Source organism: Saccostrea cucullata, unplaced genomic scaffold (assembly GCF_032062105.1).
Source record: "Saccostrea cucullata isolate Sc308-1 unplaced genomic scaffold, CSIRO_AGI_Scuc_v1 ctg4223, whole genome shotgun sequence".
NCBI lineage: Eukaryota > Metazoa > Mollusca > Bivalvia > Ostreida > Ostreidae > Saccostrea > Saccostrea cuccullata.
This window is the reverse complement of record NW_026938508.1, coordinates 13,441-85,529: the sequence shown is the minus strand read 5'-3', so window position 1 is coordinate 85,529 and position 72,089 is coordinate 13,441. Positions and strand designations below refer to the sequence as shown.

General features: G+C 33.4%; 3 protein-coding genes across 4 annotated transcripts; all 3 read left to right on the top strand.

The window, feature by feature from the left end:
• The first annotated feature begins 22,418 nt into the window (after positions 1-22,418).
• On the top strand, positions 22,419-23,642 carry LOC134250537 (uncharacterized). Its single transcript, XM_062732899.1, has 2 exons — positions 22,419-22,458; positions 22,684-23,642. The coding sequence occupies exon 2, from the start codon at positions 22,758-22,760 to the stop codon at positions 23,640-23,642; it is 885 nt and encodes a 294-aa protein (XP_062588883.1). The 5' UTR covers positions 22,419-22,458; positions 22,684-22,757.
• A 3,734-nt stretch (positions 23,643-27,376) lies between these two features.
• Positions 27,377-65,103, top strand: LOC134250536 (uncharacterized). The gene is made up of 5 exons (XM_062732898.1): positions 27,377-27,584; positions 42,967-43,467; positions 47,613-47,710; positions 48,261-49,481; positions 61,942-65,103. The coding sequence occupies exons 2-5, from the start codon at positions 43,203-43,205 to the stop codon at positions 62,620-62,622; spliced, it is 2,265 nt and encodes a 754-aa protein (XP_062588882.1). The 5' UTR covers positions 27,377-27,584; positions 42,967-43,202; the 3' UTR covers positions 62,623-65,103.
• On the top strand, positions 28,141-35,173 carry LOC134250534 (uncharacterized). 2 transcript variants are annotated; one of them, XM_062732896.1, is made up of 9 exons: positions 28,141-28,588; positions 29,653-29,914; positions 30,164-30,344; positions 30,586-30,671; positions 31,016-31,153; positions 32,098-32,744; positions 32,930-33,069; positions 33,270-33,451; positions 34,236-35,173. In XM_062732896.1, the coding sequence occupies exons 1-9, from the start codon at positions 28,349-28,351 to the stop codon at positions 35,042-35,044; spliced, it is 2,685 nt and encodes an 894-aa protein (XP_062588880.1). In that variant the 5' UTR covers positions 28,141-28,348; the 3' UTR covers positions 35,045-35,173. The 2 variants fall into 2 exon arrangements, with proteins under 2 accessions (XP_062588880.1, XP_062588881.1); XM_062732897.1 differs by having other exon boundaries at positions 28,436-28,588; positions 29,653-29,787.
• Positions 65,104-72,089: the final 6,986 nt, after the last annotated feature.

Below are 72,089 nucleotides of genomic sequence, written 5' to 3'. Positions count from 1 at the left end.
ATAACGGTTTGATCGTTCGGTCAGGTTGACCCGCTTGATCAGCCATGACGAGATTTAAACACAGGTGCAAGAAAGAACTCAGATGAAAACCAGTGAATATCGCTCACCGGTATTGAAGTATATAGACAAAAGTATATGGATTCTTTTAAAGTTGAATTTTTTAAAAGTATCGATATATACACATATAATACATACACCGGGAACAATCCTAGCACATATCCGTGAAAAAAGACTGCTCCAGAATCCGAAAAAACGGCTTCTAATGTCAAAAACACAGGAGCTCGGAAAGAGGCGTCTACTCCGCTCTGTGTCACGTGACTTCTTATTTTGCGAATTCGGGTCAAAACGCTATTGATTAATTTTTACGTTTCAAAATTTTGCAAATTTCCACTGTTTTGTTTACATTTTCTTATTGTAATTTATTTTTAAGAAAAAAATTTTTGCGAATGCATTGAACTCGCAAATTTGCTAAAAACTTATCTACAGCAAAAATTTCCAGATTTACGGTTTTCTTCAACCTGACTCGATCTGAATTATGTCTTTGAGCGTTTTTTTTTTTTGTTGCCCTTTTGAGAATTTAGCAATATAAAGATTGTTTTAATTTTGCGTGTCATCACATTTTAGAAATATTTTCATACTGACATCGCTTTAATATGATAAAAACGTATTCAAATTCCTTTAGAGATAGAGAGAGGAATATAGAGAAATGTCAACAAAGACGCCTATCTATAGCCCCGACTCCTATAAATATTGATTGTGTGTCATAAAAGCCACTCCGGGTACATATCGAATTCGGAAGACGATACTCAAGTATCGTTGCTTAAGTTTTGATACATGACAATTATGCATTGTTTTTGTACAAATGTTGCACCCCAAAAAAACCAAGTAAATATAGCTATTTTCATTGCTCGTAATATATTTTGGATTTACTGCAATATTACAGCCTGTGAGGAGTCGCAAAAAGATGCAAAATAGGGCGTTAAGTCCACCCATTCTTCATGAGATTAATTCAATTTATAATGATTATTTTAAAAAAATATGGAAAATTGGACTTAAGTCTAAGTTTTTTCGTGATCCTGGGACCTGGTCTCCAAAGACTTCGTGGACGTTCACATAAGATTATCAACCTAAAAGAACAATGTAAAATTGGAGTGATTCTTGCACAATGAATTTGAAGATAACGCCAGAAAATATCAGAAAGCAAGGAGTGAGCATCCCTTTTGATCGGTCACACCCGCTGTGTTCTCCTTGTCATGATTTGGAAATAACGGAAAAATCTGTCCTCGATTCAGTGAAAAAATAATGGACTAACAATAAGTATGAAAAACGTCAGCCAGCATTTTACCCAATGATAAATTGTATTTGCTTCCAAGATTATTGTATCTATCATAGAACTTACGGATTCATGACTTAAAACGAGACTGCTGATATTCTTGTTTCACCAACTTGCTTGTCAGTAATATATCTCGGTTTAGAAATCGTTCATACATAGAGCATGCTTTTGCGTACCGAATCAACTGAAATATATACACTCTGTATGCAGGTGAAGAAGGTATATGGCTGCATAATAAAGGAAATTGACGGTAGAAAAGTAAAGTCATCACGTTTATCATATAGCCAGGATGTTAGATTACAATTAACGTATTTTGCAAGGAAACTGAAACTGAGTGTACACGCATATTCTTTTAATTTGACATTTAAAAGATGCTTCGATGTGTTTCTAGTAGACAACTTCTATGCGGTTTTTGGAGACCAGTTCTTCCAAACAATCTGACTGAATTCCCATTAGTATCAATTAAGCTCCTTTATGAGGAGACCTTTTAAGTTTTTTGGTAAAGCGAGCTTAATTCAAAAAATTCTGCATGAAAAAAAAACACTTCCTCTGGCTTTTATCTCGACAGTTAGAAGCGGTCACGGTAGCCTAGTGGTTCTTAAAAAGTTTGCTTTGTGATCGGGAGACCCGGGTTGGATTCCCCTTCGCGGCGCCGCGTCATACCTATGACGTAAACATAGGTAGTGACTGTTCCTTGGCCAAGCTCGGAACTAGAAGTGAAAGTCACGGGTCTTTCGGATATGACCTTAAGAACGCGGGTCTTGTGTCAAGGTAGGCGTTGGCATGGTAAAGAACCCTCACTGCTCAATGAACCTTAGTGCCGAGTATAGGTCTACATTCTAAGCCCTTAACCGACACACGGTGACGTCTCCATACGAGTGAAACATTTTCGAAAGGGACGTTAAACAAAATACAATCATATTCAATCAATTAATCGACAATTAGATATACTGACGACGTGTTACCTATTATGAATTGTCACTTTCAACCGTAATTCGACTGGATACATCCCAGTGAACATGACGTTTGTTGTATATTGTGATATTTTACCAGAAGAAGACGTTAAAGTTAATCTAAAAACCAAGCTCTATAATTAACGTGATGATTCAAAGTTGCAATCGTCAACTGTTAGAACAACAATATCAACAACCTCCTCGAATTAAACACACGGGACTGTCATACATTTAAAGGCCTCTGTAATTACCTAATTAGAAACGTGTACATGTACATATACATATTAATATCATAAAGGTCTTTACAATTAATGTAATCAAACTTAAATTTACACGCAAAAAATATCAGCGATTTACGTTCATTCGCGAATAGTAAATTTCACAAACCATTTTATTTTCCTTTGTATTTGTAAAAAATGTTTTCTACATGGAAGTCGCGAAAATGAATGCCCGCGGATTAATTTTGAACTGACGAATCGCCAATGAAAGATCTCCCTAATAATATATGGTTTACAGAAGTTTTTTTTTTTCTAGATACAGGTACACAAACTCCAGATTCATGACAAACAGGCGGGAGGTAATTATGTACTTATATGTCACGAGAAATATTTTAATTAGTGATATTGTTCAGTTTTATTCCCGTTGTTTACCGAGAATTGTACTCTTTGATGAACTGTACGTATGATGGCAATTTTTTTTCTAGAATTTTAACTTCCGTTGACAAAGTAGAATAATTAGGTTTCTTTGCCCCCTACTGACCGATTGCCTAAAAATGGTCCGACTCAAAATTCATTTTAAACCTCCATGAAAAAGTATGTTTTAATTCATGTGTAGCCACTTTAGCTTCACATTTTCATACGTGTTTGACTTAAAAACAATTCTGACCCTACCTACCAACCCAATGTTTTTATCCTGACCCTACCTACCAACCCAATGTTTTTATCCTGACCCTACCTACCAACCCAATGTTGTTATCCTGACCTTACCTACCAAACGAATGTTTTTTACCTTGACCCTACCTACCAACCCTATGTTTTTGATAGAGAAACACCGATATCTTACGAGCGAACGTAACAAAAAACAGGGATCAGTCATTGTATTCTATTGTATTCATGGTTGGATCATTGAATTCTTCAATTTCATTGGGTTTTCGATAGATAAGATCCCCACAAGATATCTTGTCGTAGTCGCAACCGTGACGCTACAAAACATTTCAATGGACATTTAAATGAGCAAAGGGGTTTTGAGAAGGGAAATGAAAGGAATTTTTTTTAAATGTCATTCTGTGGAATGTAATAAAAAATAATAGTATGTGCGGATCTAGTATGGGTCAAATGTGGGTGGGGGGGGGGGTACTTTACGAAGGGCGGTCGGGACAATAAGGAGTTATGGTCTAAAATTAAATTGCAAAAACCCAAATACTTTAAAGAAATTCTTGTTCATAAGAATAAGCTGCGAAAAATGAAATTAATACGGCTTTAATACACAAGTATTAAAGCAATATAAATCCAGGGGGATGCCTGTTCGTAATTCGTCGGTTGATAAAGCTTCTTCTTACAAACATGTATCTTAAAAATCTTCATATAATTCTCACGGGTGCTAGTGGACTGGACCGCCCCCCTCCCCCTTAACATCCCAGCCCCAAAGCTATTTTTTTAATTTCACTGTAAAAGCTCAAATGCTTCTCGAGATATAGTTCAAAACAAAAGTGTAACAGACGGACAGAATTATAAAACAAACGGGCAGACTGAAATTAATATCCCCAACTTTCGGGGGGGGGGGGGGCAAAATAACTCTGTGTGTGGTCAAAAGTCAAATGTATAAAGTATATATTCCAATTTTATATTTTGACAATTAATACATGGTTAACGAACAATGACATACTGGAGCATAACTTTAAGACAAAGAAAAGAACTTTACTAAGAAAAAAGCACCACCCTATATAAATGCATATTTTCAGCCTTTTTAATAATCCACATATATAAAAAGATACACATCATATACACACGTTCGTATATACATGTAGGAACGGGGTTGAGGGGTTGGGGATACCCCCCCCCAATGAAGTCGATAAATAAACAATGTAATATTATACAAAACTACTGTATACTTGCGCCTCCTCAATAAAAAAATCTTTCATTTTGGCTTCCAAAGAAATTGTTGAGTAGTGTCTTTAAAATAAAACCGTTTGGTTGTGCCCCCCAACTGAAATTGCATGCTTCATGCCTGTTACATATATAAAATAAAAGCAGCCAAAGATAATTTAATCAAGATCGCCATTTAATACATCATCTAAGAAGATACTGTCTACCATGAATGCTCGTTTATTTCTTTGGGGTGACATTTTAATTAATTTAAAAAAGAATCTCTCTCTCTCTCTCTCTCTCTCTCTCTCTCTCAATACAAGACACTTTATAAAGCGCACTATCTATTTACTTGATTGCACGGATTTATTTTTTAAGCTTTCCCCATTTGAATAAGGCGCACACTACGAGTAGTTTGTAAACGTTTAATCACTGACGCATGACAAACGTGTTTCCTAATCTGTCTAAAGTATTTTGGTGTATTTTCGTCTATTTTTTCGCTTTTTTAAAACATTGTTAAGTGATTACAATAAATTTGACATGAGCGATTTTCAATTACAAAGTGGTTAAAACACCACACATATACTTATTTCTTCCGATTTTGAACTTTATATAGGTGCAATCACCGGTCCCGAGAAAACTATCGAGATACGGGAAGTTAGGGCGTTCGTTCGTAAGATGTCGGTGTCTAATCTGACCCTACCTACCAACCTAATGTTTTATCCTTACCCTATACCTACCAACCCAATGTTTTATCCTTGCCCTACCTACCAACCCAATGTTTTTATCCTGACCCTACCTACCAAACCAATGTTTTTATTCTGACCCTACCTACCAACCCAATGTTTTTATCCGGAATCGGGAAAGGGCAAACAGAATGTAGCTATAAAAAAGTTGGACAACATATTTGCCTACAATTTTTAAATGAAAAGTCCGAAAGTATTTGTTTTTCATATGTAATTGTTTTACGTCTGACAATAGTGAAGAATTTGATATGAATTTTGAAAATATTCCACTTTGTCGTCTGCCTTGGAGAAATCAACTCCTTCTTCTTCTGTTGTCTTGCCGACGGACTCTGCCCTCCCTTCTGCTCGTTGAATGTCGAAGTCTTTTCACTCCATCTTCCCTCCTGCTCCTCGAATTACGATGTCTGCTATTCCTACTTCCATTTGTCATATGTTGGTACGATACCAATTTCGAAATCGATCTTGACCACCCTGAATTCGCTCCAGTCCATTCTGCCAGTTGTCGATGTTTGCATTATGACCCCTATCACCACCACCATGTTTTCTAGCATCTTGACGCCGATAGGCTAGGATTTCTTCAATTAGCTTTATTGGGGCATCCACATTTTGGCCTACATTACCCCCAAAATAGAAAAAAAAGATATAAATTTAATTGAAGAGATTACATACTGTACAGCAGGAAATTAACTCGCGGAGTTAATTTTCGCTATATTCGCGGAAAAAGAAATTCCGCGAATTCAACATACAGTGAATAATTCTTTGAAGTTTTATAAAGATAAATTGAAATTTTATTATTTTCTGTGATTAGATGTAGACTGTCTTTATTAATTATGCGAGTGTCTGGATCAATTACAAACACGCAGTTGTTGCTGTTTTAAAAGCTTATTAATTGTTTAATTCGTTTCTATAGCTAACGATTAATTTTGCCATCTAGTAGACGTGCGATGTAATTATTTAATAAAACATGCTTGTTTAATTTCACCCGTGCATATCACTCAGTCATTACCTTTAATCAAGGCATTTACTTAGTAAACAGGGTTTACGACAATTAATTAATTCCAATTATATGATTAAAAGTTCAACATTTTTACTACGGTATAATTTTTTTCTGATTTGGACCCGGAAATAAAAAAAAATTAAATGCGTAGCATTATTTTGACTTCAAATCGGGATCAGTCCGGTGTTTCGTTATTATTCAATCGGGATCAAAATCGACACAATATATAGACTACTTTTCTGTCTGATATGCGCGATATACATATGATACAGACTTTCGTAATATACTTTATAGACGGGAAATAGCAGTTCACTCAATATATACCTACAGAAAAATGCTTGCAAGTACTGTTGAAGATTTTTTTGTTTTTCCTTTTCCGCGAATTCAAACGACCGCGATTTGCTGAAAATTGAAAAAATCGCAATCTCTTCCGACCGCGATTTTAACCTGCTATACAGTATTTAAGAACTTTAGTGAATTCACATATTCAGGAAACACTCTTTTTTTCCATACATTGCATACAAGTTCCGATAATTTGGCAATTTCGACGGATAAATAGCATCAATATAAAATTTATAGTCGGAAATCTTTTCTGCTTTGAATATACGTAGAGCACTTTCTGACAATATCTGCTTGAAAAAGTGATCGGGTTGTCTGTCCGTCTCTACGTTCGTTTTTCTGTCTGTCCGTCCGTCAGACAGAAGAAATTCTGTCTATTACGGTTTGTGTCACCCATCTCTTGTCTGCCGCTCCCCTGATACCTTTGAATTAAATTAAATGAGACTTTAACAGAATCTTTGTAACAAGAATTTTTGTATAATCGTGCCCCTTTTATTTTACGTTTGTAGTCGAGACATATTTGGGGTTTTCCATGGGCACTACTATAATTTCCATGACGAGAAAAAACTAATCTAACAATAAAGCTCAAATTTTAAAACGAGGTAAATTATTGACAGGCAAATTGATGAAACAAGAATATCAACAGTCTATTTTTATTCATCATTTCGTAAGTGAAATTGTTGATACAATAACCTTGTCAGCTAACACAATTTATCGTTGATTCAAATGCTGACCGACATTTTTTCATACTCTTTGTTAGTTCCTCATTTATAAAATGAATTGACCACGGATTTTCCCGGTACATCCCGATGATGACAAGGAGCACAAAGTCATTATGGCCAGTTGGCAGGGAATGTTTACAAATCAATAGCACGAAACCTACCTATGACGTTTTGAGGTTCATGTTTGCCCAGCTCTTGGTTTGTATTGTTTTAATGAACTTCATATTTCAATCAAAAGGTTTTGTCATTTAGTGAGATCAGTGCTCTAGTTAATCATGGCAATATATTTCTTAGCCAATTATATCGATATTTAAATGTTTAAAGCAAATACAATATTGTTATGAACATATTATCATTCAAGTTTCAATGTAAGCTGCATGTTAAGGAGAGGATCCTTACGTCTTGGGTTCGAATCTCACCGTGGGACGTGGAGACGGGTCCTTTGCATGGGACCGTGTAAACCGAGGCCAGGTATCACAGTATGTTGTGGCACAAAAAAGATTCCATTTCCGTTCCATGGCCCTGATTGCCAAGTATAAGATAAATTTTGCAGCTCTCTAACAGGAAGATTAGCGTCTCCAAATGAGAGAAGAATTCTCGAAATGGAGGTTAAGCAATATAAAATCAATCAGTGTCAACTACTATCTTCTGTCATCAATGTTGTTTTGCTGCTACACATTTATATTTTAGTTTCAGAGAAGGACCTAAAAATTTTACTACTCAAAATCTCTTTCACTGTTATTTTAGACAGAAGCATGGATAAAAATTTATACATGGTAGGAAATAAAATATGTGTAAAGTGTATTATAAGCCCTCAAATGTAAAAGTTTTAAACTAAAGATAAAGGTAAAGTGTATAAGAAACAATCATTCCAAGACGTTAAAAGTAAGCTGAACATTTTCACCTGACTCTGCTTGCAATTTGTGATATTCAGTAGATCTAGCAATGGCGTTGCTGTATGATGTTGCCCTAGTGGCCCCCAGTCATCAATCAATTCATTTTGTCTCAGACGGTTGTAAACAGACAGAAGACCCTTTTCATCATAATACAACTGAAAGCACTGGTGTTCAGGTCCCAGTATACGCCGCTTTTCACTATGCCTATCAAAGGAGTTGCTATAAAATAGCCTGTTTTCTTGTCCTAATGTTTATTTTTTTTTCATAATTCTGATTACTTTCAATAATAATACTTACTTTCAATAATAATACTTTTAAAAAAGGGTTTTTTGTCAATTTGATGCATAGGACATCCTAATGCTATATATCGATAAATTAAGCAGCATTCAAAACCGATTATAATGCAGATTACTTCAAATTCCTTTTCGCACACACGCCAACACTGACACACACAGAAGAGCATTACTACATTGTATTCCCCTCCAATGTATATTAAAATGGTTGCATGCAATCGAAGTGTCATACCTTAGACTATATACTACTATAAAGTTGTACCTACTTTACTATGTCTGCAAAATAGATACATAGTGACTTTTCCCTAGATTTCAGCTTAGGACAATCATTTCATGTTCAAAAGAGTTTTATACTAAAGATAAAACCATCAGAAGATACATGTACGAGTAGCTAAAAATTATTCACTTGAACATAATTTCATCAACTTTCTGCAGTACTTCATTTTTTAAAAATGTTTTCTTAACATTCTACGAAAAATTTTAAGCTTCTATAGTTTCAGAAAATGTTATATATTTTTTGTATCCCATAGGCCATTGATTTATAAAACGTGTTAATGCTTTAGGTGCAGAAAAAATGTCAAAGAGCATCTATGACATTTAAAGGTAAATCTATACAGACATTTCGTTGTATTATCTATAGAGAATATACGTTATATAATATATACAGCCATTACGTTACATAGTCTATACAGACATTACGTTATATTATCTATACAGACATTACGTGATATAAATCTAGAATTAAAATAATTCAACAATTCTTTGCTTTCATGCATGTATAACCTGATAACTGTACGGCTGTTATGTTTACAAGTTAGGTCTTTAGACACGTCACTGTTGATCTTCTCCGACAATAGTGTACCTTGGAAAAGAGATTATTACAAAATAAAAATCTATAGAAATATAATAATATTACAAAATAAAAATCTATAGAAATATAATAATTACATTATTTCAAAAAAAAATCTTTAGAAATTTAATGATTATTACAAAAATTAAAACTACAGAAATGTGAAGCAGTCCTGTTAAGGCTACATTAGGGAAGAGTGGGCCAGGGTCTAATTCTTATGGGTAATATTCAGAGTGACCTCACACAAAAACAACGTCCTTGCAATTCAAGGAAATAAAATAATTAACAATTTAAATTGTGCAAGACTAAAGAACTAGTCTAATGACTTGCATCAAATTTAACAACAATATTCATGTTCATCTTTAATATCTTATTATTAAATATAAACAGAAAATTACTGACAATGTATGAATTACAAAAATATATATCTTATAAAAATAATGAAAAAGAATCTCCTGATGAAAGCTGGAGGCCATTGACTGATTTATTTTCTTAATCATCTCTCTCTCTCTCCTTCTCTCTCTCTCTCTCTCTGCCTCTGCAGTTCTCTCACTCTCTGTCACTCTGTCTCTCTCTCTCTCTCTCAATGTTTTCCTTTGGTAAAAAAGTTTTTCAAAAAGCAATAAGTTATAAAAAAAATAAAAATAAATAACTGACGGGTGATAAATAAAGAACTATTACAAATGTGAGTCCCGGGTGGAGCGTCTGCTCTAGAGTCGCAAAGAAAGGAGTTGATCCTTACGTAGCGGGTTCGAATCCCATTGTGGGACGTGAAGACGGGTCCTTTGGATGAGACCGAGGTCCCGTGTAGCAGAAGTTCTGGAGCAAAAAGATTCCTCTTGCTCTATGGACCTCATTGCTAAGAATAGGACACAATTAGCAGCTCTCCACTGGCAATTGGTTGTGTCTCCATATGAGTGAACAATTCTCGAACGGTACGTAAAATAATATATAATCAATCGATCATATAATACTTTATAAGAACCATGTTTTTAAAATATTAACAAGAAATGATTCGAATTAATCCTACTGAAATATTTCTTGCAGGGCTGACCTGTTTAAAAATGAGATGAATACAGAAATAATTTATCATTTATTTTTTTTTTTAGTTTCAACAAGAGTTCACATGCAATATCGAAATTTGTATATAACGATTAAACCTGCTGTACACGGAATATGCTTTTGATTGTCAAATAACGTTACAAAGTTCAACTGGGATAATGTATGAATTTTAAATAAGATTAAAGTCTTTATATAAATAACAGTATATGCATGTAACCTTTACGAGAATTAATCAAGATTTGCAATAATTATTTTCATTCTTATGTTGATATATCAATGTTCATTTTTATTCTTATGCTGATAAAATATATCTCGGTGAGCTTAAAATTAAATATACCACAGAATCTGATGTATCTGTTTCACATTTGGAAATGATTCAAATCAAAAGAAGATGTTTTTTATTTTAACTTGTGCACTGTTTGTCATCTCCATATTTTCCTTGCAAAAAGCCAAGAGAGTGTGATCTAGCCTAAAGGGTGACACAGTGTCGTGGTTGGTGCACTACTTAGAAAAGTAATAATCATTTACTTGAACATGGGTTTGGACTTTGGAGGTCAAAAGATTCATTCAAATGAATAAAGAGTCACTCTGATCTTTATTAATAAACTGTGGAATGTAAAACAGTGTAAAAATTATCTTGAACAATAATGTGGTCAAAAAAGATTTTCCCTTCTTCTGTAAATTTGGGAAACATAGTGTTTTCCTAGCCTTGCAGTGATATAAGTGTATAAATAAGTTCTTTTAATAAATTTTGTTGACACACATACATGTACATCCTCTGAATTCCATTAAATGTATTGCACCATTACGTCTGAAGTAAGCTAAACCAGTAGACAATTACCTTAAACAAACTTTTGGACCGAAACGAATTGATAGGACCGACGTTCAAAAAAACAAATTGAGTATTTTAAGGGTACAAAATCATTGTTAAAGGACGTGTCTTTAAAATCACCTTGGAAAGAAAATTAATGTTTTGGGAGTTACAGGAATCTTGGACAGTCGGTAATTGAATTTATAATTTTTTTTCCTTCTTTATTTCAATTTTCTTGTTTTTGACATTATTGAGAGAGTGGTTTTTCACTGTTCAGAATTTTCCTTTTTTTAAATTGAAGTTAAGTGTATTTGTGACTATATGAAAAAAATGATTAGATTATATAGTAATATGAATATTGTCATGGAACTCGAGGGCCGTTATGCCTATAGTGAATACAACAGAAAAAGGTCACTAATCTATATAGATATTTTCATCCACAGATCTTAGAGGAAGCGGGACGTATCTCCCTTTTCTTACATTTAACAGTAAAACATACAGTTTAAGAAACAAAGTGACTAAGCTGACCCCCGTAAAAACCTTCCAACATTTCCGCTCCCACTTTACTCACACAAAGTAATTTTTTTTTCAATTTTGAAGCAGTTTACTTTTTTACTTTGTCAACAAAGATCAAATTCACTCGAAATAAACAATTCTGGATATCCGCCTTATTTTATACTCAATTAAATAATTATTTGAATTACATTCAAAACAATCAGGCAATGATTAATAAAAGAAAAGTGGACTAGAAAAGAATCCATATCCATTGTAATTTCAACAGATTATCATTATCTTATTCATTTCATAAGTAATGAGATGCAGAAGTTCTACGGTTATTGATTGTAATAATTACATTGTTGATCAGAAAAATGCCCTGAATATCAACCAGATCGTCTTCTTAAATTACTCCTATTAATTTTGAAAAATGTGATTAAAAAAATAAATTTAGAAAGTATTATTTTAGCATTATCAAAATCATCATTATTCCTTCCCTTAACTGATTTGTACAATATGCACATGTAGGAGTGGGATATATATAAATTGTAGGTAAAGGCTTTGTTTATTAAACACGATAGTTCCTGTAAATAAAGAAGTCGTCTTTTTAAATATCCCCGGTTTATTAAAAATAAATAACACAGAGTTTAAACGGTTCACTGTGGTATCGATATACTGTGTCATTGTATTTTTTTTTATATATATATATAAGGTGCATAGTCTTGGTTTTGGAAGGAAATTTTTTGATTGGGTGCATTACACAGTCAATTCGGCGTAGATTAAGAAACGCGTTACTCAGTCTAATATAATAAATGGAGATAACGAACAATATTCCAGCTTAAAAGTCAATAAAATAAGACAAAAGAGGAGCAGAGCAAACACAGGCCTCCATAACATCAGAGATAGGATCAGGTGCCATGGATAAGTGAGCATCCCCTACTTACTGGTCATAGCCACTGTGTACTTCTTACCGGAATTCAACAATCAAATCTCCATATGTGACATTGATTTTAATTATTATTAATATTTATGAAAAATTATAGAAATTATTGTTGCTTTCTTAATAAGCACTTCACTCTCCACCAGTACAGTGCCTTATCTTACTGATAATTAATCAACAAATTGTGGAAAATAAAACAGAGTGAAAAAATATCCTGAACGATAACGTGGTCAAAAAAGATTTTCCCTTCTCTTGTAAATAAAAAAAAATAAAGTGTTTTCCTTGAGTGATTTAAGTGTATAATTAAGTTCTTTTAATGAACTTCGTTGACACACATACATGCGCGTCCTCTGAAGTTCATTAAAGGTACTGTACCATTACGTCTGAAGTAAGCCAGACCAGTAGACAATAATCTTTAACAAACTTTTGGACCGAAACATAACAAATGATGCAAATACATGCAAATACATGTAATATAAAGAAATTGTAAACGGAGAGCCGTTGGAACATTGATATCTGGACCATCTTTGCACCACGTTTTACTCATTTTTATTTTAGTGCTTAATTGTACTTGATATTACATTTAAAAATTATCAAACAGTATCAAAACCCATTTAAACACTTTTTCTCTAGGCTGCGCTCATTTTTCATCACCAATTTATCACAATTTTAAAGTTTTTGACAAAATTTAACCAAACCAGAAGTGACCTTAATCATCATCTGGGGAGAAAATTTCGTGTTACACCAGGTTATGAGAGTGTTTAAGTGTCCTGAAAAAATCTTAGAAACATGGAAACAAACCATTTCAATCGTACGAAAATTATAAGAAATCGGTGCTCGTGGCAGTCTTATATCAGTTCAGGCAGTCAGCCGCAGTCTAAATTATCCTTAAAGCGGCGCAATTACGTGCTAAACACCAAAGGATATTGACCAAAACGTATTTATGTGACGATACACTGTCAAATTCCCGGATATGAATCCCACTGAACAAATTTGGGATTTTAAAAGAAATCTCAAAGCCCCCCTTTTTTTCCTCACAATTTCAATGGTTTGGAAAGATCTATGCAGTACATGAAGGTGTGGCAACAGATGGGTCAATCTCCTATTCAGGGGTACATGGTATCCAACAATAAAGATTGTATTGAAGTAATTAGAGCGAGTAGTACTAGTGGGTCTTTCTCCATCGAGACTTTTTGTGCGAATTTTCAGTTTGAGGGTACATCATTTCCTTAACACTTTGCTTAAAATTCTGACGAGACGCTTACATGAAATTTACGCAACATCGAACTTAAATATGCATCATTAACCAAGAATTAAAGAAATTATTTATTGTTCGTATTTGTTCTTTAAAACTTCAAAAATGTGAGGTGAACACTTAGAAGTTTGGTTTAGTGTATAAGTGCCCTTTTTAAACATACCTTTGAAGGAACTAACATAAAACTCTTTGAATAAACCCCATCCACATTTTAGTTTTAACCCCCAAAAGTTTTTTTTAATTCTAAAAGAATATTCTGTTTCCTCTAATTCGGAAATTCTGGCTGCAGATACATTTAATTTTATAAGGCTTCATTAGTGTCTGGTTTTTTTTTTCTGACTCGGGGTACCTTTTTACAGAAAAAGGGATGTAAACAAAGATTTACCACAACATAAAATATTTCAATATGTGTGAAACTTTGTTTGAGTGTGTGTGTGTGTGTGGGGGGGGGGGGGGTAGAGGGACACAACCCTGGAATCCCCCTTTCAAACATTGCTGGATCCGCCCCCTGTACTCATATGTTATAATGTCATTTATTTCATCCAAAAATGTATCTCATGTCTCCTTAACTTGTTTTCTATGCCCCCCTCCCCCCGCGAATCACTAAATGTAGAAACATATCATTTAAGGCAGTGTAAATCCAAAGGCAGCATCAGAAAGTAATGTTTTTTTCCTGCTTATCGTGAATAACTAAAGATGAAAAACGCATGGATATTTTTAAAAAATAGAATGAAAATATGAAACTCGCACTTCAGGCTTTTACGGATCGTCAGAAACCCACGGGTGATCTCGTCTTTACTTATCAGTAAAGACGAGATCACCCTTGGGTTTCCGACGATGGGTTTTACGAGGCTTTGTGAAACTCCAAAGGTCTTAAATTTTGAAGAAAATTAGTGAATTTTAACATCTTCAACTATTGATGAAAATATGAGCACAGAATTCAACTTTAGTTCAAAATTGTTTCATTGAGATAAGAGAAAAATGACGTAATGCATGACATCATGATAACAAGAGAAATAAATTACCTCACGTTTATTTGATATGAAGTCACAAAGGGTTCAAGTAAAATTTAACATATTTAACAACTAAAAATGAGCAGTCCTCATTTTTCAGAAATTCACAAGGCTAAAAGAAGCTATAAGTGAACTTCGTTCTTTATAAGATAATAGAAGTGGGGACTTAGAATTTTTTGCGAAGTATATGTCACGTGACGGAATTTTGTATTCTCAAAATTACCTGAGGAAAAATATCACGTGGTGAATTATAATATTCCATGTGTCACAGCCTTTGGTTACAACAGAGAGAGAGAGAGAGAGAGAGAGAGAGAGAGAGAGAGAGAGAGAGCGATGTAAGAAGAAGCTTTTTTTTCTTTTGTAAACCATGAGAACATGTTTGTCCATTATTCTCTTTTAATCAAAACATTACTAATGGAAATATACAACTGCTGTAAAAAGGAGAATGATAGACAAGCATGTGTCCTTATTATCGTATAGAGAATGAAGAACTTGTAATGAAACCCGCCTCAGAAATCAGATTCGTACATCGTATATACATAGTTTTATTCATTGTTATTAAACAAGGTCGTAGATTAGATGTTGATTATTCTTGCCAAGAACTTAATCAGTACATTTTGGTGAACACTATCAAATTGGGGCAAAGTTCGATTTTTGTTTTACACTTACCTGCCTTTTTACATATATGTGTACTTTAATCTTGTGCAAGGATGTACAAAACAGACTTTACATTATACATATTTTTTTAATTTATTAAACCACTATGATTTTACTGTTTATTAAACCACTGTACAAAAAATATAGTGAATAACTCTGCTATTTTTTTGAACACCCCCTATTTGGAAATAATTGTTATTTTGTACATCGTTTTGTGTTATTTTTCCATGGTAAGATATTCGTCAAACTATTGTACTGTTCACTGTAGCTAAGTCAGCAGAGTGCTCGCTCCGTGTTTGCAAGGTCATGAGTCTCGGTTGCGATTCACCAAGGTCAGTTTAAATGTACGCGTGGCATTTTGAGGTGAAAGTTGTTGGTCCTTAAAAACGGAGGACCAATGTCAGGGTAAGTAATGGCGTGATTAGGGGTCCTCCACACACCCACAGCTTATGTTCTCATATTATTGAGCATTACTTTTAACAAGCATATCAACCTTTAAAAACTGTCCAGTGATTAAAATGTAATTTATACTAATTTTTTGAAATAATTATTTCACAAGTTTCAAGAAATTTTTCCCAAGGCGTTTTCATGCATACCTAGCACAAAAATTTTTGTCTTACCCTTTCGTATATTTTTTTAGTTCACATAATAACTATAAAAACTTAATTTTATCGATCAACACATTTTTTACAGAAATTTATTTTATTCATAAAAAGTAATTTAACTCATTTTCTCTGATATACATCACGAGAAAAATCAACAAGGACTCCTTTTGTAGAGAAGAAACATAAATGAATTAGATTACATCAAAAAATTGAATTAAAATTAAATGCACTGATGTAGAAAAAACATTTTCAAAATCTCTGGTATCAAAGTTCCTTTTTGGAGTTATCTTTCCTGTTGCTCAGGACTCAAAAACTTTGGCAAGTCTCCGCTCACATTACCATATCCTATTATTTAGTAATATACTGGCCACTGAACTGGACCAAAATAAAAGAGGAAAACTAGAAACGTACACTATTTTATCAATATTTATAAACACACAATGAGATAATGTATTATTGAAACGTACAAATTAGTGTGCCGAAATTTCAACATGTTCAACTATCAAAATCAGACTCGGTTGATTAGCCTGAAAGTGTAAATAACCGAAACTTTTCTCGTCATAACCACCGGTACCTCTTGTCTAGGAATAATTATCTTTATTAACATAATCCAAGACGCCTGTTGTTTTTTCATTAAAAAAAAATACCGCAATCCTTTTCATCGGTCACTCTGTGATCATCATGCCATGACAGAGAAAGGAGAAACGCCAAAAATAAATGAGAGAGTTTTATAATAAGTACACTTTTATAGCCAATTCTTAAATGTTGATATGATTTTTAAAATAAAAAAGCAAAATTTGGCATAGTGAAGTTCCAATCAAGATACATGAGTTCCTGAGCACAGGTGCTTGTGGAGGCTTATATACATTCTCTACAAGCATAACAAAACATATACATTGATAACACGATTAACTTAAAACATACCCCTTAATAGAATAAATTGGACATATTTGATACATTGATTCTGTACAATAATATTTTCTACTTGTACTGTGTTTATGTTTCCAGATATGCTGCTCATATTTGTGGGAGGGGGGGGGGGGTGGGGTGAAAAATTCCCTTCGTTTACAGCAGGGACCTATAAACTTAACTTTAGTATATAGGTCCCTGTGTACAGGCTTTAAAATGAATCATGTGAATGCGTAAGCTGAATATATACATGATATAAATAATAAACCATTAAAAAAATTATCATACAGTACGATATATCTTATAATAAGGTTTGTAATGTTTATGATCTTTCAAAATCAATATCGTCATTCTTATTGAAATTTAAATAAATATTTTGAAGAAATGAAAACTGAATAATGAGTTTAGTTTGTTATTAAGATTTTCCATGCTATTTATGTGCTATAATGCCATCTATATTCAATCAATGATGTGAAACTTGTATCATTAAGATTTCTTTTTTCTCCATAGAATCACTCTATATAGACAACAATTTCAAGCTCTGTTGCCAAAAAGCATCATTTGATAATAATGGAAGGAAATTTGACAAATAATCAAAGTACTGAAAGCACTCATGGGAGTTGAACGTGGTGTTAAATAAAATCTTTGATCGGGGGTTAAGTGAGTAAACATGCAATATTATTATTTCAAATACAGACAACTGTTTCAGATTTTTTGAGTAGCAAAAATCTTGAGAAAGATATTCAAAGAGACATTGAATAGCAAAAAAATGCAGGGGCCATATTGTTGCCTGCCTACATTAGTCCTTTTTTATACCCCCTGCTTGAAAAGCGGGAGGCTATTTATTAATCTGGATTTCCGTCTATCTGTTTGTTACGCTTAAGGTATACCCATCTCTTATCCGCAACTCCTCTTACACCACTGAACGAAATTTTCATAGAATCTTTATTACATATTGCCGTTGTGCACCTTCTATTACTTTTCCATCCTACACATATTTTGGGTTTCACATTGCAAAACATGGACACTGCCATTATATTCATATTAAAGGCGGTTGATCATTTATATAATTCACTGCTCACAGTCTCCAAATTTGTAAGATATTTTTCCTTGGCACCTTTACCCATGTGTTATGAAAATTTCATTTTCGCTGAAATAATATCAATGTTGATAAAATGTGGATTTTAACACAGCATCCTTTTAAGAGCTAACAGGTTTGTTATATAAAACTTCTCTGTGAATATAAATATATTTCAATTACACGAACATTATACATGGAGTACGTCAGAACTTATTTTTTTTTAATATTGTGAAGAAAAAAGCAACAAATATTTAATGACCAAACATAAAAACAGAGGTATATGTGAGAGTTTGTGTGTGTACGAGTTACTTGGTATGTAAATGAGGTTTTCCTTTTATTAAAAAAAACTTCATTTTGTTGTTTTTATGAAATGATTTTACGAAAACATCAGTGTCCATTTATTGGTTTTAATATTTATAACAAAGTACTAGATTTACCGCTTTTGGCAGGTGATACTGCTGATTTAGTAATAAATACGCATGTTTCCTAAAGTTTTTATGCATAAATGAATTCATTTAAACCAAGAAAATGTTCATGAAAAGTTTGAATAAATTCTGTGCACCGGTAAAAAAGAAATTGCTAAAAATCCGGGACCGTCGGGCGTCGGGACGACTAGATTTACCGCTTGCCGTTAGTATGTAGAGTTGTCGATCGTATCTTTTTCAGTGTATGATGCCACACAAAAAATGAGTTCCATTACGAAAAACTTTTGAGGTTTTTTTTATAATTTAGTTTTACTTTGAACGAAATCTAATATTCAAAATAAGATTGGTTTATCATTATTACATTTACTTACATTTCAAATTATGAAAAGTAGATCAATTCAGGAGAAAATGACATGAACTATTTGTGGCGGATGTTTATGCATGTTTTCTGTTGAATATCATCAGAGTAAATCAGCCGACACAGTAGCCTCGCTTTCGGCTTTATATAATCAACACGAATTACTGCGCATGTTAAATACGTGATGACCATGGGAGATTGAACATAGTTCAACTCCCAAAAATCAGGTTTGTTTCTTAAGAAAAAAGTTTAAAAATTGTTAAATCGTGAAATTGTGAAAAATTGTCTGTTGTTTCTTACACACTTTAATCATTTTGTCTGTCTGTCTGCCCTTGTAATCATGCCCTGAGCAGCTACATGTAGAATTATGTAATATTTTTTGAAAGATCATACTTAATAACTGTTTGTGACTTAAGAGTAGGTCATGACCTACACTCCATTGGCAGTTAGTTTAAGGTCATTGGCAGAAAAAGTATAAATTTCAAGTCTGGCCTACAACTTCAGACACTTTTTCTTTAAAAAAATGTTTCAATCAGACATTTGGTATGACAAAGTCTAATGTTCTGTCGGAACGGTGAAAGTTTTGTCATAAGTTACGTCTACGTTATTTTAACGCTGAGAAAGTCATATGAATAACAGCACTAAATTAGGGAATAACTATCTTCCAATCTGGTATTTGCTACCGATAATGCTGATTTCACATTTGCAAACTGATCTATACCGGCGATGCCAAGTAAAGTTCAAACTTTCAAGCCCTTCACCAGTGTAAGGTGACGTTTCTATATGAGTAAAAATAAAATCAAATGGGATATGTAAAACAACATTCAATTAATCATTCAATTGATCGTTAACCTTTTTAGAGACAGGATTGTGTTTCCCTCACTTTTCATCTCCGATCTCCTCCTTTATTATCCAGATTGTGACGTACATGTAAATCTAGTAAATTTGTATCAGTGTAATTATCGTCCCCCAACACAGTACTCCAGCATGCTAGAGGTTCACGGCGAGATACTTTAGACTCGGCGCTGCTGAGGTATATAATGAGCGTAGGTACGTTAACAGAGACTCTTACTTGTTGAGGTACCAATTTAAAACAACACCTTTTTCCCTTGGCTGCACCTTGAGAAATAGTTGGGGATGGGGGGAGGAGCAATAAACTTTAGAACAAAAAACAGAACTTTTTAAAGTAAATAAGTCTTAGTTGTATACTGTATCTATGTATATAAAGGTTAAAATCTTTTGACTTTGTTTTGACAGATATCTATACTACGGACATGCTGTGCAGCTGTGTAACAAGGATGAAAATATGGTTACCTCACAGGTTTTGATGTTTCTTCAGCATGCAAATCTTCATCAATAACCAGGATAAAAAAAATAAAAGTAAATTTATGTAGATCTAGATTCATTTCTTGATGTACATTTTCTGTTTAGTAAAAACCTTCATTTGAATGACAATATTTTATCAATTAGATAAAATTAGGTACATTTAATTTAAACCTATATGTTTACTTTTGTAAGAATAATATTAGATAATATATGAATGTCCTTTGTTTTCTTAGCTATAAAAATAAACAACATCAATGGAAACCGTGCAGTTTTTCCATGTTTTACCAGTTACAAGAAATCTGTGTGGTATGTGCTTTTTTCTGCCCTTTTTTTCTCATCTAAGTTGAATGCTGATCAAATTTGTCTGTTGTCCTTCTGTCTAGCTTTCTAGCTGTCCATCTTAAAACTTTTTAGAATTTCAATTTCTCTGGAAACCATGCACGAATTTCAACCAAACTATCTACAATTTTTAGGTGAAGGAGATTCGCTTTTTTTTCAAGTGAAGGGGAGATAATTTAGAAAAACAGTGCTACCAAATTTGATCTCATATTTTAAAAATCTTCTTCGCAAGAGCAACTGGGCAAAAAATATAAACTTATAAGAAACCTTCTTTAAGTGATGTATATTCAACTTTGTTTAGATCAACACCAAGAACAGGGTTGGGCCAAAATGGGGGTAATAATTGGCATAAAATATGCAAGAAAAAATTATTCATAATCTCAAGAAATGATTATCCAGCCATATTGATATGGAAGCATTCTCAAGTAGAGTAGATTCAGATTTGTTTTAATTATTGTTTATGGAGTTAAGTGTGGGGCCACAATAGTGGATCAAAGATTACATTGCACAATATAGGAAAAAAAAACTTCATCAAAATCTTCTCAAGAACAATAAAGCCTCTTCTAGTTGTATTGCATATTGATACAGAAGCCTTTATTTCTCAGATAGTGTAAAATCACGTTTATTCAAATTAAGACTCCCAGGAGTAGGATGAGGCCACAGTGGGGGATCAAAGTCCTACATAGGGCCAGGCATACATATCAAAAACAACAACTTTAACAATCTTCTTCTCAAGTAAAATGCAAAGCCATGTTTACTCATCTTGATATTAGAACATCCTCAGGAAGTGTAGATTCAGATTTCTTCAAATAATGACCCCTCCTGGGGATCCAGGTTAGAATAGGTCCTCAGTACCCCCTATCCCCTTGCTTGTAAGGGGCAACTAAATGGGGCGGTCCTTCGGATGAGACCGTATAAACCGAGGCCCCGTGTCACAGCAGGTGTGGCATGATAAAGATCCTTCCCTGCTCAAAGGCCGTAAGTGCCGAGCCCGTAAGTGCCGCACATAGGCCTAAATTTGCAGCCCTTCACCGGCAATGATGACGTCTCCATATAATGAAATATTCTGGAGAGGGACGTTAAACAGTATACATTTTGTACAATCAATCAATCAAATGATGACTTCGGGGGGGGGGGGGGGTAGGTGGAGTATCAATTTTTTACACAGGAGATTATAGGAAAAAATCTACTCATGATCAACAAAGTGTTGTTTATAGTCATATTGATATTGAAGGATGATCAAGAAGAGAAAATTATGTTGTGTAAATCATAACCCACTGGGGTGAGGAGGGCCCCAACAGGGGATCAAAATTTTACAAAGGTAAATATCAGATTTTTTTTTATTTCTTCTCAAGAACAGCAAAGCCATTACAATGTTGAAATGGAAAAATATTCAGAAAGTGTAAAAAAATCAAGTCCACCTCCCCCCTAGCCCATGTAAGAACTGATTTCTGCTTATTCCTAGACAATGTTCTCAGGTGAGCAGTGTGGCCCATTGGCCTCTTGTTTATATGTCACAACAAACTTTTGATCATGGCTATCTGTAGGGCTAATCATTTCAGAAAATGTGTAATTTATATTTATACATACCTAAATATATAGTTTTATTCCATTGAATAATTTGTAAATATTGATTTCTTAGACAGGTTATATTGTGAACACTTGGAGGCTGCTATCTATTGAGACATCAAAAGGACTCAGTTCCCAATGGAAAGGTATTTAATATGTTTATGTGTATTTTGATACTTTTAAGTTTTTCAGTTTCTTAAATCAAGAACAGTGATACACAAGGCCATCTTTAAAAACTGTTTGGTTGCCTTCTCTCAACGATTTAGTAACTAAAACAGCCCAAATAAAAACTTTTTTGATTTCACATTTGCAGGTGTTTTCGAATAAAGAAAAGAATTTGGTCCTTATCAATTACCCTGTTTTTTATCCCCAGTGAGGAGAGGGCAAGCAAACATATTTTGTAAGGATGGCCTGATCTTAATAATACATGTAAGTAATAATAAACTTATAAAGAGAGGCGTATTCATATAATAAGTAGTAATAAATTTATATGAAATAATTATTTCGCTTTATATAATGCATGTATATATTCAAACTACTGAACAGATTGGGCAGGATGCATACAATATCTGTAAACACCCTTTTATTGATGTAGAAAATTCTAGAACAGTGTTGTAATTTACAGAGAGATCTCCCTGACTGAAATCCACACAGGATTATAAAGTCACAGGAAATAGAAATTAAAGTCTGGTGTCAGTGATGTATACAGCAGTATTACAGAAATCTGTCACAGTGTCTGGTGCTAGTCGGTGTCTTCACATTACCCACGTATCAACAGACCGGGTCTGGATCAGTGATGATAAAGGCAATCTCATCTTAACTAACACAACAGGTGACAGACTAGATCAAGTGACAGATTTAATTCAATCTATATATGAGGGTGGAGTACATACTGTGACTCGGGATAGTGCTGTGATTTATATAGACAGTCACCATAACATCATTAAACTGTCTACAGATAAAGTAAAGACCACAGTGATACCATACACATCACCATGGATACCACTGTGTGTCTACAGCTCCCCCTCCACTGGACACCTGCTGGTCGGGATGTGGAATACTGATACAGAGACAGGCCAGGTAAACCGTTACACTGACACAGGACAACACATACAGACCATACAGCACGACAACACAGGTCAAGAACTGTATGGACATCCTATATACATCACAGAGAACCGCAATGGAGATGTTATTGTGTCTGACTGGCGTGGTTTTGGTGTTGATGCTGTAGTGGTGACAGACAGTAGAGGAAGACATCGCTTCTCCTACACAGGTCCTCCATCAGGATCACGACCACATGGAATCTGTACTGACGCGCTGTCACACATCCTGGTGTGTGATTCTATCACCCACACAGTACATATCATTGACCAGGACGGTCTCTTTCTGACACAGATAGAGACCAAACAACACGGGATAGACTCACCACGGGGCCTGAGTTATGATTGTGATACACAGCTTCTCTGGGTTGGATCATACTACAACGCAGTAAACATTTACAGACTTATCAATGAAGGAGACGATCTGACTGGTGAGTTATACTATTGTATCATTGTGTGTTTTGTTTACATGCATAGGTAATAGGTAACTATGTTTTGTGTACAATGCTACATCTACCATCATCTACAATCATTTATTTATTTAGGAAGACGCATTCAATGTTGTTTATGTGTTATCATGGTTATATTAAACAAAACATTTAAAATGACAAGTCTGTTTACTTTACATCTTTCATTGAATTATAATTTGTCACAATAAATAGCAAGAAATATTTTTAAGATGAGGATGATATACATTAAAAATTGTAGTTTAACTAATACTTTATGGTACAATACTTTTACAATGTTTTAAAAGAGTTTGGCAAAGCAGTGATTTCTAGAAAGACAAAAATGCTTGAATCATTTTACTATATATGTAAAATGTTATCAACATGTAAAACATCCCCTGGAATTAATTTCTTATGTGTGTAGAGCTTAATCAAGTGTATAGATACTGAGATGTATAAGGCCGGAATTAAAAATATCTTTGTTTCCCCTAACCCGACCCTAAATTTTCAAGTTGGGTCGGTAGGTAGGTAAACAATTTTATTTTATGACAGCAGCTTTGAAAATATATTCTAAAATGTAATGGAAATTTACATTTATAAATAAGAAAAGTACAAAAGAAAGTGATTTGTGAACAAAATGCTGAGTATCATACATATGCCGTTTAAAAGCAAACTTCATGATTAATTTATTCACAACTGTAATTTCAATTAGATGAACTTTTGAGATATCTCACTCCAGAGTACATTTATATAAATCGAATAAATAAAGACAAGATTCTCAAATACGCAAAGACTGGACATTCGAGTATATTTTTTCAAACCTTTAATCACCCTCCAGTGCTTATAGACAGTCATTGTACTTTTTTGAGGGCCATTAGATTTGCAGTGGTTCTATATAGCATATTGCTTTGGAGGTAAGACGCAAGTGGCTAATTTTAAGTCGCAGGTTTAAATACCAATGCGGAATGTTGAAAACGATCCTTCAAAAGGGACAATCAGACTTGTCGAAATTTTTTAATTGCTGTCAGACATTTCGTCTGACACGATCGAATGTTTTGTCGGACCAGTCAAACTTTTGTCAGACCAGATACTTGTACGTTATTTTGATGCCGGTAAAATCATATGAATAACAGCACCAAAATCTCGTTTATTATTTTCAATAGCCTTCAATCTAACAAGTTTCCTTTCTTGGGATAGAGAGTCTTGAACATAGACATAAATGACAAGTTTTATGACTTCGCTATAACAAATTTACTTAGATAGCGTCAACATGCTGCGTTATTAAATTTGCAATTACGCTCATTTTTTTCAAATGGTCATCTGGACCGATGTTTTCTTAAATGCTATCGGTCCAGACAAATTTTTACCGGCCTTGCTGACAGGACCGACGGATTTCGACAAGTCTGGACAATAAAAACTTTTGGCCAGTGTCGCAGAAGATGCTGTCTCAAAAGAGATCCCACTGCTTAATGATGCGTAGAATGTTTAAATTTGGAGCAATGGGGAAATGTTCAAATGTTGTCCCAACAAAAGGATTAAAAGCAAAGAAACAACCAATCTTCAAGGGCCTAATTAAATAAAATGACACTGGACGTCTCAGGAAGCTGAATTATGATTTCAAAACTATTTGAAAAGGGTATTAAAACAATATTAAAATGAACCAAAGCGAATCTACAAATGATAAAAATGCTATATAAAACAATGTCATAGTCTTGAAGTTTAACCCGTAAATAAAGGCATGAAAAGTACAACTGAATTATATCTATGAATATGATGACATATTTACAAAAACTCCTATGATTCCATAATGGTATTTAGTAAACATAGGAATATAGATGAATTGGTTATTAGATCAAAACTCAAATTAAATAAAATGCAGTAAAATTGAATGATGTGTTCATTAGGTGGGCCCCTCATTTGCTCATGAGGTTGGCCTTTCCATGTACTTGAAATTCCACAGACAGATTTGTTTGTTCGTTGTTTATTGTCCCCATCTTTCGAAAATTTATTCACTCACATGGAGACGCCAAGATACCTCTTAATTAGTCATGGTAAATTTTATTATCAAATTGTTTCAAGAGTGAAGAATTCTAGCTAGCTAAAGGCATAAGATTGAGACATCGCCGTTGTTTTATAAAGAACTACTTCTATGTAATCATATCTGGGCGCTATTTTGTTTCCATCAAATGCTTGAAAATCACAGTAGAACAATGTCGGCCATTCTGATAAATACTGATTTTGATGAAATTGTATTCTATGAAACTTGGTTGACAATAAAAAAAACTTTAAATCATGTTATTTAAAAATATCTTTTCAGTCAGTGCTTTTTAGTTGGGTCGGTCGCGTTAGGGGAAACAAATGTATTTTTTATTTTGGCCTAAACAATTATCTCTGTCGTTGAATAATAGGTAGACTGGACAAAGAGAGATAACTCTAAATAAACAACACTGTTTTGTTTACATAAATTGACAATGCATATTGTTTAAAATGCTATTGGATTAAAAAACAAAAGAAAAATGTATACATATGATATTTTTATTTACCATATAAATATAGGGGTTTTGAAAAAATATGGTTGTGAATTCTTTTTGTATTTTAATGTAGAAATTTATATGTATAGGATAAGACCAGGGAACACTGTAACACCAGGCTAAGATCTAAAATATGTGTAGAGTGGGTGGAAGTACATGGGTTAGGGATTTGGAAATAAGTTTTTGTAGTAGGTCTTCTTAAAACAAAACATTAGCTGTAAAAGGTTCTTTCTGATAAAATTAACAAGGTCAAAAGGTTACTGTATGGAGGCCAGTTTTGTATGAATGTTCAATTATAAGCTAGGGTGAAATATACTTGTTCCTAGTGGACTAGCTCCTACCTTACATGAGCAGAGGGTAACATCTTATATTTTAAGCTTCTCCATTGGAACTAATGAACCAGTTTCAACCGACTCTGACATAAAGCAATTATTAGTAAAGGGAAACCAAAATTGCAAAATTGTAAATTTTCATCCTCCCAGTGGCCATCTCTCGTGTCTAAGGGAGCTCCTTTAAAGGTAATTTTGTAAAATTACATAAAGTCTAAAATGAATTGAAAACTTTCCCCTCAACTTTTAGAAATTTAACTGATGAACTACATAGAAATAGTGAGTTCAGTGTTCTTGTGATGAAATAGGGGGAGGGGCTCTATTGATTAAACATTTTAACATGTTTAAATACAGAAAACATTATTTCTTAGAAAAAAATCTCTTCTCTACTCTTAGATAGTAAGGAAATAAATAAAGAGTTTAATTAGTAAAGATAAAGGGTGGAGTTCTCAATCTTTCAAAATTGTGTATGTCAAGACCTCTGTAAATGGAATTCTAGTGTTGATCTGAGGCCTTGAGGGTTAAGATGTTTTGAATCTACAGTGAAAATGTTTTATTATGTTTTATTTCCTTGAAAATATTTTACTCTGCCAAAAAGTTCAGTGTAGTAAAGCAGGGTTATATTTTACAGACCTGTGATATTCTTGACCCATTTTGTAAAAAAAAATTGGTTCCAGGGCTTAATTAATATGTGAGTTATTTCCCTTTGCTATTCACTTAGCAACATAGATTCATATTCTTTTAAATTTTGTTTTATTATATTTTTTATCCTTACAGTGCTTTACTATACTCAGATAACTGTTAAGGCCCTTGGACCTTTTGGGTTTTATTCTGTGTTCATCAAATGAAAGAAAAAATGTGATCTGCATATTCTGGTAATTCCAATCATTCTTTTATGTTTTAGATAAAGTTGATGAGTTAAAAACGTTCTTGAGAAAGGAGAAGACAACGGTTTCCCATGCCAGAGGAATACTTGTTGGATGTGCTGAGGCTGGAAAAACAACGTTGCTGAAGAGATTAAGAGGGAAACACCAGAATATCGGTGAAGTTACAGAGTCTACCAGGGGGCTGGAAGTCCATCAACATCTTTTCATTGTTAAAGATGGAAAGTTAGAAGGTAGATAATTTTCTATATTTAGCCATTAAGAATGGACAGGATTTTTGTTGTCAAAATCTCATTTCTTGAATGGTTTTACATCAGATATAAAACCATTCAAGAAATGAGATTTTAAAAAATAGGGTTGAGTATTGCAGAAATGTAATAGGGTGACATGAAAATGTCTATAGATTCTATTGACATTTACATGTCACCATATAACATTTCTGCAATACTCAACCCTATTTTACATAGAATGAAAACCTGTATGTAAACCTGATTTTAAGAGATCAGTAACAATTTTCAGCATACTAATTTTTTTAGCTCACCTGGGGCACATGGCATAGTTTTTCAGGAGTGACAATCGAATGATTCAAACAATTTTACGTCCAAAGTACAATGTATTGCCAAGAACTCCAATTAGTGGATTGTGAAATAAAAATTTAGAAAAAAAGATTCAGCTTTACAATGTGAAGATTTTCAATATAAAATATTTATTTAGAAGAAAATATCGTTTAAATGTAATGTTTTTTGGGATGAGCTCCATGCAGTCAAAAATTGATAAAACTGGTTAAGGATGGATTCTTGTCACGATTTTTTACCTCAAATGAGTCTCCATACATGAGTATGTCGTAAAATTGGAACTCTTTCAATTTACAATAAAACTTAGAAAATTTTAATAAAATATTTACATTTTACAATATAATACATTATTTATGCATTACTAACGAAGGAATTCGCGTAATTGTTTCGGTTTACGACATGCCGCAGTCGTCAAACAACAAATGGAGAGAGGAAGAAGGAGGGGTCGCTTCGTTTCGAAGCGCAGAGAACGACAATACGAGTCTGTTATAAGGGCCAGCAGACAGAGGTGGGAAGGCTTGAAACTTAACGAGTGTCATAGTTATTCACGCAACAATCGAAGTGATTCGGATCCGGGGGATTGTGTAGGCCATGATCGTGACGTTGAACAAGATGCTGAGGACGTTCCAGAAGAGGCTATGGAGATTGTTTATAGCGAAAATGTAGGTCCCCAGTGCTTTGGAGTTGTGGACTGAAGTATATTTTATAGAAAAGATATCAAAGTTTACGCATAATAGGTCTAGTTTCATCACATACACACATGCATTGTTCGCAGATAGTCACGCAGACGATAGAAATCGTAACATTTTTCTATTTAATCTCAATAGCTTTTATTTCATATTTTTTTTGTTTATTTCATAAATGCAAAATATTTATCCAAAATTATTCATTTGAAAATGATAATAGAACATCGTTTACATTATTTTTTACACTAGCTAGGCCACTCTATCATGCGCTATTGTTTACATTCGATTAAAAACTAGGTCGCTTAAATGTATGGTGGCCCATACGGATTACAAATATGTAACCCTTTATGAAAAAAATATCATACATTATAGAAAATAAATTCTTAACTTAAAACTCTTACATGAAATAATAATTTTATTTTTATTTATTTATTCATTTTGAATGAGGATATTACTATTATGAAAGTTTATATTTAAAAAAAATTTATATTTTAACAGCTAGCTGAATCTTGTGACACAAAACCCAGGAACTCTTGAAATAAGAATTTTAAGGAAATATCTTTGAACTTTTTCAACTATCTTATTGAATTAGTTATTAAAAAAATATGATAAGTTAATAATAAATTTAACTACATTTGAAATCAATATTTTTCTTTAAATGCATGTATGCATGTACATATGTGTAGCTCTTTTTCTTATTTACAGAAGTTTATATATTCTTAAAATATAAATAATCAGTATTTAGAAAATTTAAACATGCAGTATTCTTTATATAGATGTCACGAGTCAGGGTAAAAAAATCATATCATATATTTATTGTTATATCTATTCATTAAAATTTATTTAAAATATCTTTAAAATATTTGATTATTTATACATGCATATGTTAATATGAAATAGCAATAAACATGATGAACTGAATAAATAATCAAACTTAGACAAAATACAATATTGGGAAAAACTGTAACTTTAATCTTATGGATAAGATTTTTTTGCAGAAAGAACTGTAAAATATTAATTTTTTTTTTTGTTTTTAAAAGATAAAAGACTCCCCCCGTCTTGAGAGAGAATGGAGATGTGGCCGCCGTATCATTGAACTAGGGGTACTGGCTGATGGTTTGTCTTCCTGCAAAAAATGTGGCCAACCACTTCAGCTTTCCAACTGCCATGGAATCGTAAACTTTGGTCTCTCAGCTATCCTAAAAATCCCTTGTTTGAATACTGCATGTAAGATGGTAAACAATGTACCAACAGGGAAAAGACACAATAAAATTTGGGACGTAAATACCAAATTAGCAGCAGGTCAGTGTTTTCAATATTTGATGCATTAAACATGACAGGCTATTTAAAAAAAAAAAAGGATATTAAAAAGCTTAGAAGGGATTCAAGGTCACCTTTTACTTGGCTTGGTATACATATTTAATAGCTGCAAATTCCAGGGGGGGGGGGAGACTCCCTTCCCAGATCCCTCTAGATTTGCGCATGTACTAATTAATTGACAAGTTAACAGTATCTGATTTAACAGTATTTCATTTTTTTTTTCATGTTCAGCTGTCCAGCACACTGGAATAGGTTTTGACCAAATAAGTGGAATACTGGCTGAGCTGAACATGCCACCCATCAGCAGAACACTGCTCAGTAGTCGACAAGAAGAGATTGGGAAGGCTACTGAAAGTGTTGCTTCTTTATCTCTCCAACAAGCCCTAGAAGAAGAAGTTTTAGCGACAAACATGTAATTTTTTCACAATTTTGATGAAAAGTATATACACATGGATTTAATTGTAGCATTCTTAGATCCAAAAGATAACAAAAGCTTTGTCCAAGCATTTTTCCTAAAACTGCATTAGTATTATTGAGCATTAAACAGAGATAAATTTTACAGAAAACATCAAATGATACATAGCTGTTAGTATAATGAAATTATTTTTCATTTTATAGGAATGTTTATTTATCCATTATATATCTTCCCACAGAAAGAAACAGTCATCCAGCATAAGTGTCAGTGTGGACGGGGGCTGGCAAAAGCGTGGAAGTGGCCGCTCCTATGATAGCCTCACAGGTATATGGATCACTCTTTTGGATTAATGAATATCAAATAATCGCCAGAAAAACATTATAATAGGCTAAGGCATATGCATATTTTATATGGTACATGTATGTATTCATAATTGTTTATAATATGATATTGCTGTACATCAAATAATAATCATGATTATGAGGAATTAATTTCTATTTCTTTTATAACATATTTGATAATGGATATAATTATTTTTGATACTTCTATATATGATTTAGTATTAGCTTTATAGCTTATTGAGCAACTCTATTTTAATGAATTGCAATTGATAATATATATCCAAAATTTATGAATATTGATTTTCATAAGAATTAATTCATGTTTAGGCCATTGCTCAATGATGGGTGCTTGTACAGGAAAAGTCATTGACTACAGTGTTCGCAATAAATCCTGTAAGATTTGTGAAAATGCAGAAAGAAAGAAAACCTCTCCTGCTCCACATGATTGCACAAGAAATTGGACAGGTAATACGTCACTTGGGAACTTCAACAGGTTTTATGTAAATATTTGCATGTAACAGCCATAGCATCAATTCAATGAAAAATATATATATACTTTATGAATTCCTTTTTGTGTAACAGGAAAGGAGAAAATGTATGGCTGGACCGGGAATCGAACCCGGGACCCCTGTAACTCTAGTCAGGTGCTCTACCTACTGAGCTATCCAGGCCGATATCCACGGCCCTAACCATTACATTTGTATCCCTACTCCAAAGGAGAGGGGGATATACCGCTTATCCTTGTGTGTCTGTTGGTCTGTCTTTCCGTATAGCTATCTAGCTGTTCATCAGAAATTTTTGGTTGCAATTTTCAACTACCGGTATTTTTCGCAATTGCTTGAAATTTTAGCAAACTCATTGATTAGGCATGATGTGGTGGCATCCATTTTAGTTGAAATCCGATGTCAACTTCCTGTTTATCTGTGTGTCTGTCCTTACCATACATAACAGATTTTTCGACAGTTTTCTCAACAACTTTTCATTGTATGAATCTTATGTCAATTTCCTCTATCCACGTGTCTTTCCGTAAATGAGCTTGTGTATATTCACATGATACTGTATATCACTAAATTTTCGCGACACCTTATTTTCGCGAGATTGTCATTGACTCTTTGTAAACGAGACATTATTTTCAAGAATATTTGTTATTCCTTTATATAATCAAAAGGAATACATAATGCGTGAGAATTCAATTTTCGCGAATGCATTGTCTCATGAAATTATGCAAAAATTAAGTTATCACAATTAAAAAGTGATTTACAGTAGTGTTAATATTGATATCAGAGTAGGGGTATTACTAGTAAGCATTGGCTTACACAAACTTCTTTTTCAAAATCCGAGGGAGAAGAGATATACTACTTCTTAAGGAAAATTCTGTTTTAAATACTTATGATAAATTGTAATTACAGGAAGCTCAAAGTCCATGGAGCCAGACATGGTGGTAGATATGGTAGAAAGGACGCTAAATAAAGGAGTAAGGATGGAGGCCGTGATAGGGGATGATGATACTACTGCAATATCTCGTATCAACAGTGAATTAGATGCAAACATTAGAAAACAGTCTGACAAGAACCATGTGAAAAAGAATGTTGCAAACTCCTTGTACAATCTTCAGAAAACACATAAAAACCTGTCTACAAAAGTTATCAAGTACATCCAGAAGTGTTTCAATTACATGGTTTCACAGAACCAGGGCAGCCCAAGTGGAATTGAAAAAGGATTGACAGCACTGTCCTCCCATCCTTTTGACAACCATAATGAATGTGATAAAGTTTGGTGTCACCACAAAAGGGATCCAACTAAAAAATTTACATCACTCCCTTATGGTCGACCTTTGGAAAATAAAGATCTGCAGCAAGACTTGGAAGACATCTTTAACAAGTTAAAGAAACATTCCCAGAAATTAGCAAACCTTGGCAGCACCCAACAAAATGAAAGTTTTAATAAAACTGTGGCATCCAAGGCTCCAAAGAATCGTCTTTTTAGCAGGACCATTACCTACAGAGTAGCTGCAAGTGTGGCACAAAAAAATATTGGTCAAGGCTATTTGATGCAAGTAAGCAAATTATACAATTATGGACTTCAGTGTAGTTTATAAGGACTCATGGCAATTGATATTGACTGAAGACACAGAAAGTGATAGTGAACAATTTTAATTACTTTTGTTTCTACCTTAATGGTATACGTTAGAATTTTTTGTAATGAATTTAACATTATGCCTAAAGTTCTTATTCTCTAAAGGTTAACAAGAAAATTGGTATTTCTCCTGGAGCCTATACAAGGAGGTTGGCTGTTTTAAAGGACAGAATTAGGAGACGGAAAAAAGCCCTGTCCATAACCAAAGAAGCAAAAATGAGAAGACTGCACCTAAAAGCAGAGAGGTTTGAATGATATTCTTTACCATTTTAATTATCATATATCCAGTTTGTTTACATTGCAATTAGATTTTTTTTCTAAAATGAAAATTGCAGATGCCATGATGCCAAACCAACCTTTTTACAGTGCCTTTTAAATAATGAGTCTAAAGTATATTGTAACAGAATGCATTTTCTTATACATTTAATACTTTTCTGCTTCTTAGAAAGCAAATGACAGCAGCCAAGGAGATAAGAGAAGGTTCAACTTATTGCTCTGGAATAGCCATGGCCGCCAGTATTGATGCCTGTGAAATACCACCGCCTATAAGTAAAGCATCCTTCCAGCCAGTCGAAAATTTGAGTGATTATCCACAAGTTTACTTTGACCTTGAATCAACAGGACTAGGTTAGTCCTCTAAGAAAACATCCTGGTACACAAAGCCATACACAATCAATTTGATTTATATCAGTTTTCTCTTTAGCCGGGTACCGTTCACGGTAGCTCAGTCGGTAGAGCGCTCGCTCCGTGATCGGGAGGTCGTGAGTTCGCATCTCGGCCGCGACCGACCTAGTCGTTAAAATTGGTAGCAACTGTTCCTTCGCCATGCGCTCGGCACTTTGAAGTGAAAGTTGCGGGTCCTTCGGATGAGACCTTAAAAACCGAGGCCCCGTGTCAGCGGCAGGCGCTGGCACGATAAAGATCCCTCACTGCTCAATGGCCCTGAGTGCCGAGTAAAGGTCAAAATTTGAAGCCCTTCACCGGCATACGGTGACGTCTCCATATGAGTGAAAAATTCTCGAGAGGGACGTTAAACAATATACAATCAATCAATCTTTAGCCGGGCGCTGCTCAGTAGGTGCCTTAAGGTGATCACTGATCAGTTTAGCTGACTCCATCTGTCCATCCAAAATCACTTTTTAAGAGCAACTTTAATTCTTACCCCTTGGCTTATTCTTGCTTTCAAACTTCACAGAGTGCCCATGGGTACTGTGTATCTAATAAGCTAAACTGTACATTAAAAAGTATCAATGTAAAGAATAAGGATGCTGATAAATTTAACTGTTATAAAATGATACTTTCTATTCTATTGTTTATTTGAATTTGTATGACAATAGTAAATTTATAGGTGATTATAATCTTGTGGAGACATTCTCTCACTGATAAATGATAACTATGTTTAATATTTCAGCCAGAAGCTCATACATCACCCAAATTGCTGCTGTATGTGGGTCGGACATGTTTTCCCAGTACATTTTACCACAGGTCCCAATCACAGACAAGGCCACAGAAATTACTGGATTAAGAGTTTTGGGTGGGAAAATGTTTCATGGTGATGAGGAAGTAAATGCTGTTCCTTTGGTGGCTGCTGTTGATGCACTACTGAATTTTTTCACAAAATTCCAGTCAAAAATTATCTTAGTTGGACATAATGTGAAGTCCTTTGACTGTCATATTTTTATAAATTCTCTACAGAATTGTTGTAAAACCCAGGAAATTGGTAACTGTGTTGCAGGGTTTGTTGACACAAAACAGCTGTTCAAAGTATTTGATCCCAATGTGAGTTCATTTTCATTACCAAATTTGTACAAGCATTATATTGGTGAAACGTACAAGGCTCATGATGCACTAGAGGATGTTTTAGCACTACAAAAGCTAGTTATTTCTGTAGGTGTGGATTTAGATGATCCAAAGTATTTTTCTTCTTCGTTCACATTTTCAAATGCAGTTGATAGCTATTTTTATAGTTCTGAAGTGCGCAAGAATTTACCTTCATTAGAGCATTTGATTTCAGAGAAGATAGTCAGTAGACACATTGCAAACAGGATTGCAGGGAGTGGACTTTGTTTTAGATTTTTACAACTTGCATATAACAGAGACTGTAAAGATGGAATATACCATCTCCTTTCTGAAATTGTGAAAAAAGGTCCACGTGTTACAAAATCTTTTAAAATATGTTCATCTTTAAACAGATATTTTGCATCAAAATGTGAAAGCTAAGTTTCAGTGACTCAGCTACATGTCCATTTACTGTAAAATCTTTTCATTATTGGCATTACTTGTGAACATGCATGTCCATTTGATTTCATTCTGATCCTTGTAGTTGTAGTTATACAAAGTTATTTCCATATCAAAGGAGATTTCCACTTAAGTATAGTAGCTTGGTCCCCTTTTTCGCCCGTATTTTACAGAAAATACTTGAGGATATGGTATTATTTTTATTTTCATGGTGTATATCAAAGTATTTCTGATTAAATTTTTTTACAATCATTATTATTGACTTTGAGTATCAAGAAATAAAAGCCAATTTTCAACACCTATCGCACATACAAATTCCGGAACATTTTCTTTCGATAAGAGTACGGTTTCTCTATTACATACACATGGGCGGAGACATTTAAATCTGGTACTATAAAAGGAAGGCTGCGAAAAGGAAGACATGGTTGGCTAGCCGTAGCGTGAGATAAGAAATAATTAACAATGACCGGGTTAGAATATTATTCAATAAGCTTGAATTTCACTTGCACTATTCGTTTTCTTCTTAATTTGGCGTGGGCGAGGGGCCTTCTTTTTGCATGTTCTTTGGGGTATTTTTGGTCTGAAAATCCCCTAATCATTTTTTTTTATCTTAAATCTATAAATGCATCTATCAAATATATTAACCACCATTAGTTTTCTTCCATATGACAGTTTAAAAAGTAAAAGCGATCGAATAATAAATTACGATAAATACACACAGAAATACACTTCCTTTCCTTTTGTAAAGGGGGAGGGGGGCTGAGAAAAAAAGCAATAATCCTGAACAGAAGTTTGATAAAGCAAAAAAAAAAGGGTAAGCTCTTACAAACTTGAAAAAAATCGATTATGTAGGAGTGGGAATCAAACTATTACCCATTTTAATTTGAAAAATAAAACAGCAATTTCAATGTATGTTTATTCCTATCGCACCAGCCTAAATGCTTAAGAAATTTTTTTTGAGGGGGGGAGGGGGTTGAAGAACTCAGATTTATCTCTGAAAAGAAGGGGTCATCCCTCCTACTGATACTGATGCCTAGTATGTATATATATTTCTTAATTTTGCTCTAAATTCTACAATGAATATTCCAATTCACTAGATATGTTTAACATATACACAGCGTGTACAAATCGCGTAATATAAATGTGTTTAATCTCTTCAAAAACGGTTGTTGAAAAATAGAAACATAATCATTATGCTTCATAAGAATTCTTAATAATAGATATCACAATATCGGTAAATGAAAGAACCACGAACGATAGTATTGTTCTCCCGCCTAGCTTTAAGTCAATTTCAAAAGTTAACATATTTGAATGATTTTCAGAATTCTTATAGATATTTATATGAATTTTCATAAAACGTTACTTGTTTGGGATACCAAGGAAAGATAACTCTATAATTATGGTAAAACTTAAGTATTTCACTATAGAAGTCAATGGAAAACGGAAAATATTTTTAAAACATCTTTCCCCCCCATGAAACAAAAATTCCTTTTTACAGGTAATATAGACTGTCATTTTACAAATTTATGCCAAAGCTTTTTGTGTTTCACGGGGGGGGGGGGGAATATATGTTTATAGACAAAAAACGAAAAAAATGTTGACTTTTCACCAATTCTAAAGCTATTTACAACTAAATAATTGTATTTTAATAATCTATATATGTTTTATTTATTTGTGTACATCATAAGAAAAGATATGAAATACATTTAATCATATTTAAGACTATTTCAAAATAAAGTGATTCTGGAAAATTCGATTTCACAAGAAAATATCGTCTACCCCCCTTTTTTAAGGAGCTGAAATTAATGATCATTTAGTATTTAGAGCTTGAATTAAAATGATTAATCAATTATCATAGATCTGTTCTTTGTACTAAACGAAGATTTTATGGCCAAATTGCCTTTAAAATTGAATTCAGAGGGTGCAAAATGTAGGCGGGAATCAAGAGTTAGAGTACGTGGTTCTTCAAACTCAGTATTCATCTACTTAGTTGCATTAATACATTCAAAGTTTTTCTGAGTTTATATGCACCCCAAAACGTGAAAACTAAAGAGTAAGCTATAAGGTTGCTTTGAACAGTCTTTTTCGCAAGAAATTGATTTAATGTGTATTTATATACATCTACTCGTATATTATTGTGTTGATGGCAATGCCCAGGAAAACTGCAATTATAAATAAATACATGTTTGAGAATAAAAATATGTCCATGAAAATCATCATTTGAAATTTAACATGAGTGATATTCTTCGATGTCTATAATTACTTGTTTTGAATTTTAATAAATAAAAGCTGGTGACTGCACTTCTCAAATACGAGCTACATGTGTTGCTTCCTGGAGAAAACACGCTTTCCGGAGGTATTTATTCACCTGTGGCGGAATGGAATCACGTGACATATTATCTATTCTTAGCAGGTCAACAAGAGGTTAATCTTATGTAAATGTACTCACCAAACAGATTCAAAATCATGCTACTTTTAAGTAAAACACATAGAGCGCAACGTTGTTCAACAAAGATATTTTCACACAATCTGTATAAATATGATATATATATTATATTATATTTCAATCTCGACTTTGAACAAATCTGCGCTCGATGTTTACGAAAGCCGAGAAGTAGGTACCTGTCACAAATTTCTTTTGTTATTCATGAAAATCAAAGGACCCCACCTTCAAAACACAGCTTTGCGTGTTGTCTAGATCAATTATTTGACATTTTTTAACGTTGACGCAAATACTACAGACATTAGAGAATAATATGATTTACTTTTTAAGTTTTTTAATGAAAGTTTAAAATTTGACGAGTAACCGGGGACCACAGATAATGCCATATTGAGACTTCTTCTTTAGGGAAACTTTTCAATAGAATTATTCATTTCAGGTTGCTACTTAATTTTATGAAGGATAATTGTATAATTTACAAATTTATTATTGTGTTTTATTATGTAAATGATTGTATGATGTATGCATAGCCTCAAGTTCTAGATACAGGGTATTGTATTGAATTGTAAGAACAATCGTTGATTCTCATAGGTTGCGCCTTTGACAATTATAATATTGTAATTGTGTTTGTGCCGATAAATACTTTTATTATATATATACATGATACTTCTATGATATAATTTAAAATCAATGTACATTATAGCATAAAGGTTTGGCTTTACTTGCAAAAACATATATGTATTTCGATTTAGAGCTTTTTGAATACTTTTTTGGGGGTTAATGAAGTCGATATATTTTATATCAGAGGAAATTCGGATTGAAATTTTAAAGTTTAATGGAAACATGGCATTATTTTCAACAATATTTATCATATCACATTTCATAAAAATTGTATTATCCAACAACTTGTATTGTCTTTTGAATTATTAGCATAATATATGATATATTGACAGCATATTGTCTTTGTTCAAAATTTGTTCAAAATTTTTAAAATGAGGAAATTCGAGCTAACCTGGTAATTTAATTAATAAGAATACCCCCTGAATTCTGTGCTGTAAATGATTTATTTAATATCTATCTTTCATATGGATGTAAAAAAAAGAAATTCTGAATATATGATTTTAGTAAAAAAAATCAATGAAAAAGAATGATTGTCAAAGGCTAAAATACCATTTTATAAAGATTGCAGAGGAAATTCGGAATAAATATTTTTGTGATTTATGATCAAAAGTTTATTATTTTTTTACTTTAGTACATTGCTTTAACATAGAACTTAGGACTTTCATTGCTATGTCATATCTAATTATCTCTTATTTTCTAAAACATCAATTTCAAAGTAACGTATTGATTTTTTTTAATTCTACAGGAAGAAAAAATCTATTTTTAGCCTTGACTTTTCAGATGACCTTCAAGAAAAAACAAGGATGATGACCCTATAATTTTTTCTTGTCATTTAAATGTGCATATCTTAAATTGTTTCCATGCTTGATTTCATTATTTTCTGAATATATAAAATATGAAAAGAATCCATTGTTTAGCAAGGTATTCCACTACGATTTTTTACTTGTCTGTCCTTATGAATTCTACAATGAACAATCTTGCATTGTATTCAATAACAAATTTGCCCCATCCAACAGAGGATTCCTATCCACATCGCGAAAGAGTTCCCCTAAGTTAAGTAATGACTGCGATATAAAGTAATCCAATATAAAGTGAGCTGGCCCCACATTCGCAGATCCAGGATAAACTTTAGTCCTTTATAATATGAATGAGAATATCCTGTTCTTTTCACGACCAGTACTTTGTTGATACCAAATAATATTTCATCGAATTAGCAATAATACTTCATTTTTAGCTCTACTGGTCAGAGACCAGAAGAGCTTATGCGATAGTAATGCGTCCGTCGTCCGTCCGTCTGTCTGTCTGTCCGTCTGTAAACAATTTTTCAAAACGCTACTCCTCCTACAATTTTAGTTTGATTTCAGTATAACTTAACACAAGAAGACTACACTAAGATACATAAAATATTGCATCGGTTTTTGATTTTGATGAACGGTGTTGCCTTGGTTACTAAAAATAGAATTTTCTGTGAAATTCCTTTAAAACTCTACTCCTTCTACAGTTTTGGTCTGATTTCAGTATAACTTGGCACACAAGTAGATAACACTAAGATACATAGAATAGTGCATCGGTTTTTGATTTCGATGAATGGTGTTGCCATGGTTACTAAAAATAGAATTTTCTGTGAAATTCCTTTAAAACGCTACTCCTTCTACAGTTTTTGTCTGATTTCAATATAACTTGGTACACAAGTAGACTACACTAAGATACATAGAATAGTGCATCGGTTTTTGATTTCGATAAAAGATGTTGCCATGGTTACTAAAAATAGAATTTTCTGTAAAATTCCTTAAAACGCTACTCCTTTTACAGTTTTTGTCTGATTTCAATATACCTTGGTACACAAGTAGACTAGACTAAGATACATAAAATAGTGCATCGTATCTTGATTTAGATGAACAGTGTTGCCATGATTACTAAAAATAGAATTTTCTGTGAAATTCCTTTAAAATGCTACTCCTTCTACAGTTTTGGTCTGATTTCAATATAACTTGGCACACAAGTAGACTACACTAAGATACATAGAAAGTGCATTGGTTTTTGATATCGATGAACGGTATTGCTATGGTTACTCAAAATAGAATTTTCTATGGAATTCTTTAAAAATGCTACTCCTTCTACAGTTTTTGTCTGATTTCAAAATAAGTTGGCACACAAGTAGACTACACAAAGATACATAAAATTGTGCAATGGTTTTTGATAAGTACAAACCAGTAGAGCTACAGTCTCGACAGAGACTTCTGGTTGATAGCTTATCATACTTCAGAAATTTTTGTTCGGTTTCAGCTGGTTGGGGCTCTAATGAATTTATAAATGTAGTGAAAATGCATGAATTCTTTGAAAAATTTCTCTTCTGCTCCTGGGTATTAAGCTGATTAACTAAGTTCATAGTAAAAAGAAGGAAAAGTGTCTATTTTTCCAAAATAATGAATTTCATGGGCCCCTGGGTCAGGGGTTCCATGGAGGGTGGGCTGGGGCTTATGCCCCTCTTTGAAAAATGGAGGGTATATTGTTTTGCTGCTGTCTGTTGATTAGTCTGCCTGTCGATCCATCATCTGTTTCCTTCCTTTTTTCGCAGTTTTTACATACATTGAAATAAAATTTTATATACAAATTGATCATAAGAATTTCTAGGTCAGGTTCTGTTTGGAATACAATTAAGCAATTTTGGATTGAGTTATGCACCTTGGACTTAAAAAAATTCCAATTATTTGGGGGAGAAGCAGCGTAAGTGTTTTACAAACATCTCGTGTTTATTATCTCCTGAAAAAAAAGATTTTTAAACGTTCTACTCTGCTCCTGGGTATTATGCAGATGCAGCAAATACATATTTATGATAGAGAAAAGTTTCTCTTCTCAAATTGTGAATTTCTTGGTCTCTGGGTCAAGGGCAGGGTTTTTTTAGGGGTCGTAGGGGGCCTGTATAAGGCCCCATTCCCAATGGTTAAAAGTATGTGTTTTTCCCAATTTCATTGTAGAAAATTTAAGACCTAGAAAAAACCCTGAAGGGTTCCATGTGTGTTTGTGCGGGGAAGGGGGGGGGTTCATATATTATTTTCTGAATAAAAATTAAATGCTATTGAAATATTTTTTCCACTGCTCCTTGGTATACGTATTATTTAAATAAACTCAATACATACATATAGTTATGATGAGACTCCTGAAGGGCTCCTGAACTTGCAATTAATTGATTAATTAGCAAATATGCATAAACCCTTTGAAAATTCCTCCTCTGCCCCCGAGTTTTAAGCAAACAAACTAAACAATGTTAAATGCAACTATCTATCTATATATATATATATATATATATATATATATATATATATATATATATATATATATATATATATATATATATATATATACAATCCTCTAAAAAACTAATGTCCAAATAACTGTATCTCACTTCCATTCTCAATGACCGTGTAGTGTAGGACAGCGTTGTGAGAATTCCATCGGCATCGAAAGCAAGTTTTTTTAACTTGCCTAGATAGCCGAGCGGTCTAACACGCTGTTCCTGCACTGCTAGGAGACAGATTCCGTAGGTCGAGAGTTCAACCCCGGGCTGGGGCGGAAGTGAGTATCCTTGTAAAAGTGAATTTCTATGTGCTTTCTATATTAAGATTTCTTCACTTAGGGCAGCTATATTAGTTAAGAGTTGTTGTAATTTGTGCTTTATAAATAAAATTAATTTCATCACAACATGTATTGGTAACAATCCTCTAAAAAAACTAATGTCCAAATAACTGTATCTCACTTCCATTCTCAATGACCGTGTAGTGTAGGACAGCGTTGTGAGAATTCCATCGGCATGGAAAGCAAGTTTTTTAACTTGCCTAGATAGCCGAGCGGTCTAACACGCTGTTCCTGCACTGCTAGGAGACAGATTCCGTAGGTCGAGAGTTCAACCCCGGGCTGGGGCGGAAGTGAGTATCCTTGTAAAAGTGAATTTCTATGTGCTTTCTATATTAATATTTCTTCACTTAGGGCAGTTATATTAGTTAAGAGTTGTTGTAATTTGTGCTTTATAAATAAAATTAATTTCATCACAACATGTATTGGTAACAATCCTCTAAAAAAACTAATGTCCAAATAACTGTATCTCACTTCCATTCTCAATGACCGTGTAGTGTAGGACAGCGTTGTGAGAATTCCATCGGCATCGAAAGCAAGTTTTTTAACTTGCCTAGATAGCCGAGCGGTCTAACACGCTGTTCCTGCACTGCTAGGAGACAGATTCCGTAGGTCGAGAGTTCAACCCCGGGCTGGGGCGGAAGTGAGTATCCTTGTAAAAGTGAATTTCTATGTGCTTTCTATATATATATATATATATATATATATATATATATATATATATATATATATTAAGAAACAAAATGAAAATAAGAGTTTGGTTTAAATGAGCAAAACATGCTCAAAATCAGATTCTTCCCTGGAAAAGAGTGACCTAATGATTATTTCTATGATTAAAAAAATTGTACTTGTATGAATGATTTGCATAATGTTTTGCAATGGGGTGTTAGAGTCGCTAGTAAAAGATATATGGAAGACAAAAGATTAGATACACTTGTTTTATACTTTATCAAAGTGGGCAGAGAGCAAATGTGTCTTATTGTCATAAGTGACAAGTGGCCAAAAGCCACGTTGTATACCAAAGTGTGCGTGTTCTGAATTGCAGCACCAGGCAAATGCCAAAACGTATTTGTAAAAATTGAATTGTATTTACACACAATAGACAAGTGTCAATTTTATATTGTGCATTCGTTTTTATCCCTGTAAGATTTCGGAAAAACCAGTATAATGCAAGGGAATTTTTACTATATATCAATTTCTTCTTTTACAGTGGCTGATGATGACTCACCATTGAAGTCATTTATCAGGATAAACGCTGCAGATTTGAAACCAGACCCGGGCAGTGAAACTGACATCTCCGACACAAATGAACAAGAAGACAATTTGGAGCAAGGAAGTACTGATAAAAACTCTGAAGTAGTTTATAGCCGAGAAGAAAAGAAAGAAGAGAACGTTGAGAGGTCCATTTCTCCAGCTGAAGGCAAAGAACAGAATACAGTTGAGACAATGGCCAGTGTTCTCTCCTCAGAAGCACAAGAAATGTTGAAGGATGAAATTTTCCAAAAAATCTTGTCTGAAAAAGAAAAATTCCCAACTGTAAGCTTGCTGGATTTTGCTGGGCAGTTAGCATATTATGCTTGTCACCAAATTTACGTAACACCAAAGGCCTTCTTTATTCTTGTGCTGGACATGACTAAGAAGTTTGAAGATGTTGTGGATAAAGAGAAAGATAACCAAGAAGGATCAATCTTTTCCGTTTGGACTTACAGAGGTAAGACACTTATAAAATGTCAGATGTTTTAAGGTAGTTACCAGTATTAAGTTTACGCATCCATTTGTAGTTTTGTTCATCGACAATACACATTCATTTATCATTTTGTTTAGTAGCGTGTTTCATTGAAATTGGTCTAGTGGTTCTTGAGTAGAAGATGAAATTGTGAAAACTATTACAACAACAACAATGACAAACAACGGACAATTTTTTTATCAGAAAAACTGACCATGACCCTAGATGATTCTCACAAGTTCAAGGTCATTAGCAGAAAATATTTAAATCCTTGTCCAGGCCATATCTTTGTAATGGAGAATAACTGGGAGCTCATACTTGATACAAACTTTAATTTGCTTGTCATGATCTGCGGGTGTGTTCTGACCTTGAACATTGTCTGTTTCAGCGAGTTTAAGGTCACCAGCAAAAAACGGTTTATTAAGCTTGTTCAGGTTAAAACTTTGTAATGAAATTTCATTGGAAGATCATTTTTGATACACAGACTATTAACTATCCATGGATGTTCATGTGCTTGACCCAAGGTTAATAAAACAAATTCAAGATCACTGGTTAAAAAAAATTTTTAAGATTCACAAGAGGTCTATGATTTTCTAAAGGATAAATTTTTCATTTCTGTATTTTACCTACAGAGTACCAGACTGTGTCCGTTTTAGCAAAGGTTTTTTTTTATTTCAAGGTCAATTATTCAAAATTTAAATAAAAACTTTTAAAAAGATTGTATGGGGATAATTTTTTGTGAACTTGCAAACATTACCTTAAGTTCAAAATTGATTTTTATATCTATGAAAACCTTTGACCTCTTTCTGTGGTCTAATTATCTGGGCCATTATTTACATAATTTGAATCTCAGAACGTACTCCTAAGCAAAATCATAAAAGTTTCATGTACTGTTATGTTTTATTTAAAAAATAACAACCAATGAAATTTGACTTTCTGATATTAAAATTAATCAGTTAATGCTAACTGGGGTTCAACAATCAAATGGGGTTATTTTGTGTGAGATGACGATGCCATTGGATAATCATTTGTGATGGGTATAATTTCATGTCAGTTGTGGTGGGTATAGGTTCATTTCGTTGGATGTGACCCATAAATTGTCCGTCAGTAGCCAGGAAGGCCGCTAGGTTAAGGACTCCCAAATGCAAAGGACAGTCTATGCAGATCTTCCGGCAAACGATTATGACATCATGGTGAAACCGTACAAATGAATCGGCGAATAAATAATAATTTTTTTTTTCTTACACTCTTGTAGACTGTGATTTCTCATAATTATTGAAAACATAAATTGATGTTTAACTTATCTTGTCATTATAACTCGACTATTTAAATGTAAAATCAAAGCCAACTTGATCCTGCTATACTGACAGTGATGACATCATAGACTAGTTTGACATGCAATTTCTCTGTACTTGAGACGCAGATCCGGCTATTATTGCAATTTGTAAACATGAAAAAACAAATTAAGGGTGATCTGACTAAAATTGAGTCATATTTTGAATACATTACTCAATTTTTCACAGTATTAATTAAATTTATAATAGATAGGTCTCTTATAAAGCCGCAGTCATGCACTTAAACATACTACAATCACAGGCACAATCCCTCGAAAATCTCAAGAGTTTAACCATATCCACTTAACTATAAATTATGATATTTTATACACATGTAGCTACATGTGTATAAAATATCATAATTTATTATTGACCCTACTATTTTCAAAAGTGCTTGGAGTAAGTTGTGCACTGTTGGTTTTTTCGTAATTTTACATTATTTCAATGCGTATAATGCAAATTTACGAAGTTTATCAAAAGATAGCTAAATTTAAAATAATTCCTTGGCATGGGGAAGTTGCTCCCAGCACTTTTCAGGTTAAGGAATGTGTCTTAAAGGAAGAGCAATTAATTTCATAGTGAAAATCACTTTTACCGAAGTCGGTTGAGACCCCATATATGCATATGTTTTAGTACAATTCCCATTAAAAGGAAGCTTATGCTAAGAGAAAAGATATCAACATTATATTGATTTTCTTGGAATATTTTAAGGCATATTACCTATGAGCAGCCTTAACCTAGTTACGAATGATGAATCTGTTTTCAGAGGGTTTAACCATTGAAATGGACTTAACTTGTCTTCATTTGCTATTTGCCTTTAGAAGTACACTGCACTTTGATACATTTTTTTTAACAAAAGAGTTGTCATGTCAAACGGAAGAAGAAGATATGTAAATTTTTATTTTTCAAAAATTTAAATATTGCTCATTTCATAGTTCATATTCTATTTAATAATTATTGATGGGTTTACAAAATATTAAGTCATATTCATGTAATTCTGCTAGACTATTGTAAAACCAAAAGTAAAAGTATTGATTGAAGGTCTTTTACTTTCCATGTTTTTAGGTCACCTGAGTAAACTCAGGTGACCTATTGCTATCTGTTTTTGTCCGTCGTCGTGCGTCGTTTGTCGTTCGTCGTGCGTCGTGTGTTAAATTTTGAACATTTTCAGCTTCTCTGCAACCACTCAACCAATTTCCACCAAATTTTACACAAAGCATCCATGGGTGAAGGGGAACAAATATTGTGAATTTCATGGTCCTTGCCCCCCTGGGGCCTGTGGGGTGGGGCCAAAACCACTACAATTAGTGCAATCTTTAAAAATCTTCTTCTTTACTCCTGGACATCAAGCAGTCAAACTGTTAGCATGAATGTAATGACCATTGAGTCCTCTACCAAAATTGTGAAATTCATGGCCCCAGAGTCAGGGGTTCTAGTGTAAGGGGGGAGGGCTCTATTGATCATATAGAGAAAATGCAGAATTTGTTTGAAAATCTTCTTCTCTGCTCTTGGGTATTAAATAAACTAATTGAAGACATAATTATGATGAGAAAGAATGCCTTTGCAAAATTGTGAAATTCATGGCTCCAGGGTCAGGGTTCTAGTGTAAAGGGGGGGGGGGCTCTATTGATTATATAGAGAAAATGCAGAAATTGTTTGAAAGTCTTCTTCTCTGCTGCTTGGTATTCAACGAATTAACTAAGTTTATAGTTATGATGAGCAAGAATGCTTCTTCCAAAATTGTGAATTATATGGCCCCAGGGTCAGGAGTTCCGGTGTTAGGGTGGGGCTCTATTGATTATATAGTGAAAAATCATTAATTTTTTGAAAATCTCCTTCTCTACTCCTGAGTATTAAATAAATTAAAAAAAGATATAGTTATGATGAGGAAGAATGCCTCTTCCAAAATTGTGAATTATATGGCCCCAGGGTCAGGGGTTTTGGTGTTAGGGTGGGGCAGCTGGGGTGGGGCTTCATTGATTATAGAGAGAAAATACATTATTTCTTTTAAAATCTTCTTCTCTGTTCCTGAGTATTAAATAAACTCAATAAGTACATAGTCATGATGAAGAAGAATGCCTTTGTGAATTTTATGGCCCCAGGGTCAGGGGTTCATTTGTTAGGGCGGGGCTCTATTGGTTATATAGAGAAAATGCAAAAATTGTTTGAAAATCTTCTTCTCTGCTCTTGGGGATTTAGCAGATGAACTACCTATATAGCTATGATAAGCAAGGGCCATTCTTCCTGAATTGTGAATTTCCACACCCCTGGGTCAGGGGTACCATAGAGGGTGGTGGGGGGCTCTACTTATATACTGAAAATGAATTAATTGATTGAAACCTTCTACTTTGTATTAATCAAATATTTTTGATAAGCAAGGGTACCTTTACCAAAATTGTGAAATGTGTGGACCAAGGGTCAGGGGTTCATGTATGGTAGTGGCACTATATTGATTATTGCTGAATATTACTAATTAGTCGAAATGCATTTTTTGTTCCCCTACTCTGTCTGTGGGTATTAAGTAACCAAACTAAACATGCTAAGTGTATAGTTATGATGTCTTTTTCAAAATTGTGAATGCCATGGTGTCTAGTTCATTTGGTGTCTAGTTTAAAACATGAACCAATGTCAATCATTGTAAAGTTGTTGCATGATGCTCAGGTGGCCTATAAGGCCCATGGGCCTCTTGTTAATATAAAGCAGTAGAGATACACACTTACCAGAGACACAGACCTGTTTGTTTTTATTAGGGTGCTAAGTTGTTCTTTTAGTTTACCGAATTTTGTTTTCTTTTAGATTACTTGAAGTTTTGGATAACCTCAATCAAGACATTTGGAGGCAAAAAGGCACCACTGTTTCTTGTTGCCACACACACAGAAACAAAATCTACAGATGTAAGTACTCAGGCTTATAGAAATGTGAATCACAAAAAATAACTGAAACCAACATATTTTGAGAATGCACAATTACAGCTTTACTTCAGAAATACAAAAGAACCAAAATTTAATGGACAGTAAATTGTATCACATATTATATACTGTAAATGTATTAAATTTAGAAGTACGATATATGGTGGAAATTGGATTTTGAACATGTTAGCGAGGATTTGATTTGGCGCATATCATAATGCTTTTCTTATATGTGCGAGGCGTATAGCGTTGTTCTTTAATTAGCGGAGATTGCTTTCCGCCAAAAGTTCTTAAAAGAATACACAGCCAAATGTAACACGTTTACAGTATTTTGTATTACATTCTAAGTTTCATATAAATTGTAATTCAACAATGGATACCATTTCTACAGTGAAGTTGAAGTCAGTTTGAACTGTGCACCACATTTAATACTGAAATACCTGTTACTGCACATTTTCAAACATCGACACATAGTTAAGTGGTTTAGTTTACAAAGGAAATTAATATTTCATACCTGCTTTATTTACTTCTTCAGGAAATAGAGAGGTTCTTTGGGGAGTTCTGGAATGCTGTTCCAGACGAGGACAGAGATTGGTTAAGTGAGTCTCTGAATGATCGGGAATATGCAGTGGGTCTAAAGGAACTTAATGATAACACTAAAGCAATGCTAGAGTCAATGAAAAACTCCATAGTGGAATTATTTACGGATGAGAATACTACAAAAATTGAATTGCCTTCTTCATGGGCTCTAATGGAGCAGTTATTGTATGAAGGAGGCTGGAAGGTTTTGTCTCTGAGTGAAATCTCGAAGCTCAACTCATCTCTTCCTCATGAATACCAAATCAAAAATAATGAAGAAATGACCAAATTTTTAAAATGTTTCCATGATAATGGTCTTCTTTTGAATTTCGGAGAAGCAGAATTGAGGGAACATGTTATACTAGATATTCAGTGGCTTGCTAATGCTTTCAGCAAGGTAATTGCTGATGAAAACCATATCAATAAAGATTGTAAAAGGAAATTAATTAAAGAGTGGAAATCCTTCAACAAAACGGGGGAACTTAAAGATAAACTGATAAATGCACTGTGGAAAGATGAACCCTCTTTCTCTCAACATAAAAATAAAATTATGCCATACATGGAGAAACTTCAAATGCTGGTACCTTTGAATGTACTTGAGGCTGTATCAGAAGGTGGCATGTCATGGTATGTCCCATGTATGAACAAAAAGCAGTTTAAAGCTGACTTGTTTCATAATAAATGGGAATGCTCATCCATTTTGTGCTATCGATTTACTTCTTTTGCCATGTTTGTGTTCTACAGACTGGTAGCATACTGCATAAGTCTTCTAAAATGGACTGTTGCAAAAGATGAAGACAATGAAGGAAGTCTATGTCTTTATCAAACAGCAGCAGTGTTTGATCACAATGAACACACTGTTGTTGTTGGCATATGCAATGATGATATTCAGTTGCAAGTGCTTAGAATCAAAGACTTGCCTGTAGACAAAGAAGTATCAAATGAAATTGGAGATTCCGTTGAAAAAGCAATAAAAAAAATGACTGAAACATTTATTGACACAAAAACATTCCACAGAGGATACAAATGTCAGAGGATTATTTGTAATGAGAAAGATCGTTCTTTCACACTTGCAAGTGAGCTCTCCAAAATTAAGGCTGAGAAAACGCAGTGCAAGTGTCAACTTCAGGAGAAACATATGATAGATGTACAGACGACATTGAGTTTTTGGGAAAAGGTAAATATTGTTTTTTAACTATCCCTAAATTTAATAATAGCTATGTAAAATCACCTTTTTTGTCCATCATCTTTTTCGTACAACGTTGTCTGAATAAAAGCTTAGTAATTGTGAAGTATATCTCAAAGATATTATATTATTGGTTTTTATACCCCCGCAAACGAAGTTTAGGGGGGTATATTGGAATCACCATGTCCGTCTGTCTGTCCGTCTTTCCGTCTGTCTGTATACAAGATTTTGTCCGGACCGTTTCTCAGAAACTGTTGGAAAGATTTGTCTGAAAATTTATACACTTATTTTTCACCATATGAAGTTGTGCACCTGGGATTTTCATCATGATTGGATGATTTTTCTGCATTTTACAGGTGTTTTTTCTTTTTAGGGTCTTCCGTCTTCAGCGGAAGACCCTTCTATTATTCTTCGGTTTCTTTTTTACCTTTATTATTATTATTAGGGTCTTCCGTCTTCAGCGGAAGACCCTTCTATTATTCTATTGTTTCTTTTTCACTTTTCTTATTATTAGGGTCTTCCGTCTTCAGCGGAAGACCCTTCTATTATTCTTATGTTTCTTTTTCAATTTTATTATTATTCTTTTTCTCTGCACAAATTTTGTGCAGAAGATTTCTCAGAGATGGCTCGATGGATTTGCTTCAAATTTTCAGGGTTGATGCAGGATCATCTGAAGTTTATATCATTTTTTTTATTTTTTGAAAATCACCTCCGGTCTAGAGTTATCGCCCTTTTATTAAAATTCAGCGGACCTTCTTGTCCGTCATTGATCTCAGAAACGACTTGAGCTAGAGCGCTGAAATTTTCAGTGAGGATAGAGGACATGTCCCCATGTTACTGTGAGTTTGGATAGTTTCCGGAAGTACCTAGTATGAAAGCTCGGTAGAGGTCAAAATTTAGGACACGAATCAGGAGTGATTTTTGGAGACATTTTGCATCCTATCTTTTAAATTATAAATATTTTGTAAGAAAATACTGAACAATATTTGTGCAGAATGATAAAATCTTTCATATGATTTGATTAAAAAAGTGCTGACTCATCACATTAAGGGCAAAAAGGGGCCAAAAGTCTTTAATCGATAACTCTTTAACAATCAATATTTTGTTATACATTACTGAAGCAAAGATGTTTATCTAAACGATATACAGCTATATATTTTGCTTTTCATGTCGTATGGTACATAATTAGGGGCCACAAGGGGCCAGAACGCTAAATCTTTGACGCTTTATATCTCGAAAGTGAGAAATATTTTGATAAGTGGTATTGAACAAAAGATGTTCAAAATAATGTTCTAAACAATATGCAACCTTTCATTTTTCGCTAAACGTCCCCATAAGGGAGTTGAAGGGTAGGCCCCTAAATATTTCTTTTTTGAATAACTCAAAAACGAACAAGAATCTCTGTATAGTTGTTGAACAAAAAGTGTTCAAAATTTTAAGACCTTTAAAATGACATCAAGAAAAAGGGACTGGGCACTCAAATTAGGGGCCAAGAGGGGCCAAAAGTCATCATTGGATTACTCTTTATGAGTAAATAATTTGTAATACATTACTGAAGCAAAGATGTTTATCTCAAGCATCTACAACTATATATTATGATTTTAATGCCGTATATTACATAATAAGGGGCCACAAGGGGCCAGAACGCTAAATCTTTGACGCTTTAAATCTCGAAAGTGAGAAATATGTTGATAAGTATCTTGAACAAAAGATGTTCAAAATCATGTTCTAAACAATATGCAACCTTTCATTTATCGCTAAACGTCCCCATTAGGGAGTTGAAGGGTTGGCCCCTAAATATTTCTTTTGCAAATAACTCACAAACGAAAAGGAATCTCTGAATAGGTGTTGAACAAAAAGTGTTCAAAATCCTAAGAGCTTTAAGATGAAATCCAGAAAAAGGGGCTGGACACTCAAATTAGGGGCCAAGAGGGGCCAAAAGTCATCATTGGATTACTCTTTATGAGTAAATAATTTTTAATACATTACTGAAGCAAAGATGTTTATCTCAAGCATTTACAACTATATATTATGATTTAAATGCCGTATATTACATAATAAGGGGCCACAAGGGGCCAGAACGCTAAATCTTTGACGCTTTAAATCTCGAAAGTGAGAAATATTTTGATAAGTGGTATTGAACAAAAGATGTTCAAAATAATGTTCTCACCAATATGCAACCTTTCATTTTTCGCTAAACGTCCCCGTTAGGGAGTTGAAGGGTTGGCCCCTAAATATTTCTTTTGCAAATAACTCAAAAACGAACAAGAATCTCTGTATAGTTGTTGAACAAAAAGTGTTCAAAATCCTAAGAGCTTTAAAATGACATCAAGAAAAAGGGGCTGAGCGCTCAAATTAGGGGCCAAGAGGGGCCAAAAGCCTTCATTGGATTACTCTTTATGAGTAAATAATTTGTAATACATAACTGAAGCAAAGATGTTTATCTCATGCATCTACAACTATATATTATGATTTTCATGTCGTATAGTACATAATTAGGGGCCACAAGGGGCCAGAACGCTAAATCTTTGACGCTTTATATCTCGAAAGTGAGAAATATTTTGATAAGTAATATTGAACAAAAGATGTTCAAAATAATGTTCTGGACAATATGCAACCTTATTTTTCTCGCTAAACGTCCCCATTAGGGAGTTGAAGGGTTGGCCCCTAAATATTTCTTTTGCAAATAACTCACAAACAAACAAGAATCTCTGTATAGTTGTTGAACAAAAAGTGTTCAAAATCCTAAGAGCTTTAAAATGACATCAAGAAAAAGGGGCTGGGCACTCAAATTAGGGGCCAAGAGGGGCCAAAAGTCTTCATTGGATTACTCTTTATGAGTAAATAATTTGTAATACATTACTGAAGCAAAGATGTTTATCTCAAGCATCTACAACTATATATTATGATTTTCATGTCGTATAGTACATAATTAGGGACCACAAGGGGCCAGAACGCTAAATCTTTGACGCTTTAAATCTCGAAACTGAGAAATATGTTGATAAGTATCTTGAACAAAAGATGTTCAAAATAATGTTCTAAACAATATGCAACCTTATTTTTTTTCGCTAAACGTCCCCATTAGGGAGTTGAAGGGTTGGCCCCTAAATATTTCTTTTGCAAATAACTCCAAAATGAAAAACAGTCTCTGAATAGTTGTTGAACAAAAAGTGTTCAAAATTTTAAGAGCTTTAAGATGACATCAAGAAAAAGGGGCTGGGCACTAAAAATTAGGGGCCAAGAGTGGTCGATTTTTTAATTTTGTAATGTTCAATGTCTTTTTACAGATTATGGAGGCAAAACGTTCTTCTTTGAAACCTTAATCATTATTAAGGAATGGAAATCTCAATCAAAGTCTTATCTCATCTCATCAATAATTGGACGGAAGACCCACTCGTTGCTCGCAACGAGATCTCATCTAGTTATTCTTCCTTTTTTTTTTCTTTACAAATTTTGTGCAGAAGATTTCTCAGAGATGTCTCGTCCGATTTGCTTCAAATTTTCATGGTTGATGTGTTGGCATCTGAAGTTAATTCCGGCAAATTATTTTAGGGATATTCACTTCCGGTCGGAAGTTATCGCCCTTTGATCGAAATTTAGAGGACATCCTTGTCTGTGCTAGAACTCAAAAGCGGTTCAAGCTAGAAAGGTGAAATTTTCAGTGATAATAGAGGACATGTTGCCATGTTGCACCTGGGTCATGATATTTTCCGGAAGTGCTTAGTATGGAAGCTCGGTAGGGGTCGAAATTTAGGACACGAATCATGACCGATTTTTTGAGACATTTTGCATCATATCTTTTAAAGTATAATTATTTTGTAAAGACATATTGAACAGAATATGTGCAGAAAGACAAGATCTTTAATATGATATCAAGAAAAAAGTGCTGACTCATCACATTAGGAACAAAAAGGGGCTAAAAGTCGTTTTTTGATAACTCTTTAACAGTCAATATTTTGTTATACATTACTGAAGCAAAAATATTTATCTTAACAATCTACAACTCTATATTATAATTTTAATGTCGTATATTACATAATTAGGGGCCAGAAGGGGCCAGAATGTTAAATCTTTGACGCTTTATATCTCGAAAGTGAGAAATATTTTGATAAGTAATATTGAACAAAAGATTTCAAAATCATGTTCTGAACAATATGCAACCTTTAACTTTTCGCTAAACGTCCCCATTAGGGAGTTGAAGGGATGGCCCCTAAATATTTCTTTTGCAAATAACTCAAAAACAAAAAGGAATCTCTGAATAGTTGTTGAACAAAAAGTGTTCAAAATCTTAAGAGCTTTGAGATAAAATCAAGAAAAAAGGGCTGGGCCCTCAAATTAGGGGCCAAAAGGGGCTAAAAGTCTTTAATCGATAACTCTTTAACAGTCAATATTTTGTTATACATTACTGAAGAAAAAATGTTTATCTCAACAATTTACAACTTTATATAATAATTTTAATGTCGTACATTACATAATTAGGGGCCACAAGGGGCCAGAATGCTAAATCTTTGACGTTTTATATCTCGAAAGTGAGAAATATTTTGATAAGTAATATTGAACAAAAGATGTTCAAAATCATGTTCTGAACAATATGCAACCTTTCATTTTTCGCTAAACGTCCCCATTAGGGAGTTGAAGGGATGGCCCCTAAATATTTCTTTTGCGAATAACTCAAAAACGAAAAGGAATCTCTGAATAGTTGTTGAACAAAAAGTGTTCAAAATCTTAAGAGCTTTGAGATAAAATTAAAAAAAAGGGCTGGGCCCTCAAATTAGGGGCCAAAAGGGGCTAAAAGTCTTTAATCGATAACTCTTTAACAGTCAATATTTTGTTATACATTACTGAAGAAAAAATGTTTATCTCAACAATTTACAACTTTATATAATGATTTTAATGTCGTACATTACATAATTAGGGGCCACAAGGGGCCAGAATGCTAAATCTTTGTTGCTTTATATCTCGAAAGTGAGAAATATTTTGATAAGTAATATTGAACAAAAGATGTTCAAAATCATGTTCTGAACAATATGCAACCTTTCATTTTTTGCTTAACGTCCCCATTAGGGAGTTGAAGGGATGGCCCCTAAATATTTCTTTTGCGAATAACTCAAAAAAAGAAAAAGAATCTCTGAATAGTTGTTGAACAAAAAGTGTTCAAAATCTTAAGAGCTTTGAGATAAAATCAAGAAAAAAGGGCTGGGCACTCAAATTAGGGGCCAAAAGGGGCTAAAAGTCTTTAATCGATAACTCTTTAACAGTCAATATTTTGTTATACATTACTGAAACAAAAATATTTATCTCAACAATCTTCAACTGTGTATTATAATTTTGATGTCGTAGATGACATAATTAGGGGCCACAAGGGGCCAGAACGCTAAATCTTTGACGCTTTAAATCTCGAAACTGAGAAATATTTTGATAAGTAATATTGAATAAAAGATGCTCAAAATTGTGTTCTGAACAATATGCAACCTTTCATTTTTTGCTAAACGTCCCCATTAGGGAGTTGAAGGGATGGCCCCTAAATGTTTCTTTTGCGAATAACTCAAAAACGCAAAAGAATCTCTGAATAGTTGTTGAACAAAAAGTGTTCAAAATCCTATGAGCTTCGAGATGAAATCAAGAAAAAGGGCTGGGCCCTCAAATTAGGGGCCAAAAGGGGCTAAAAGTCTTTAATCTATAACTCATAAACAGTCAATATTTTGTTATACATTACTGAAGGAAAAATGTTTATCTCAACAATCTTCATTTTTTATTATGATTTTAATGTCATATATTACATACTAAGGGGTCACAAGGGGCCAGAATTTCAAATCTTTGACGCTTTATATCTCGTACTGAAAAATATTTTGATAGGTAATAATCTAAAAGATGTTCAAAATCATGTTACGAACAATATGCAACCTTTCATTTTTCGCTAAATGTCATCATTAAGGAGCCGAATGGTTGGCCCTAAATTTTTCTTATGCAAATAACTCGAAAACGAATAGGAATATCTGAATAGTTATTGAACAAAAAGTGTTCATTATCCTGAGAGCTTTAAAATAAAGGCTGACCCCTAATATTAGGGGCCGTGAGGGGCCAAAAGTCGATTTTTGAAGTCATTATTGTTCAATGTCTTTTTACAGATTATGAAAAATCATTAAGTTAAATGAAAATCTCAATCAAAATCTTATCTCATCTCTTCAAGAATCGAACGGAAGACCCACTCGTTGCTCGCAACGAGATCGTATCTAGTTTTTATTCTTTTTTCTTCTTACAAAATTTGTGCAGAAGATTTCTCAGAGATGTCTCGTTCGATTTGCTTCAAATTTTCACAGTCGATGCGTTGTCATCTGAAATTAATTCCGGCAAATTATTTTTTGGAAATTCACTTCCGGTCGGGAGTTATCGCCCTTTGATCAAAATTTAGAGGACCTCGTTGTCTGTGATGGAACTCAAGAACGGCTCAAGCTAGAAAGCTGAAATTTTTAGTGATGATAGAGGACATGTTGCCACGTTGCAACATGGTCAGGATATTTTCCGGAAGTGCCTAGTATGGAAGCTCGGTAGGGGTCAAAATTTAGGACACGTTTTATGAGTGATTTTTTGAGACATTTTGTATCATATCTTTTAAAATATAAATATTTTGTTAAAACATACTGAACAACATTTGTGCAAAATATCAAGATCTTTCATATGATATCAAGAAAAATGTGCTGACTCATCAAATTAAGGGCTCAAAGGGGCCAACTGTTTTTATTCAATAACTTTTTAAAAGTCAATATTTTGTAATACATTACTGAAGCAAAGATGTTCATCTCAACCATCTACAACTATATATTATGATTTCCATGTCGTATGGTACATAATTAGGGGCCACAAGGGGCCAGAATGCTAAATCTTTGACGCTTTATATCTCGAAAGGGAGAAATATTTTGATAAGCATTATTGAACATAAATTGTTCAAAATAATGTTCTACACAATATGCAACATTTCATTTTTTGCTTAACGTCCCCATTAAGGAGTTGAAGGGTTGGCCCCTAAAAATTTCTTTTTCTAATATCTCAGAAACGAAAAAGAATTTCTGAACAATTGTTGAACACAAAATGTTTAAAATCTTAAGATCTTTAAGATGAGATCCCGAAAAAGGGGCTGGGCACTCGAATTAGGGGCCAAGAGGGGCCAAAAGTCTTCAATCGATAACTCTTTATTGGTTAATATTTTGTAATACATTACTGAAGCAAAGATGTTCATCTCAACCATCCACAACTATATATTATGATTTCCATGTCGTATGGTACATAATTAGGGGCCACAAGGGGCCAGAATGCTAAATCTTTGATGCTTTATATCTCAAAAGGGAGAAATATTTTGATAAGCAATATTGAACAAAAGTTGTTCAAAATAATGTTCTAAACAATATGCAACCTTTCATTTTTTGCTAAACGTTCCCCATTAAGGAGTTGAAGGGTTGGCCCCTAAATATTTCTTTTTCTAATATCTCAAAAACGAAAAAGAATTTCTGAACAATTGTTGAACACAAAATGTTCAAAATCTTAAGATCTTAAAGATGAGGTCCCGAAAAAGGGGCTGGGTACTCGAATTAGGGGCCAAGAGGGGCCAAAAGTCTTCAATCGATAACTCTTTATCGGTTAATATTTTGTAATACATTACTGAAGCAAAGATGTTCATCTCAACCATCTACAACTATATATTATGATTTCCATGTCGTATGGTACATAATTAGGGGCCACAAGGGTCCAGAATGCTAAATCTTTGATGCTTTATATCTCGAAAGGGAGAAATATTTTGATAAGCAATATTGAACAAAAGTTGTTTAAAATAATGTTCTAAACAGTATGCAACCTTTCATTTTTTGCTAAATGTCCCCATTAAGGAGTTGAAGGGTTGGCCCCTAAACATTTCTTTTTCTAATATCTCAAAAACGAAAAAGAATTTCTGAACAATTGTTGAACACAAAATGTTCAAAATTTTAAGATCTTTAAGATGAGATCCCGAAAAAGGGGCTGGGCACTCGAATTAGGGGCCAAGAGGGGCTAAAAGTCTTTAATCGATAACTCTTTATCGGTTAATATTTTGTAATACATTACTGAAGCAAAGATGTTCATCTCAACCATCTACAACTTTATATTATGATTTCTTATGTCGTATGGTACATAATTAGGGGCCACAAGGGGCCGGAATGCTAAATCTTTGATGCTTTATATCTCGAAAGGGAGAAATATTTTGATAAGCATTATTGAACATAAATTGTTCAAAATAATGTTCTACACAATATGCAACATTTCATTTTTTGCTAAACGTCCCCATTAAGGAGTTGAAGGGTTGGCCCCTAAAAATTTCTTTTTCTAATATCTAAAAAACGAAAAAGAATTTCTGAACAATTGTTGAACACAAAATGTTCAAAATCTTAAGATCTTTAAGATGAGATCCCGAAAAAGGGACTGGGCACTCGAATTAGGGGCCAAGAGGGGCCAAAAGTCTTCAATCGATAACTCTTTATTGGTTAATATTTTGTAATACATTACTGAAGCAAAGATGTTCATCTCAACCATCTACAACTATATATTATGATTTCCATGTCGTATGGTACATAATTAGGGGCCACAAAGGGCCAGAATGCTAAATCTTTGATGCTTTATATCTCGAAAGGGAGAAATATTTTGATAAGCAATATTGAACAAAAAATGTTCAAAATAATGTTCTGAAAAATATGCTACCTTTCATTTTTTGCTAAATTGCCCCATTAAGGAGTTGAAGGGTTGGCCCCTAAAAATTTCTTTTGGTAATAGCTCAAAAACGAAAAGGAATTTCTAAACAGTTGTTGAACACAAAATGATCAAAATCTTAAGGGCTTTAAGATGAGATTCTGAAAAAGGGGCTGGGCACTCAAATTAGGGCCCAAGAGGGTCCAAAAGTTTTCAATCGATAACTCTTCATCAGTTAATATTTTGTAATACATTACTGAAGCAAAGATGTTCATCTCAACCATCTACATCTAAATATTATTATTTTTATGTCGTTAGTTCAAATTTAGGGGCCACAAGGGGCTAGAAGGCTAAATATTTGGTGCTTTAAATCTCGAAATGGAGAAATATTTTGATAAGCAATATTGAACAAAAGATGTTCAAAATAATGTTCTGAAAAATATGCAACCTTTCATTTTTTGCTTAACGTCCCCATTAGGGTGTTGAAGGGTTGCCCTTAAATATTTCTTTTGCTAATACATGTATCTCAAAAACTAAAATTAATTTCTGAATAGTTGTTGAGCAAAAAATCTTCAAAATCTTAAGAGCTTTAAGATGATATGAATAAAGAGGACTGATTTCTAAAATTAGTGGCCGTTAGGGTCAAAAGGCCGATTTTTAAAAGTCTTTAATGTTCAATGTCTTTTACTGATTGTGGTAAATCATTATTTTAGAATGAAAATCGCAACCAAAATCTTATCTCATCTCATCAAGAATTGGACGGAAGACCCACTCGTTGCTTGCGACGAGATCTCATCTAGTTTATTTTGTGATTTTGTTTGGCTCATAACTAGAAAACTATTAGACTTACAATCATCAAACTTGGACAATTTATGCATCTTGGGAAGACGGTGTGTCCCAACCTATTTCAAGTTCACTGTGACCTTTAAGTGATTTTTTTTTAAAAACTAAGTCTTTAAAATTTAAAATTTCATAATCCTAAAAAATGTAAAAATATAGTTGTATCCTTATTTAAAAATGCTTAATTAAGTAAAAACTTAATATTTATCATACACTTTACAGCAAATTTTGTAACAAATGCTAATGATTTGAAAGGAATTCAGTTTGTCCAATGGACATAATTATCAAGCACTGGTCTAGGAGAATTTTTGATAGCAGAAATGTGCATGTCAAATTAGAGAGAAATTAATGAGTTCATTGTCGGGAGTTAACTGGTAAGAGCATCATGCAGTATTATCTTGATTCATCTCTTGGGAGTTGGGCAAAAAGAAATGGCCTTATAGTTGCTTGTGTTAATTAAGAGTTCTTGATGGCTGTAGTTCAGATAAAGATCTTTCAATTGGTGTAATGTAATTAAAACAAATTGATGTTTTAGTAAATATGATTAAAACTGAATTAGTATTGTATAATACAATTAAAATTAATTATACTTGTGTTCATTGAAAAAAATTACATTTCAATTTTTATCTATTTGCAACAAATTGCAGTCATGTCTCACTTAGAATTTTATAGTCTAAAGAATAATTAATTTTTGATTTTTTTTTATCAGACTGTAACATTTCCATTATTTCATAAAATATGCAATAAACAATTTAAAATTGCAGATGGATATTTGTTAAGCTCTAACGCAACCGGTTTAGAATTATATAATGTATTAATTGTTTTAATTAATCCCTACACTGTAAGTCTCTTAGAGATGTATGTACAATATTTTAAACATGATAAGAAATGGAAATTAGATCATTGAAATCTGTGTCAATCTGTTTATCAAGGTTACTTGATTTTCTTGCACCCTAACCAATTTATGATTATCGAACAATATTTGATGGGCGTATCATGCTGTGGCAGGGCACTTTATTAGACAATAGTGAACACCCCTTACTAGATCCATAAAATTTTTCTGAATTGGCACCAGGCTTGGGGTAATGCTAATTGTAATGGTAATGCATTGCAATGCATTACATGATCTCAAAGTAATGCTAGTAATGTGTAATGCCCAAAAATTTGCATTACATGTAATGGTAATGTAATGCATTACTTCATAAAATCCAGTGTAATGCTGGCATTACATAGCATTACACAGCATTATTTTGTAAGATAAGTACCTATTTTAAGAAATTGAAATGGACTTGGATGATGGAAATTATTGTTTAGGTTATTAATTTATTATTTTTTATTCTTTTTTTGGCAAATGATGCTATTAAAAAAATGTTAAGTTACCTATTTAGATAACATTTCTATATCTATTCAAATACACCTTTTATTCTGTTGAAATTACACCTACATTACAATTAAGTTTTCAAATTTATTTCAGATAAGAATTATATAAAAAAAGTTTAAAAGATTTTTTTAAACAAGATCACATATGAGATACACTAATTAATGTACACTTAAAACTGATAATTGGTTCCTATTGAATGTCATCAAAACACACTAGGACTCTGTTTTATGTAACAATTAATTAAAACAATGCATTGTTTGGAGAAGTGCTGCAAATTACCAGTCCTTTTCTCCTGACTGTGTTTATAAAAACGTTAATTGTGCTGATCGATTTACCTTGTACTGACAATGAAAAATTAATTGTACCAAAGAAAATAGAAGCCATGCAGGTTTTCCCTAGCTGCTTCACTGTGATTCACAGAACAAAATGTACACCCTGTCTACTTTTTCAAAGAGTTTGTCAATGCATTTTTTTTTCATAAGGTACTACATGTAATCAAAATAGCCTATATGCTTTATTATAAATTATAGATATTGAAGGCAGGGGTTAACAATGGTTAAAGTGCCCAAAAAGTTATATTACTTTATGACTTCAATAGTTACTTAAAAAATGGATATTGTACATGTACTATAAAACTAACAATTCATAACTTAAAGTTTTCGTTGATTGTTAGTTATTGACATTGTAATTATATACAAAAAAATCAAATTTGAGTTATCATTTATCATGTTTAGTTTTGAAGGGGGTGGATACATACTTATGATGAAAAAATATTGCAAAGTAATGTTAAAATTCTATTTTTAATACCCCCCAAAGTAATGGTAATGGTAATGCATTACTTTACTTAAGTAATGGTAATGTAATGCATTACTTTAAGAAAATAGTATAATGGTAATGGTAATTTAATGCCCAAATTGTTGAAGTAATGGTAATGGTTATGCATTACTTTCAATGTAATTCGCCCCAAGCCTGATTGGCACCTACTCTTAAAAACCCAGCGGGGGTATTTGTCCCTATTGGACAGTTCTAGTTTTTTTTCTTTTAATCATGAACATTACTTAGAACTTATAACATCCATTTCTCCCAAAATTGCACAATCTGTTGAAAATGTTAAATTTGTAAATTCTTCTAAGCTCACAAATAAAATCATTGCAGGATTAATTATAATTTTACTGAAAACAAATACTGTAAATTTATTATATTTAACACGTACAATATTTGGCGGAAATTGATTTCTGAACGAGTTTTTTAATTTGAATTACCGCATTTCTCATTCTTTTTATTTATGTATGTATGTGCAAGACATTTAGCATATTGTACTTGAATTAGCGGTTCCTTTCCGCCAAAAGCGCTAAAAAGAATACACAGCCAAATGTATTACGTGAACAGTATCATATTTTGGACAAACTCTAGATCTGATTTAACGTTAACAAAATATGTACACAATTTTGAAACTTCTGTTTGTATCTACTAAGTTAATTTATCCAATTTCACTAATAAGGGTTCATTCTATTTCAGGCAAAAATGAGCATTCCTAAAACTCCAGTGGCCTCTGGTGGACATGACCTTGAGGGACAATCGAGATTCGCAAAACTTGGAATGGCAACAAATGATGTGTTAAATCAGGCATATAGAGATATACTGGAGATGGAAGTGCCTCCATCCGATATTGAAAAGAAAGCTAAAGCATCACAAGTACACAAAAGATTGCGCACAGAGCAAGAACATCTCTTGATAGATGCTAAGCATTCAGGATATAAAAACTTTGACATTTCATTAACATACACGTTAATCCGAAACATTTGTTCAAAGATCCCTAAACCAACAAAAGGAAAATGGGGAGAAGAGCCTGCAGCAGGAGAGTTAACAGTGGGTGATGATATCGAAAGAATAAGGTCCATCCGAAACAGTTTGACTGCACATGTGAGCTCAGCCTCCACATCTCAGACAGAATTCACTAACACTTGGTCGATGATGTCGGATATCTGCCAAAGACTGGAAACCTTCACTGGAAAAAAGTACTTGGATAGCCTCAAAGACATTCATAAACTGGCTCTAAAAGAGGAAGGGGAAGATGCAATAAAGGCTATCATAGAAAAGTTTGCCAAAGATCAACACGAACAACATGAACTGTTGAAGACAGTCGTGTCAGATGTTCAAGAATTAAAGTCTCAAATGATGACATTAAAACGAAATTGAAGACTAAAGGCAGCCTTTTAGAAATACAATGTAATAATACATACTCGTAGAACGTTTGCAGGACTACTAAATAATGAATTCTGTAATACTTGGTTGAAGAAATCGAAAATTGGCAATGCACTCGCAAGTTTCATTGGTGAAAAACCTCTGGATAAGCTTTATATTATTATCATAAACTGAAAATGAGGATCTCAATATTTCATTTACATACAACTTGTTAAGAAACATTTGTTCAAAGATCCCTTAGCCAAGAAAAGACAGGTGGGGAAGAGAAGCAGGCAGCAGGAGAGAGATGATAGTGGGTGATGATATCGAGAGAGTTAATACGAAATAAGTTGACTGCATACATGAGTTCAGCCTCAACCTCTCAGACAGAATTCAATAACAAAGTGGTCAACAATGTTTGATATCTGCAAAAGATTGGAAACCTTCACTGGGAAAAGGATACGTGGTTAACCTTAAAAGCATTTTTAAACTCAATTTAAAAGATGAAAATGCTATTTCAGCTATTAAAGAAAAGTTAGTAAGGAACAACATGATATGTTGAAAAAAGTTATTTCAACTATGCAAAAATAAATGTCAGGTATGCAAGAAGTTACCAGACGTGAAGAATTTAAAGTAAAATTCATGCTGACAGACAGTGCTGCCCAAATCAATTTTTTATGAATCCAACATATGCAGAGTGACTTCAACTTTAAACAGTTGGAAACCAGCCTTAAGGGTGAAGCAATATAGCAATCATGATTTTTATCCATGATAAATCACAACTTTAGAAAGTGGTAGAGACCACGTGAGAGGAGATGGGCGAGCAGTACGTGCAATCATTTAAAATATACTCCCACTTAACAGCCTTCAGAATCGCACACTAAGGTATTTTTAGGAAACAACAGGATTTTCTTGCCTTCTGACTTTACATGACGAAGTTGGATGGCTCCAATTTCTAAAATTGATGCTTAAATTTGTTCTAGATGTGGAACTAACTGTTTGATAATGATGGACAAGGACTGACTTACCAAAAACATTCTTCTTTGATTTCAATAATCATAGAAAATGATGCTCAAAAAATTAAAAATATGTGAAAAGCTTGACGTTTTTTAACGTGCTTCTTATCCAGTTATTACTAGAAATGAAATACACTGAATGGAAGCTATGTGGATATACCCAGAACATGAAGAGAAAGATAACCAGAATGAAGAACAGAATTATTGCAGTTTAACTAAACATGAATTTGGCCTCCATTTTTCAGACAGAATTCAATTTCATCTGGTCAATGATGTTGGGTATCTGCCAAGATTAGAAACCTTCACTGGAAAAAAGTACCTGGATAACCTATATGATATGTTTGATAAGGATGAACAAGGATTGACTTACCAAAAAAGCAATCCACTGGGATTACAATAATCATAGAACATGGTGCTTAAAAAATTAGAAATATGTATGCAGCTAGACATTTTATGTGCTTCTTGTCCAACTATTACTAGATATTAAAGAAATTGAATGGAAGCTTTGCAAATATACCCAGAAAATATGGAAGTAGGCGTACCAAAGTAAAGAACAGATCTATTTAACAAATTTTAATATTTTTAATGAAAATATGAGTTCGGTGTCCAACTCGCGGACAAAATTCAATGGCAGTGGGCCGTGCGCATATATTACTTCTGAGTGTGCAGTTGCTATTTTTATGGAATATCGCCCGTAGTCAAGCAATGTTACTGTGCTACGTTGGAGATAATGGCTTCATTAATTGGATAATAGAGCTTTAAAAAATGTATAGCATTAAGGTATACCTTTACTCAGATGACTAAAAATTCCACTGATAAGAACGAAAAACCACCTATTGCACATTGTACACATATATTTCTTGTGTTAAAATTCAATTTCAAATAACTAGGTCAATGACGTCGTTTTAATGCTAGTTGCCCCTGAGTTTTTCTCAGGAAATACCTAAATTGTTCACACTACGACAACTTTTTTTCTTCACTCACAAAATATTACAAGCAACAAAACGTACTCTTTGAATAATAAAATATTATAGAAATTGTAACGCGTTGCTTCATATAAAGAAAGGATTTGAGTTTGGGCAAAAAAAAGATAATTATAACAGTTAGAATTTCCTCTGTCAAACTTATAACCCCCCCCCCCCCCATTTTAATCGAATATTTATCAAATCTGACTGATAAGAACTCTAGATTATTTAAAGCCTCATACATGTATAACCTTTGTTGCTGTTACTAACTCTCATAGTAATTGCATTATATGGGGTCACTGATCAAATTATTGAGATATGTTGCCTGGAATTTTTTGAATTTCTTTATTTAATAGCATTCTATTATTTCAAATAATTTATGACCTTTAAAAAATTTAAAATTTGCAAAATGATGTTTAAAAAAACTTGTAATCATTACATTTTGATTTATATTGCAAAAAATTAAAGATTATGATAAAAATGAAAATTTAAAAATTTAGTCCGAATTTCCTTTGCATCACCATACACCAATTTTTGTTCCTATATATTTTCTAAATAAAATATGAAATTTTAAAATTCAAATTGAGTTAAAACTTTGTAAATTATCCATTTAGAACAATTTTTGATTTAAGATATCATACTTTATAAAATTTCCTTTCTGATTTCTGAAACCTGAGTCAACGTCATCCTTAAATCAGAATCAACTAATTTAGATGAAAGTATAATATTATAGAACTTTTCAAATTCAAGACTGTTTAGAGACAATCAAATCAAGAGTCCAAGAAATAGAAACATAATCAATCATAATGAAGGAGCTCGTTAATATTGTGTAGAATATTAAAGAATTGCATGTTTTAAATAGTTTTATGAGAATGGAAAGTTCATTTGATGTAAATGTTCATCCTATACTGCTTGTACCTATTGTAGAGTAGCTGCACAGAGTGCACATTTGTATGGAAGTGCAGAACGAGAAGGGAATATTTTTTATAATTTTTCATTCATGATTGCAAATTTTAAAAAACACAGATTTGTGGTCTAACTTTGTTGGTTGTATTGATATGTTCATTTCATTTGCTTGTGTATTATAAACTTGGTATCCAGTGGGATCAAAATATTTACCAAATGTCACTTGTTTATATAAATATACGCCACATATTTTATTTAAGAAATAAACTATCAATTTTGGAGTGTCATTGGAAATTGACATGAAGTCGGTCACATGATCAACTTCTTTAACGCCCAAAGGGCGTTATAGTAGATTTGAACATGTACTGACTTCATGTCATATCCCAATGACAATTTAAAAATGGTGTTTTATTTCTTAAATTTATATTTTTATTTCTATTCACATTGCAAAGACATTCAGTGCTCTATTTTGACTTTGTTATTGAATGCAACATTACGTTTAAATACGTCATATGACGTCACCGTCAAGACTTTCCAAATGTCTCATGCAGTTTGCTTTCTATACGCAAGGAAGTTGGATCATGTGACCGACTGCATATCAGTGAAAATTGAATTTCATTTTTTAGTATTGTCATAAAAGGAAAGAATTTGCAAATGTTAATATTTGCTTATGAGTAGAGAGATTTGCAATCCTTCTATGTTGCTTGTGATATGTTTATTTTACCTATTTACTGTGTACTCTTTAGTCAAGATGCATCATTAGTTCACGGAATGTTTTATGATAATCAATATATTTAAAATTTATGACAATATAACTATATGCTTTTTACATGCTTTTACCATGCAGCGTGGGACTTAAAATAGGTGAACTCGTTAAAAATTGTATTTTTGAAATCTATCGTGAATGATGAACAGGGTCACCTTGTTGATAAATTTGTCTATCAATTAACATTCATATTCATATTAAATGTTTTTCAACCTCTGTTAGACAAACAGTCAACTATTGGTACTGATTGGTACTGATTGGAGCTTCTTGTTACACGCTTTTATTGAGCATCATGGGATTTAAAATTTGTGAAGAACTCGCTGAAAATTGTATTTTTGAAATCGATTGAGAATGATGTACAATATCGTTGTGTTGATAGATTTGTATATCAATGAAGGATAAATAACACTATTTTTTTCAGAAATCAGCAATATTTCTCATCGATTTACATTTCATTTGGAAACCTGAATAATGTGTACCAAGTATGGTGAGAAAATTTTATAAGATTTTGTCTTAAGATTAAACATTTTCGCAAAACTTTCTATAAAATTATATAGAAAGCAAAATAAAGTCTCATATCTAAGTACCGAGGAAAACCTACAATTTCTTTACATTTTAGGGATTTTCATTTATGTCATTTCAAACCATAATTAGTCAAAAATATATATCAATCCATGCATCAATTTTTTAGCTCAAGTGAGCCGAAGGCTCCATGAGCTTTTCTGATAACATTTTGTCCGTCGTTCCTCCGTCTGTCATTTTTTCACATTTTCGACTTCTTCTCAAGAACCAATGGGCAAAATTTTAACCAGACTTGGTAAAATGCATCCTTAGCTGAAAAGGAGATTAAAATGTAAAGATAAAGGGCCCCTTGCCAAGGGGGGTAATCAAGAAAAGACAAAAAAGTAGGGGCCATCAAAAAATCTTCTCAAGAACCACTGGGCCAGGAAACGTAAAACTTATGTTAAAGCATCCTTGGATAGTGTAGATATTCAATTTTAAAGCTCATGACCCATGGGGGTAAGGCGGGCCGCAATAGGGAATCCAAGTTTACATAGCCATATGTAGGAAAAATCCTTTAAGAATCTTTTCAAAAACCACTGGGCCAGGAAAAAACTATAACTTATGTGGAAGCATCCTGGTATATTGTAGATATTAAATTGTTAAACTCATGACCCCCAGGGGTAGGACAGGGACACAATAAGGAATTCCAAGTTTTACCTAGAAATGTATAGAACAAATCTTTAAAAATCTTATTCTCAAAAACCACTGGGCCAGGAAAGCTGAAATTTATGTTGAAGCATCCTTGTATAGTGTAGATATTATATTGTTTAAATAATGACCCGGGGGTAGGGCAGGGTCCCATTAGGGAATCCAAATTTAGCATAGATATATATAGGAAAATTCTTTTTAGAATCCAGGAAAGCTGAAACTTATGTAGAAGCATTCTGTTGTATTGTATAGATTCTAAAGTTTACAACTAATTAAAGGGAAGGGGAACAATATGTCTAGCAAGAGGAGAAATCTGCTAAAGAACTACATCACCCTAGTTAGGAAGGTGAGCGATGTGACCCAATTGCCTCTTGTAGCTAATAGCACCCGGGGGTTGGGCTGGACACAATATGGAATCACAGTTTTACTAACAAATATTTAATAAAAATCTTTCAAAATCTTCTTCTCGAGAACTACTGGTTCAGGAAAACTGAAACTTATGTGAAAGCATCCTGGGGTAGTGTAAATTCTAAAATCTTCAAAAAGGATATGAATTTCATAGAAATATAAATAGTCTGGTCCGATTTATAGAAAAAAATACTTCTAACGGCAAATAATTATTATTTGGTCCAGCATGGTTTTTTCACCTAATTCGAGTATGCTGAATCCGAAAAATATGCTGGCCTTCATGAAAATGGCGTTAAAAAGGTCAAAATGGCGATTCAAAATGGCGGACATCCAATTTTTCTAATTTTCTCTTAATGTCTTTTAAAATAGAGAAGTAATGAGTGATTATCTTATTGAGAATAATAAAACTATAAAAAATATAATAAAATGCTTACATTATTAGATTAACTCAGAATATTTTGCCGTTTTTACACTTAATTCGAATTTTCTCTGATTCATTTGTCTATTGTTTCTTTATTTTTCTTTGTTCATGATTTTGCATTTACAAATACCCATACACTGCAGATTTGAATTTTTTCCTCAATATCTCACAGTTCTACAATTGAATGATGGTGCAGCTGTAAGTTTAAAGTAAAAATAGCGATTCAAAATGGCGGATATTCCTTTTTTTCAAATTTTTTCATGTATTTTACATAGGAGAAATGATTTGTGAATATCTTATTGAGCGAGTACAATTAACTAATGTAAAATTCCAGTAGAACACTATTATGAACACTTTAAAATGGAAGATTTAGTTGTTTAAATCAAAATGTGTTAATTAGCTCAAAACTCAAAATGACGTCATATTCACTCGAATTTCGAATTCTCGAAAATACTCAAACTGCTTAATTTTGAAAAAAAATTACAGTTTTTATATATTTTTATATATATATATATATATATATATATATATATTAAAGTATATTGATTATTCCATTAAATATGAACAAACAAAAAATTTCTGGAAATAGTTAAAACAAACTCGACTTAAGGGTTTCTAAATCCCCCCCCCCCTCGTATTTGACCGTGTTCCAAAGCCTTTGAGCCCCCGTCCACCTAAAATCACTCCTGAATCCAGTCTTTATCAACTAGCATTTCTACCTCAACATCCCTCAGCACACCATCAAATATAACTGAGGAAATTTATTTCCGATTTCATAGAATACTTCGTTCTAGCTTTTTAGCATTTATAAGAACTTAGTATTATCCCCTAACATCTTCTATTCCAGCTTTATTTTTTATGTTTTACTCTGTCTTTGGAATTTTGGTATTTTCAACAGTTAAGTAAAACGGTCCCCTGTGTCAAGGATGACAACCCACTTGGCTCGTAAAAGACCTTTTCTCTGGAGTTCGAAAAAGAGTAAGCTCACAGGGGGCCACCAGAGAAACCTAAATCCTCTAAAAATCGATTATTTAAACTGATAGTCCGCCGAAACATGGCTGAAAAATACATTTATGTTCAAATGTTAAAAGTCTATTTTGTTTTCCAAAACCTTATGCTAAAAGAAGAAGAGGTACTGTGAGCAATTAGCTCATTAAATGATACCCCGTCACCCATATGTACAACTTTGTCCATGTTTTGCCATGTGAAACACAAAATATGTGTCGGGTCAAAAAGTAAAAGAGGAGGTCACAATGGCAATATGTTATAAAGGTTCTGTGAAAGTTTATCAGATTTCATTCAGTGGTATGATACGAGTTGCGAATAAGAGACGGGTACCCCAAAGCGTAAAAGACGGACGGACATACCGACTACTCGATACCCTCCCGCTTTTCAATCGGGCGGGGGGGGGGGGGTTATAAAAAAATATCTGTTATATTCAAGACATGTAGCTCTTTATTTCGTGACTGCTTACAGATTTGTTTTTTTTTAGGTCACCTGAGTAAACTCTGGTGACCTATTACTATCCGTTTTTGTCCGTCGTCGTCCGTCGTGCGTCGTGCGTTAACATTTAAACATTTTCAGCTTCTTCTCAGAATCCACTGAACCAATTTCAACCAAATTTGGCATATAGCATCTATGGGTGAAGGGGAACAAAAATTGTGAATTTCATGGTCCCCGCCCCCCTGGGGCCTGGGGGGTGGGGCAAAAACCACTAAAAATAGTGCAATCTTTAAAAATCTTCTTCTTTACTCCCGGACATCAAGCAGTCAAACTGTTGATATGATTGTAATCAGCATTGAGTCCTCTACCAAAATTGTGAAATTTATGGCCCCAGGGTCAGGGGTTCTGGTGTTAGGGCGGGGCTCTATTGATTATATAGTGAAAATGCAGTAAGTATTTAAAAATCTTCTTCTCTGCTCCTGGGTATTAAATAAACAAATTAAGATCATAGTTATGATGAGCAAGAGTGGCTCTACCAAATTTGTGAATTTTATGGCCCCAGGGTCAGGGGTTCTGGTGTTAGGGCGGGGCTCTATTGATTATATAGTGCAAATGCATTATTTCTTTGAAACTCTTCTTCTCTGTTCCTGAGTATTAAATAAACTAAATAAGCACATAGTTATGATGAGCAAGAGTGTCTCTTCATAAATTGTGAATTTTATGGCCCCAGGGTCAGGGGTTCTGGTGTGAGGGCGGGGCTCTATATTGATTATATAATAAAAATGCATTAAATCTTTGAAAATCTTCTTCTCTGCTCTTAGGTATTAAATACACTAATTCAGTAAATAATTATGATGAGCAAAAGTGCCTCTACCAAAATTGTGAAACTCATGGCCCCAGGGTCAGGGGTTCTGGTGTTAGGGCAGGGCTCTATTGTTTATCATGTTTATATAGTGAAAATGTATTAAATCTTTGAAAATCTTCTTCTCTGCTCCTAGGTTTAAAATAAACTAACTAAGTAAATAGTTATGATGAACAAGAGTGCCACTACCAAAATTGTGAAACTCATGGCCCCAGGGTCAGGGGTTCTGGTGTTAGGGCGGGGCTCTATTGATTATATAGTGAATATGCATTAAATCTTTGAAAATCTTCTTCTCTGCTCTTAGGTTTTAAATTAGCTAACTAAGTACATAGTTATGATGAGCAAGAGTGCCTCTTCCAAAATTGTGAATGTCTTAGCATCTAGCTTAAAACATGAAACAAATTCAATCATTTGAAAGTTGTTGCATGATGCTCAGGTGACCTATAAGGCCCGTGGGCCTCTTGCTTGGGTAGAAAGGTCATTCTATTGTTCTATTAGCAAGAAAATTCTCAAACTTCATCATCTGGAATCACATTGTGTGCATATTTTGGTGAGAAAAATTGTAAAATTATGCAATTTAATAACGCCTGCAGATTCCTCGTGATTCCTATCACTTACAAGCTTTCGCATAAGTCACTCTTGACTTCGATCTAGTCAACACTTCTCTTGACAACAAAATTTTCTTAAACACTCCAAGAACTTTACAAGGCAACATGATCCACACTTCTTCGTTAGGATAGTGTAAAGTTGTATCAAGAATCGAGGAAGGATTAAACACAAACATTTTGTTCTTTCAGATTTTGTAAATTTGAATTTCTTAAAATTTATATACACTTTTCAATACAAAATTGGTGGAGGAGGACCGGTCACACCATGAAATATTTGAGAATGCAGTTGGATTTTTGACTGCGAATAACAAAATGCAAATGTAGTGACACAGAATTAGAGCTGGACAATCAAAAAAAAAATTATGGTTTACGTATATTAATTATACTGATAATTCTTAATAAATATGTTTATGTTTGGATATTTTAATATATTCACATTTATATGATGTAACAATTACTAGCAGTCTAATTGCTCGTGGTTGATCATTCTAAAAAAATCATACTATACTAAGTTATGTTGCACTAGACCTTCCACATGAACATAAATATTTTTCCTACACTGGACTAAATATAGATCAAGAATTTCCAACAACTGATATGATTTAACAACCCTCGAACAATGTTCACTCGCCATAATGTTCGATGAATACTGCTGTTGGGGTAGCTTAATTTTCATATTGTCCTCAAAACAGCAATTATTGTATGATATTATTAACTTTTTATATGAAGAAGCATGATACATGTACGATGGATAATAGTTGAAATGTCTTTGGAATTGTCCTTACAAAATTATCATAATGATAGAAGTAATTAAACTTAAATCCGTTTTATAAAAATCCTAAGTCATTAATGAAAATATCCATTAACTCCAATCA

Coding starts and splice junctions, on each gene's coding strand:
- LOC134250537 (XM_062732899.1), top strand. CDS start 22,758: ATGTATACAGCAGTATTACAGAAATCTGTCACAGTGTCTGGTGCTAGT.
- LOC134250534 (XM_062732896.1), top strand. CDS start 28,349: ATGGAGAGAGGAAGAAGGAGGGGTCGCTTCGTTTCGAAGCGCAGAGAA. Junction 33,070..33,269: donor CTGCACCTAAAAGCAGAGAG/GTTTGAATGATA, acceptor TCTGCTTCTTAG/AAAGCAAATGACAGCAGCCA. Junction 33,452..34,235: donor CCTTGAATCAACAGGACTAG/GTTAGTCCTCTA, acceptor TTAATATTTCAG/CCAGAAGCTCATACATCACC.
- LOC134250536 (XM_062732898.1), top strand. CDS start 43,203: ATGGCCAGTGTTCTCTCCTCAGAAGCACAAGAAATGTTGAAGGATGAA. Junction 43,468..47,612: donor TTCCGTTTGGACTTACAGAG/GTAAGACACTTA, acceptor GTTTTCTTTTAG/ATTACTTGAAGTTTTGGATA. Junction 47,711..48,260: donor CAGAAACAAAATCTACAGAT/GTAAGTACTCAG, acceptor TTACTTCTTCAG/GAAATAGAGAGGTTCTTTGG.